This window comes from Carcharhinus amblyrhynchos, chromosome 22 (genome assembly GCF_965287045.1).
Source record: "Carcharhinus amblyrhynchos chromosome 22, sCarAmb.v2.hapA, whole genome shotgun sequence".
NCBI lineage: Eukaryota > Metazoa > Chordata > Chondrichthyes > Carcharhiniformes > Carcharhinidae > Carcharhinus > Carcharhinus amblyrhynchos.
The window spans coordinates 44,514,991-44,580,408 of record NC_137345.1 but is presented as its reverse complement, the minus strand read 5'-3'; the positions used below and the strand labels follow the sequence as shown (position 1 = coordinate 44,580,408).

At 43.6% G+C, this 65,418-nt stretch overlaps 1 protein-coding gene across 6 annotated transcripts; it reads right to left on the bottom strand.

Moving 5' to 3' along the window:
- Positions 1 to 9,648: 9,648 nt before the first annotated feature.
- LOC145357102 (ADP-ribose glycohydrolase OARD1-like) lies at positions 9,649 to 59,548 on the bottom strand. 6 transcript variants are annotated; one of them, XM_080210220.1, is made up of 7 exons: positions 26,444 to 26,468; positions 25,324 to 25,348; positions 24,901 to 24,967; positions 24,072 to 24,234; positions 20,311 to 20,369; positions 16,264 to 16,376; positions 9,649 to 10,361 (listed from the first exon to the last, which is right to left on the bottom strand). In XM_080210220.1, the coding sequence occupies exons 1-7, from the start codon at positions 26,451 to 26,453 to the stop codon at positions 10,211 to 10,213; spliced, it is 588 nt and encodes a 195-aa protein (XP_080066346.1). In that variant the 5' UTR covers positions 26,454 to 26,468; the 3' UTR covers positions 9,649 to 10,210. The 6 variants fall into 6 exon arrangements, with proteins under 6 accessions (XP_080066346.1, XP_080066344.1, XP_080066345.1 ...); XM_080210218.1 differs by lacking the exons at positions 25,324 to 25,348; positions 26,444 to 26,468 and adding an exon at positions 59,433 to 59,548; XM_080210219.1 differs by lacking the exons at positions 25,324 to 25,348; positions 26,444 to 26,468 and adding an exon at positions 59,433 to 59,548 and having other exon boundaries at positions 24,934 to 24,967.
- Between the last annotated feature and the right edge of the window lie 5,870 nt (positions 59,549 to 65,418).

Here is a 65,418-nt window from a genome sequence, read left to right as displayed (position 1 = left end):
ATGTAGACTCCACACAGTGACTCAAGCTGGGGATCCAACCCGAGTCCCTGGTGCTGTGAGGCAGCAGTGCTAACCACTGTGCCACAAAGTAGGGTTGGAATGTAACATTCACTTCTATCCTAAAACCTACACAAACTCATGAATTTCAAAGCTTTCAGAAAGCAAGCTTTTCATCAATAATAGTTTCTCTGCTAATGTCTTCATTCCAGTACCAAGATTTACAGTTTATCCCCTTTCTATTCATAAAGAAAAATTACATTTAAACTATAACTAACTCTCAATGACCAATATATGGTTGCAAATTAGTGAAATGATCACTCCCTTGGTATGTTGGTGCTATGGGTGACATAGGCATTTGCACCTTCTGAAATTTAGCGAAGCACTATGCAATGTGGAGCTGAGCTTGAAGTTTGAGGGTCATTGACCTGTGTTGACTATAGCTGATCTCCGGTGGGAAAAGCAGCAGAGATGCAACCATTGGTATCCACACTTATGTCCTAGCAAGGTTGAGGGTGGAGGGGGCTGCTGGGACTGGGCCAGATTATCCAAAGCTCATATTCTTATGCACTAGTTTGGAATTAAACTTACTTGTACGTGCCACAAGTTACAGAAAACTAGAGTTCAAAGAAAAGGAGTGTTTGCTGAGAAAGCACTGAAATATCCATTATGTGGACTATTGAAAAATATCAGTCATATCATTAACTATAGTCGATCCCGGCAATGAATGGCTGTTAGTGGGCTTTCTCCCATCATGGGCATGTTCTCAGAAATCAATCCAGCTCCAATATACTTAAGATTATTTTTGTCTAACTGAGGTAATTTTATGTTGGCATATTTAATTTTCCTTAATTAGCACCATCTGCACCTGTATCTTCATCACATCGAAACAAAATACGTATCAAGGTACATAGGACTTGTGGCCCATTCCTTAGGCCCTTGGAAGCTGCTTGGTCATTTGATAAGATCACAGCTGATCTGTGTGTGGTCTTAACTCTACTTTCCTGACTGGCACTCTCCCCATAACAATTGTCAACCAAAAAATGTATCTAAAGCTACCTGGAATTCAGTGACCCAGTCTCCATTGCCTTCTGTGGGAGAGAATATTTTCAGGTGAAAACAGCAAAAAAAAATTCTCATCTGTCTTATTTTTTAAAACAGTGTTCCCTCGTTCTAGTCATCCCCACAAGAGGAAACATCTTCCCAGTATCCATCCTATCAAGTCTCCTCAGGATCTTCTATGCTTCAGTAAGATCACCACTCACCCTCCTAATCTCCAATGGATATAAGCACAACCTTTCATTCCAGCAATGCATCAAGTGACCTTTCTCTGAACTGTTTGAAGCAATCGCATCCTTTATTCAGATAAGGAAACCACAACTGTGATTATGGTAAAAGTGTATTTGTAGTTTTTCTTATTCATTAGAATGGACCTGGAGATTTGAAATTTGGTTTTGTTGCCTCATTGTTGGTTAACTTTTAGATGAAATCAAGATTTATTAGTTCTAGTTACGGTATACGTTACAGGTCATCAGATTACAATGAGGCAACGGCTGCTGACCTGTGCAAACTTATTCCAAAATTGTAGCCCTGCCACGCCCTCTCCTTCCCACTCTGTACTTTTCTTTACTGCAAACCATCTTCAAAAATCCTCTCTGCTCTCACCTGCAATAAGTGCGACAATTTTATAGATTTCATTGTCACTAAATTTGAGGTATCCATTCAGCTGTCTTTGCCATTTCTTTGCCCCACTGGCCAAACTGTCTTTAAGAACCCACCCTGGCTAGTCATGTGCTCCAATTTCTCTCCTCATGCCCTTTCCAAGTTTATTTCTGTTTATGGCATCCACTTTATGCTCATTCCTAACTCCACTAACTTGTTGACCATCCAACTCTGCTTCTTGCTTCCATTGTTTGCCAATATTGTTAACTGTACTCTCAACTTATCTACTGTCACTGTGTCCTTCGAATCTGCTGTTATCACTCTCTTCAAAAAAACCATTGACCCCTCTATCCTCTAAAACTCCCGTCCCTATGTCCAACCTTCCTTTTCTTTCCAAAGTTCACGAACGTGCTGTTGCCAACTCCCACTGCCCTACATCCCCAAATTCATGTCCATCGTTCCTGGAACTCTCCACTAATCAGGTTTCTACCCTGCCACATTTCTAAAAACAGGTCTTTATCAAAGGCACAACTGACATCCTGTTACTGTTAAAAAGGTCTGTCTCCTTATCCTGTTTGAACTATGTGCAATCTTTGATACACTTAGCTACACCATCCTCTTTCAATGCCTCCTCACGGTCATCCAGTTGGGCAGGACTGCACTCACCTGGTTCTGTTCTTCTACAATCGTAACCAGAGAAGCACTTCTAATGCTTCTTTTCCTACTTGCTCAGTTACTATTGGTGTCCCCCTAGAGATCTATACTCCACCAGCTATTTCTGATCCACATAATGCCTTGGTTACGTCATTTGAAAACACGTGTATATCGATGACACCTAGTTCTACCTCACCACTACATCTCTAAATTCTTCCCCATCTCAGACAGTGGCTCAGGGTTCAAATCATGCTCTGCTTTGGAATGTGGCTTTATAATGTGACCAAACTGGTTGATCAGCTAGTAAATCTTTCCAGTATGCTGGATGGCAGGTGGTCAGAGTGGGAGAGCTTCCTGGTCAGCCATACTGCAGAAGGAAACACACTGTTGCATTACTGCAAGCTTAATCATGGAGCAATCCACTGGAAGGCTGTGGGCACCAACACATAGTACCTGGAGGAGTAAGAGTAAACAATAGGGACTAGCAGTAAAATGGTAATGGTATATTTAATATAAGGACCGACTATGTGTGCTGATTGTTATGTTACAGACAACTGAGACAGGGTTTGAGGTATTCAAGGCCTTGAATATCAGTAGCTCTCAGAAACTTATCATAATCTTATTGTTGTTCGCAGCACTATGTGATGTTCAGAAGAAAAAAAAAGTCAGATCATGTTCTGTATAATTTAAGAGTGCACAGATGTTTGGAACCAATTGTCCCAAGAAATGATCAAAGCTATTCATTGCACAAGCAAATTAACTACATTCTAATAGTGGGTTAGCCAGATAGTGTAAAGTCCTTTTTTTTGTGCCTTTCAGCAAGGTGATGCCAAATAATGGTAACATGCATTTAATCCTAATTTGTGGGCTATTTTACAGCCTACATACCTCTCAAACAATTCTGAATAGCAAGCTTGATTGGTATCCCTTCCACAACATTCACTACCTGCCTCTGATGAGCAGTGGCAGCCATGTACACCATCTACAAGATGTACTACAGAAACTCACCAGGGTTCATTAGACAGCAACTCTCAAACCCTTGACCACCACCCAAGGTCAAGAGCAGTAGAAATGTGGAAACACCACCATCTGCAAACTTTTCTCCAAGCCGCTCACTGTCCTGACTTGGAAATATAATCGCCATTCCTTCATTGTTGCTCAGTCTAAATTCCTCCCTCACAGTGCTGTGGGTATACCTACACCATACAGAGTGGAGCAGTTCAAGAAGGCAGCTCACCACCATCTTCAAGGGCAATTAGGGATGGGCAATAGATGTTCACATCCCAAGAATGAATAAAAAAGATTTGTGATCAATAACCCCAAAATGGTCCATAAAGTTTTAATGAACAAAGACAACATTCTTAACAAGGTTTACTGTACCTATTTATAATGGAACATGCATGGCATATTGCAAAAAATTTGGACCAACTGGTAGCTGTGGCCAAGAATGGAGAAGTGGATGAAATGTTATATACAGTACCGAGACCTAGTGTTCCTATAATAAAAGGTTAGCGGTTGGAAGTAGGGTTCCATGTAATTACATTGTAGTGGGCTTGGCATTCCTGACATGGTGAAAGCTTAAACAGGAAATTCTGGAAAAATTAGACATTCTATTAAATAGACTCATGTCAAGCTAATATCTGACGTGTGCAATCATTGAACTAAGCCAGAAAAACCACAGTAAAATACTTCAAATCTGACTATCTAAAACTCAGCAGTAACTGAAAATTAGACATTTGTTCCCCCTCCCCCAGGTTGCTGGTGGTTTATCAAATGTTACTTCCACCTGACCCAGATTAGAAAGGTCGGGGAGCTCCTGCATTGGCATGATAAGTGATTTAATAGCAGCAGGTAGTCGTTAACCTCATGTGCTTTGCAATTGTAACATATTTCCCTTCTGCCCCAGTCACCAAATTAAGGGGCTCTTGTCTTTCCCTAAAACCAACAAGTTCTCAAATCTGTTATGTACTTAATTCTGTGGTTTCTGGATTGGAGTTGCTCTACTTGTATAAATACTAAATTCAGGAATGTGCAGACTTACTTGCCTTATAAATAAGCAGACCGACAATACTCATCATGACCTTGCACTGAATTTCTTCAGAAATGTCACGTGAATAAAGATATGCAACAAACATGGTATTTGCTCAGTATATTTATTTGAATTGGATGTCACAATTTATTTGACAACTGTACTATGTGTTATTATTACTGCTATAGCGTGTGCTCCAGATTGACTTCGCTTCACATCTCCATACACTACAGATTGGAGATCTCGGATGTTTTGAACCTTAAAGTTCCTTACATCAGTAAAGTTATGCCCTCAACATGTCCTCTTGGCCCACAATGGATGGTTATCCAAGGATGATAACTGTAATCTTGATGCAGATTACTCTATACCAGAATAGGGGCACTATTCAGTTATGTAAATTTGAAAGCACGTTCCAAACATTTGAGAAGTCCATTTCCCCCCCGCCCCCAATCATGATTGGCCTTTTCCAGTTAGTTGCTCTGATTCAACCTTTCCAAGGTTATAGTTGTAATTCCTTTAAATTACATCACATCCCTAATAGTGCATTTTCACTGGAGAATCATACCTCCCAAGAATAAATCATGACTCTGAAATGCAGCATATAAAATATATCGTAAGTAGCCTCAACACCAGGTTAAAGTCCAATAGATTTATTTGGTAGCACAAACTTTTGGAGCGCTGCTCCTTCATCCACTCACCTGGCGGGTCTGCACTTCAAAAGCTCGTGCTACCAAATAAACCTGGACTTCACCCGGGTGTTGAGAAACTTCTTACTGTGCCTACCCCAGTCCAATGCCAGCAACTTCACATCGTATATAATACATTGTCATTTACTTAATTTTACTTAAGTCTGCAATGGTTACAAACTTTCAACTTCCAATACACGTTTTCCTTTCACACCATGTCAGATGTAACCAGTTAAGTGTTGCAAAGCAGGGACAGACAGAAGCAAATTTCACCTTGAGTCTAAGATGGCAACAGGATACCAGTTTTAAAACCTGCTTCAGCTCAACAAACTAGGTCATTTCAGGATCACAGCAGCTCAGCTATCCCCACAGCCAAAAATATATGACAAGAGTTGCATAGTTTTAGAAAGCTTCAGGAATAGTACACATCAATGTTCCATGAGTGCATTTTATAAATACCACTTTCTAAATACTATTTGAAATTTGCAGAAGAGCTACTTCTGCAGTGGTCACAAGTGCAAAACAAAAAAAGCATTAAAAATAAAGTATTTGACAAGGGATAAAGTTCACAGACAGAAACATGAATAAATTCCTAAGGACAGCATTTCAGCATATGGTCAGCTACTAAGTGGGTGCACTCAGTTATACGATATTTTTTATGTCCAGATGAATTCAATGCAATACTACACTGGAACTGGAATGACAGAGAAGTTGAGGGTTGTTCACATGCAGTATCACAGCCTGCCTAGATCACAATTTAAGTTTGTACACATTAAAACGTGTGTTATCTTCCAATTTAAAATCTCAGTGAAAATATTTTAGACAATTAAAGCCTGGAGAACTATAAACTGTTCCACTGTTACATTTATAAAATTATTTGCATCACAAGGCTTACATTAACACTGCAATGAAGTTACCGTGAAAATCCCCTAGTTGCCACATTCTGGTGCCTGTTCGGGTACACTGAGGGAGAATTTAGCACGGCTAATGCACCTAACCAGCACGTCTTTCAGACTGTGGCAGGAAAGTGGAGGAAACCCACGCAGGTACAGGGAGAACATGCAAATTCTACAGTGACCCGAGCCAAGAATTGAACCCGGGTCCCCAATGCTGTGAGGCAGCAGTGCTAACCATTGTGCTACCGTGCAATACTAGGCCTTTCTTTTGTTTCTTTACTTGTCCCAATCATTACTTCTGCCAATTAACCACTCCTGCCCATCAGACTTTCCTCGCCACCCTATGCCTCACCTGGCTGTGTCTGTCTATAAACCATTACATCCCTAAATTCCACTAGTTCTAGCAAAAGGTCATGAACATTAATTCTTGTTTCTTTCTCTCCACAGATGCTGCTGGACCTGAACATTTCTTCCTTTTCTGTTATTCAGTTTAAGTTTCATTTCTGGCAGTACTTTGCCTTTGCTTTGGCACTGTTGGCTGTGAATGGCTTTCCCAAAAATCCTACCGTTTAATTCCTGTAGGGTTTTGAAGCACGTCTTAATTCAGTCTGCCACTGTCAGGTTTTGCAGATTATCGGTGTGTAGAATGCATTGATAATATAATTGAGAGTCCTGGCCTGGAAGGTTAACTGTGTCAGTTATACACACTAAGACTCAGTCATCAAGAGTTCATTGCCAGCGTTATCAGTTTACTGAGTAATAGCTGGTACCTCCTTCAAGTCAGTGTCAACAACATTTTAAATAGAAATTGAAGCCCATGGGACTAAACTGACATTGGCTCAGGGACAGAAGGATGACAGCAAGTGGGAACAGCTGCTTTTCCAGACTGAAGGTAAGTGGTGTGCCCAGGGAGCACTGCTTCTTTTAGGCTTGGGAATAAGTTCTTAAGTTTGCAGAAACTCAAATGTGGCAAAGGCCGAGGAGGACAGTAACAGACCTGGAGAAGGGCAAAGGCAGATGGTAAAGTGGGCAGATAATTTATGAGCTTTTAAGGTCTGAAGTGATTCATTTTCATAGAAAGTGTGTGTGTCTTGGAGGCAATGCAAACTAAATGTTATAATTTTAAAGTGGGTGCAGGAACAAAGATCTGGAGGAGGATTATTCACTCTTGCTGGGACGAGGAAGAAGTTGGAACTAAAACTAGTGTTTTCCAGGCTCCATCCCAGCCTTTTTCTGGAATTGGGATACAATAGGGCTACTTGCCCACTTACCACAGGTAGCTGATTAAGCTTGATAAGAACGCTTAAGGCATGTTGAAGACGACCAGTTGGGACTGCCCAGTCAGAATACAGACCCACGTGGGTAGTGGGAGAAGTTCAGTTACGGTAAGGCAACCTCCCCATGGTAAACCAGGGGGTCCACACTCCAAGCAGGTAGAACTACCCCCCCCCCCCCCGCAACTCCCTGGGTGCAGTAGCAGGTCGCCCAGTGGAGTTCCCCCAATCTACCCCCCACCATAAAATGTAATGGTCCTGTTGCAAAGGCCATTTTTAAATTTTAAATTTGAGAATGTTGCAACAGGTGCCTCCAGTTTGGGGTGCCTTCTTCTCACTTACTCACCACATTACCTGTTGCTATTTTCAAGAAAGGCTTCCTACTGACCATCCAGCTTCAAGAGCAGCATTAATCCATCGCAGTAAAATTCCAACATTAATTGGATGGCACGTTCGTCTACTCACCATAACCAATAAACTTGTATAAAATCACGAGTCAGTTGAGCCCAACCGCTAAGTTCAGAAGCCAGTGTGTGCATTCGCAAGACTTTGAAAGTACTTGAGAAAGGCGTTAAAAAGGAAGATGGCTTTTAAATAAAAGGCACAGAAACTAAAAGGAATATTATTAAACCAACCTGTCTAGGCCTTGGGGAGGACACAGATAAAACATATTGCCAATGTACCAGGGAAGTGAAAGACTTCAGTTACAAGTGAGAGAAACTCAGGTTTTTCTTTGTGAAGGTTAAGGTGAGATTTATAGAAGTGCTCAAACTAGGAAGGTTAAAGTAAATAAAAAAATATTTTCAGTGGCAGAAGGCTCAGTTGCCAGAGGACAAATTTAAGGTAGTTAACAAAATTAGAGCTGACAGAAGAAAATAATTTAAACATCAAGTGAAGACAATCTGCACTGTCTGAAAGTATGGAAAAAACAAATGATTCCTTCCTGGGATGGCAGCCTTACTGCCATAGGGTTATAAAACAATTTATAATATGTCTTATAACATCAAGGGTTAAATCGAGTTACATGAGAATTAACCAGCGAACTGTGGCTCAACAGACCTATCTGCATAATAATGGCAGATGCAACCAAGATGGAGTCCATGGATGGCTCAACAATGGGTGGGATTTTCCAGCCTCACTTGTCCTGAAACTGTAAAATTCCATGAACTCAAGGGACCTTTCCATGGTCCGTCCCTTACCCGCTTGGATTCCATGGCAGTAAAATTCCAGCTAGCAAGTTAACCAATCTCATTGAAGGTCTCATTCTCTTAATGGATTCCAGTGTTGACCTTGGAATTCTAACCACAGAAGTCTCAATAAACAGCACACCATGTGGTGTATTAAATCTGTCTCCCAAGACTCTATTCCCCTGGATTCCAGACTGTACTCAAGCCTTATTTCAGTTCTTTGGCCATGCCAAGCAGAATCCTATTGCTCCAAAGGGTTACCTATGCTGAAATGGGCCGCAGCACAGAGTCACCAACCTTCTGCTGCCTTTTGGATCATCAGGGCTTCTTCTGAGCTCTCACCATTTGGTCTGTCAACTGCTGATCTTTTCTTGCTTTCATCCTCTTTCTCCGAGCTTTCTTTTTAACTTAACTGCGATCTCTTCTCGTTCCCTGCCTGAGAATCTTATCTACAATGGTGTTGCCAGTTATAGTCTGGGTTTTCATGCCTGTTTTCAGCTGGTGCATTGGGCCAGTCCTCAGTCATAAGAACTCAAAATGCTGAATTACACATGCTCAGAAACTCCAAGGTCCATCAAAACTGGAGTTTCTGACCTCTGTTCTGAAGATAGGTAGGTTTCCAGAACAAGTTACATATTGTACACAAGTCAATATCTAAACAGCAGCAATGGTTTACCTTTTAATAAAGAAAACCATAAAAACATTTCACCAAGCCCCAGGTCCATAAACAAGCAAACTCAAATGTTGAGGCAAGTTAACAACTGTAAGACATTAAAGGCAAAAAAAAAAGCAAGTTAATTACACACTTCAACACAAGAATATCAAATGAACAAATTGGAGATTGCATCAAAAATGGAGACAAATTCAGAATGCATAACTCCGAAGTAACAAATTCTCAATAATAGAATTCAATCAACAGGCTACAGAAAAAGCATTCCTGACTTTTTATTAAAAAGATGAATTTTCCACATAATGAAGTTGAAACCAAGGGTGGAACCTTTCTTCTGCTCTCTCCAGTAACGTATTTGGAAGCAGGGAAAGCATTTAGAAGAGGCAAGCAATGGTTGGGGGATTGGGGAAGAGGTTGGGTGAAAAATAGTGAAAATCGTCACCTTCCCACTTTTGCCTAAATTAAGTCTGTGGTGGGATGGACTGTGGTTGGTCTTCTCATTCTCTCCCCCACCCACCCCCCACCAAAGTTCTTAAATGGACATGACTGACCACTTCGGGGCCTCAACCCACTGTCATCCAGCAATTGGGGGGGGAAGAGAAGGGGGCAGATGCCATGGAGAAGGAGGGAGAGGGAGGGTAAGCACATGGCATGAAAACCTGTGTGGGGTTTCTGTGGCCTCCTGAGGTGAGGTTCAAATTCAGATCAAGGAGCCCAGCATCAGGAAGTGGGAAAGGGGGTGGTAGATCAACAACCCACCCTTATTGCCAAGTCCCTTCTCCATCACATGGCCCCTAACTGGTGAAATACCTCCTGCTATCACTTACCTCTGGCTGCTCTGGAATCAGGCAACAACCATCATCTTCCCAGTGATGTTGCTGAGAAAATCAGTTAGCCTGATTAGTCAACAACCGCGGGCAGGATTTTTCTCTCCTGGAGAAGGCCCACCAATGCCCCTCAACTGCTGACTACTCCATGCTTCAGCAGGTCTTCCCCAGGAGGCAACGCAAATCTTCCACATGCTCTCCTGCCAGGCTAGACATACTGTCACCACAAGATTTCATCCCTAGTTTTAACATGTCAGAAGTACGTACTCAGTAGCTACAGTTGTTTTCAATGGCAATAATCCAATTGAGTCCTCCTTCACATGCTACTTTAGCTAGAAAGCTGCCTCTTAACATAGAAATTACCCTTCGCAGGTGTTTCCTGAGTGTACACGGTGATTCGAATATTAGTGTTCTTAAAGACTTCATGAATTATTGCAGAAACAATGTCCCATTTCAGTTTATCCAGTCCACATCCGATCCTGTGGAGAAAACAACAATGCCCTTCAATTGGACTAATAATTCAGAAACCCAGGGTTATGCCCTGGGAACTTGGGGTTCAAATCCCATAACAGCAGGTATGCAAAATGCGAATTCAATAAAAAATCTGGAGAAGCCAAAGGATGACCATAAAAACAGTCAATTTTCATAAAAACCCATCTGGTTCACTAACATCTTTTTGTGAAAGATCAGCTGCCTTTGCTTTGTCTGGCCTACATGTGGTTGACTCTTAAATGTGCTCTGAAGTGGCCTAAGAAGCCAATCAGTTCAAAGGCAATTAGGGATGGGCATTGCTGACACAGTAACACCCACATCCATGAATAAATTTTTAAAAAGCAATGCATTCCTGTGATGAGGCAGAATCCTAAAGCTAATAGACATGATTTAACACTGAAGGTCACAAGTAACAGGAGCAGGAATAGACAACACATCCCTTGAGCCTGCTTTGCTATTTAACACAGTCATGGCTGATCATTCTATTCAAGTCCAATTTCCTGTTTGTTCCCCATTTACCTTGAATCCCACAATGATGGAACATTTACAACCTCCTGGGGTAGAGAATGGCAAAGATTCACAAATTCTGCAATTTTTCCTCACCCTAGCTCTAAATGATAAAACTCTTATCCTATGACTGTGATTCCACTCAGCTTGAGGAAGCCACTTTTCCAAAAATGTCTGAGGGGTCAGGTATAAGTTGGTCTTGTGGCACACTGGGTAGTGTCCCTATCTCTGAGCCAGAAGCTCCAGGTTCAAATCTCACCTCAAAACTTGATGGCCAAGGAAGATGCATTCACAACATGATTAACAGGTTGAGCACCAACCTACAAAATCCTCCCAACACATGCCAATGGCAGGCATTAAGAGTGGGAGACACTCCTGGTCAGCCATGCTTGATGCAAGCAGCATCCTCGCGACTTCTTGTGGGAAAAGCCTCGATGGGAATAGATGAAAATATGCCTCTTGCACTGTTAACTACAGGAGGAATGAGGTGGCATAGAGAATGTGTGCAAGGGGTGAGGGCTGAAGGATCTTTACAGCCCATCTTGGCACACGATGTGGCTGTCTCCAAACTTTTACCCAGCTCAACTGATCAAACACCATTCTCCACTTCCCCCCCGACCCCACCCCGCAATGAGCCCCACCTTTTGGGTCATTTCTCAATGTAGATATGCCAGCATTGGACAGGGGTACGCACAGTAAGAAGTCTCACAACACCAGGTTAAAGTCCAACAGATTTATTTGTAGCAAATGCCATTAGCTTTCAGAACTGGCTGTTCCCTTAAGGCAGGTGGGCTGAGCAGGGAATTTTCCCTAACATCTGCTAAGCACCGCAAGAATGAAAAGTCGATGAGTTCTTATCTTTCATATTCACCTTGGTGGAACCTTACTGATTGGAAATCTGGGTATGTTACATCCACTGGCTTCCTTTTATCCACCTGAATAGTTACAAACTCAATGGTGTATGATGTCACAGTGGTTGTCACTGCTGCCTCAGTGCCAGGGACCTGGGTTTGATTCTGGCCACAGGTCACTATGTGGAGCTTGCAGACTCTCCCAGTATGTATGGGTTTCTTCTAGATCTTCCCCTACTCCAATGATATGCTGGTTAGGTTGATTGGCTATGCTAAATTGCCCCTTGGTGTCAGGGAACTAGCAGGGTAAATACACTGGGTTAAGAGGTTAGGACCTAGATGAGATTGTCGTCTGTGCAGCCTCAATAGGCCAAATGACCTGCTTTTGCACTGTAGGGATTCTATAATTCTAAAAAACCTAAAATTTGCCAAAACAGAAATTTCCTTTGATAAAGCACAATTACTCTGCCTATACTGATTTTCTTGGTGCACTTTTAAGACTTCCTTAGTAATAAATGTCAGCAATTTCCCAACAACTGATTTTTTTTAAAAAGCAGTGTTGCATTTGCTAATACCCGAGCTGCTGGGATTGTTTTGAAGCAAGAAAATTTTGGATAATTGATCAGACCATCCATCCCCATAGTTACTTCTTCTGGAACCCTAGAAAGTAGGGCATCAAATGGAGGGGATTTGTTGGCTTTTAGAAATAGGAGTAGGCCATTTGCTGCTTCGAGTCTGCTCTGCCATTATGATCATGGCTGATTATCCAACTCAATAGCTCGATTTCACCCCTCCCTCCCCCCAAGCCAATCTCCTTCCATCTCCCTCACCCCAAGAACTACATCTAATTCCCCTTTGAAAACATTCAACGTTTTGACCTCAGCTGCTTTCTGTGGAAGTGAATTCCATAGGCTTACCATCTGCCCTGCATTTGCCCACTCAGCTTGTCAAAAATTACACTGAACTATAGAATCTCTACAGTACAGGAGGATGGCCATTCAGCCCTTCGAGAGTGCACCAAACAAGCATCTTATACAGATCCACCCCCCCATCAATGCATCCACTATTTCTAGGTCTGCATCCTTAAGTACACCGGGATGTAGATTATCAGGCTGTGGGATTTAAAGCTGATAAATCCCCAATTTCCCCAACACCATTTCTCTACTAATACTCATTTCCTTCAGTTCCTCCTGCTCACTGTGTTCTCCACCATTTCCGGTACGTTACTTGCGTCCTCCTTTGTGAAGGCAGAACCTAAGTATTTAGTTGGTCAGCCATATCTTTGCTCCCCATTATAGATTCCTGTCTCATTGTAAGGGACCTACATTGATGGTCTTCAATCCTTTCCTCTTCACACATACAGAAACTTTTACAGTCAGTTCTTATGTTCCTGGCAAGCTTATCATGTACTCTATTTTCCCCTTAAATCAATCCCTTATTCCTCCTTTGAATCCCAAGCTGCTTGCAATCCTCAGGTCTGTTGTTTTCCTTTGGCCAATATGTATGCCTCTTCCTTGGATTGAATACCATCTCTAATTTTGCTTGTAAGCCATGGCTTAACCATCTTTTGTTTATTTCTACATCAAACAGTAATAAACAATTGAAGTTCACCCATGCACCGTTTGAATATTTGCCATTGCCTTTATTTCTTTAGGTAACGTTTCTCACTCAGTCCATCATAATCCTCTAATTCATCCAAATAATTATTCATTATTAGCAGTGGAAAAACTTAAGCTTATGAGCTTCTTGATTACTCTCTATTTTTGGTATGTAATTGATACAGTATTGTTACTGAGCAGGAGATCATTCAGCCCATTATGTCTACACCAGCTGTCCAAATGAACATGACTTACACCATTCCCCTGCTTTGTTCTGTCATGTCCTACACAGTTTCCATTCAAATAACCATCTAATGCCTCGATTGAACTCATCTCCACCGCAATTCCTTGCAGTGCATTCCAGAACCAGTATTTTCTATTGAAGATAGACAATATTTCAATGCCGTTGCTTCTTTCCTCTCATTCCCATGATCATTTCTGCTAAGTGTACTTCTAAGGATAGAACCTGTCTCCCTTGTATATTGTTGTCAAAACTCTTATCTGGTTTTACATTCCTGCTAGTACACTCTTTCTACATTTATCTTTTTCTCAACCTTTTGATTTGCAGGTTTCTAAAACTCTCTCAATGAGGCCAAGTATCATTTTGCACAATATTACAAGCTTCTTTTAACCTATTATTCTTAACGTTCTACTAAGTGACAAATTAATCTTTGAGTTTTTGTTTTATTGATTACAAGTTAAAATTTATTAGTCACAAGTAAGGCTTACATTAACACTGCAATGAAGTTACTGTGAAATTCCCCATGTCGTCACTTTCCAGCACCTGTTTGGGTCAGTCCCCTAACCAGTCGTTCAGACTGTGGGAGGAAACCGCAGCACCCGGCGGAAACACGCAGCACAGGAAGAACATGCAAACTCCACACAGTGAGACAAGCTGGGAATTGAACCCGGGCTCCTGGTGCTGTGAGGCAGTAGTGCTAACCCATTATTTATTGTATTGCATATTTTGAATTGTTTCTTTAAGTGTTTCCTTATCTACCACCATACGTTTTAGTCTATAATCAACCTTAGACAGCTCTACTCACATATGTAAACAAAGCCAATTACATAATTCAGATTCTTCTTTGGGACTGGAGTAGGACGCTCAAGTTTAATTTGGAATTCAATTGTATTATGACCACATTTTCCCACCAGATCTGTCACAATGATGCAAATTAAATCTCGTTTAACTCGTTAAACCTAGTTAGTTCCACAATGTGTTGTTCCAGGAAACTGTCTAAAAATATTCTACAAACTCATTGGCAAAGGTGGTCCAGACAATTTGATTTATTCAGTCTATATTAAGATTAAAGGCTGTCATAATTATTGCACTGCCTTTGTTCAAATTATTTCTTGCTTGACGCTCCGTTCCAGGGCAAGTTACTCCCACCTGACCCTAGTTATTTCTAATATCTATCCAAACTGATTCCACTTCCTGATCTCTCTCTCTCTCATGATTATTCTTACATTAGTCTTTACTATCAAGGCTTCTCCTCCTCCTTTTATATTTTGCCTATCTTTTCAAAATGTTGGGTACCCTAGAATATTTAATATTTCCAACTAAGTCACCTTGTAACCACAGGCAGAATTCTGCCATCTGGAGCTTAGTCCCAGGGCAGGGGGAGGGACAGGAAGTGTTTCCTGCTGCAGAGGGCATCAGGTGACCATGCCATAACTTTTAGTCTTGATCATTAATTATGCATTTGGGAGCCTTGTTCCATCTTGTGTGGTGGTGCAGGCCTGATGGCACTCATCCTGCCGTCATATCTGGTTGTCCTATTTAAAAAGGTCGTTGAAAAAGATGGATCTCCTTAATGACTGAAGCTGGAAGAGGCATTTGATATATGCCCATCGTCCCTGTATTGTGTTGTTCCAGGGTCTGAGGGCTTTGGTGACCTCCATCACAAACACTGGAGGCAGCCCCATGCCTTAGTCAGGCAAGTCCCAACTTTTGCATGCCACCTTTTTGTTTAGTGTATCTTTACACCCAGTGGGGTAAGTAGTGGAAGGATTTTGGAGCTGATCAGCCTGTTAAACTGCGTTGTGAACCTTCCTTCCATGTGCAGCAAGTTCTGGTGTTGGATTCAAACCTGGAGCCTCTGGTCCACAGGTAGCAGTGTATACTCTGCCAAGGCTTGTTTTGAATTGATGTGTGTTCTTGCTCGTATTGCAGAGAATTGGGCACAGGGCTTCAGCTGCATTGTGTTTGTGGAATTCAAATCGATTCACCCCCAGCACAAGGCCCAATCCCTACTGGCAGATACAGCTGTCATTAAACACCAATGCAAAACTGATTTTGTAGGCCTCCTGTTGAATTCTTCCTCCCCAACTTGCCATTGTTCTCACCAGTGACAGCATGGGACAATTCTATCCCATGTTTCTGAAATGGCAATTGGATCTAAGCAATTTAATCTACGTTTGTATCACTTGTTTACCTATCTTAATGCCTAGTCCAGAAAGTCTTTTTTTAAACTATCCTTTACATGAACTGTATTCACTGATTCCCTATTACTGTTCAAACTCTGTTCCTTTCTCTGCTTATCTTTAGCCAAATCCCTGCTCTATTGCTTCTAATTCTCCTGGCACCTGATCCCTCTCACTGTTTAAAGTCTCTCCTTCCAATCTGCACAATTTCTCTCACCTTGGTTAGTGGTGATATAGAATATATGTGATCAGATCAATCTTCAGAACTTTAGGCTTCAGTGGATTGAAGCAACAGTCTATAGAACCTGCTTTTGATCAACGTGAATGAACATTATTGGTCAATGTCTTTGCCCCCTACAAAGTTCAATTAATATATAAAGTTGTTGCACTGTGGGTGTATATTTTAAGCACCCAGCTTGTGTTTTTTTCTAATGGGGCAAACCAGAAGAAATTATATTATTTGATAAATGGAAAAATGGACAAAACAAATTTAAATTTGCTATTTGTACCTAGGTATTGAGATGTGCGTGACTTCATTATTCAGGCAGTGTCTCTTCATGGCCTCCAGGCTGCTCTGCAGACTGTCATAAGTTGGCTTTTGATAATATTTCTGCTTTGTAATCTGCAAATATAAAACCACTTAATATCAACCAAGCAATATTCAGTTTAAATGTCCTTGTAACTCTCACATGGCATAAGCAATGCAATGATGAATGGGTATTAAATATTTAGAACCATATGGGTGCAGAAGGGGGTCACTGAGCCCATTGAGTCTGCACTGACCAGAATCCCACTCAGGCCCTATCCCCATAACCCTATGTATTTACCCTAGCTAGTCTCCCTGACAATAAGGGGCAATTTGGCATTGCCAATCCACCTGACCCACACATCTGCAGACTGAGGGAGGAAACTGGGAGCACTTGGAGGAAACATTGGGAGAATGTGCAGACTCCACAGTGACTGAAGTTGGGAATCGAACCAGGGTCCCTGGTGCTGTGAGTTGAAAAAGCAAGGCTTTCTGAATAGTTTGACAGTGATCGGGCACTGCACAAGATTAACATCTATTTAAACACTGAAGAACACACTTTACAAGTGGCTTTTTATATTCTTGAAATCGCTAAATCAGAATCAAAGTAAGATTAAAAGAGATGAATGTGCATCACAGTAAAGCACAACCTACCTTCATATTTTTATTCTACATATTAATGTTTGGCAATTTCACATTGTTTAGCATTGAACTGCTGTGTGGAGCAATGGTATTGTAACCTCTCAGCAGAAGTACAGCAAAATGCAGTAAAGCGCCCTGCAGCAATGGAAACTATTCCTCCTCGGCACTCTGCCATACAAATAGTGTGGCAATGCATTATTTTAGGATCATGACATGACTTTAGGATTTTATGCCATTGTCTTGGTCAAAGTTTATCCCTCAACCATCAATAACAGATATAGAAAGTAAGACAGAAAATGCTGGATTTACTCACCAGACAGGAAGCATCTGTACAGAGAAACAGTTAACATTTCAGGCCAACGACCTGAACTATTAACTTTCTCCAGCATTTCTTGTTTTTATTTCAAATTAAGCCACTTGTTACAGTTTGGGGATCTTGTTGTGTGCAAATAGGCTACTGTTTTCCCCACAACAGTAACTGCATTTCAAAAAGTATTCAATTGTCCTGAAAGGTACCACAAATGCAAGACATTTTTCTTTTACTCTTTTTTAAAGATTCATTTACAGAAATGCAGGTATTACCAGCTAGGTCAGCATTTATTGCTCATCCCTAGTGGGCCGCCTTCTTGAAATGCTGCAGTCGCTGAGGTGTAGGTACACCCACAGTGCTGTCAGGGAGGAAATTTCAGGATTTTGACCCAATTATGATTGTAACAAAATCTTGGCCATAGCATATTATGCTAAATGCCAAATGCTAGAAAATCTGCCTGATGTGTGAAACAGAGTTCAGGATTGATTAGTACTATGCTTAAAGTGAGCCACTCCTTTGAACATATTTTGAGTACAACATTGACTGTTCAGACCCAAACACCATGGCTGGAATTCTCCAATCCTGCCTGCCACTGGAACATTAACAGGCAGGTTGCGAACAATGTGAAACCCCATTGACAGCTGGGCGGGAATTTCTGGGCTTTAGACCAGCACGGTTGGAGAATTCTGTCCTACGCTTCTCCCCAACTGCTAAATACAACATTTGTACAAAAGTGAGCAAAGTCCTTAACAAGATAGGATTATTATCCATCCACCACACAAAAATAAATTCAGAGCTGTCCATCAGTAGCTGGCTTTGTTCAGCTGCTGAATTTATTTTTCTTAAACAAAGGACGTGAGCAGGATAAATTCAACTAAAAAAATTACTAATGCAAAACTTGTCAGATTGACAAACTAAGGGGAGGCAGGGGAAATACATGCATTTTTTTGAAATGGCCAATTTTAAAAATTTCTACAAATTTGCATTACACTGCATTTTATAAACTAGAAAAAAGGCCATTCAGCTCCTCAAGCTTATTCCATAGAAAGAACAAAAAATTACAGCACAGGAACAGGCCCTCCGGTCCTCCAAGTCTGTACTGACTTAACCAAAACCCTGTACCCTTTCAGGGACCATATAAAGAACGGCTTTTCATCTTTGCATTTGATCAGCCAATCTAAATCACAACTCTACCTACCTTTGTTCCATCTCCTTAATGCCATGCCGAATAAACTTTCAATTGGACCCCAGTCTCAACTTTCTATTTCTTGGGCACCTTGGCATCACTTCACTCCACTCCTATCGAGTGCTGCCACAGGCAAGGTGGAGCGGAGTTAGACTTCCAGAAGAAGTGTGGAGTGAGTTCCTTGGAAGGGAGGGGAGGAGAGCAGAGCAATGGCAAACCAGAGAGTCTGGTAGGCCAATGTTTCATTGTATGGGGGACAGGTAGCTCAGATTACAGGAGAGGATAGGATCAGAGTGGACATGGGGATGGTAACCGGTGGTGACTCTGGTGGGAGGGAACGCACATGGAGATGGATAGTTATTGGGTCCAAGGTAACGGGGGAGGGAAGTTCAAGAGCAACAGAAGGGAAAGGAATGCTGATATTGGGTGGGTTAAGGGTGGAGTAAGAAGGGGATGGGTGACAGGCAAGAGTGGAGAAGTGAGTTTGAAAAAAGTGACACGCCATTTTTTAAAACTGACTTTGATTACGCTGTTAGTGAGATTCCTTGAGGTGGGAAGAGGATCCTTTTGGCGAGTGTAGTTTAGGGTCAAATTATGAGGCAACAGGATCTCAAAGATGTTCACTTATGATCACCTATGGTTAAGCCCACATTGAAACAGGTTTGTTCCCAACTCATGAGGCTCATAACTAAAGATCATAGCAAGGTATGAAGCTGCCATTCATTTTGTGCTATTTGCCATCAGCTCCAATTGGGGCAGGGATAGAGGGAGGCAGAATGCTTCCCGGAGCACAACTGGTGGAGGGCAGTCAATGCCAAAGCCATCTTTGTATGTCCCAGGACGTGGTTGCTCACATCTGCCAGTCTCTCCAAGATAAGCTGTGGAAGCTCAGATTCTGGCAAAATGCTTGGCCTGCAATGAGTGAATGTCTGTCCCTGCGCCCTTTAAGTATGGCACCAGGATTTTTGACCCCATGAGACAATGGGATGGCTGACTTCCTGCCCACATTTGCCACAAGATTTGCCTTGCTCCCTCAGATTACTGAGTTGAAAAGCACACAGGTTCACCCATCCTCCCACCAGTGGGATCTCACTTCCCTCACCACTGGGCTTAGGCCCCAGAGTGGAAAATTCCACCCAACATTTCAAGTCCAATATAATTTTATTTTCTGAACTGAATTGAGGTGGAAATGTGATGGGTTTTATGCCATTGAAAAATCAGGAGGGATAAAAAGAAAAGATCAGGGATAGGTTAGAGGGCAAGGGAGATTAAATATCAGGGATGTCATGGGACAAGGCAAAGCGAGTGGTAATAGTAGCAATAAACAAGCACTGATTCTGAGTAGATGTTAAATGCAGAATAAAGATCATTTGAAAGCAAAACCACAAGAACAAGATGTAGACTGGAACTGGTGGGGGCGGGGGGTGGTGGTGGTGGTGGGAGAAATCAAAGTAGAGGACAGAACTCCTGCTCTGAAGTTGTTGAACTCAATGTTGAGTTCAGATGTAAAACATTTAATCAGAAGATGAAATGCTGTTCCTCTAGTTGGTGTTAGCTTTCACTGGAACATTTAGCAGGCCAAGGACAGAAAAAGGGTATGTGACAGCATGACGGTGAACAGAAATGGCAAGCTACTGGAAAGTCTGAGTCATGCTGAGGACCAAGTGGAGGTGTTCCACAAAGCAATCACCTTGTGTGTGCTTGGTTTCCACCCTCCGTCAAGGAGAATGCATGGTGAACAGCAAATATAATCCACTAAATCAAAAGAAGTGCAAGTAACGGAAGGAGTCTTTGGACAATGAGGCGATAAAGGGTTAATACACTTATTCTACATCCTGTGAATTTTAAGTTCTTCAAATAAGTAACTCCAGTGCCCAAATTCTCTTCATTACCAAGTAGTAAATGTATCTTTCCTTTATCTTCAGCACTGCCACATCCCCAGTCTTCTTTCCTGTGAAGAAAAATCACCCCTTAAAAATTGGTCTTTTTAAGCAGATAATAAATGCCTTGCATGGACGTTACTGTTAAGTGAAGAGAGGATGGATGAGACATTTCAGGTTACATTAATAAGTAAGTGATAATGGATCCAGAGGAAGAAAAAAAATCAGATCAATGTCTATCTGATTCAATTGCAGAAACAATAAAACTCGATAACTATCTTTACAATCAGAAATGAGAGAATTCATAATAGTGGATAAAAAATGGCCGAGGAATTAAATTTGTACTTTGCTTCAGTCTTCACAAAGGAAGACAATGAATAATGCACCAGAAGTTCTGAGAGAAACAAGTTTTAGAGAGGGGCTGAAGGAAATCATTAGTGGAGAAATGGTTTTGGGGAAATTGATGGGATTGAAGGTGGATGCATCTCCAGGTCCTGATAATCTTCATCCCAGAGTATTTAAGGTAGTGGCCCTGGAAATAGCAGATCCAATGGCGGATAACTTCCAAAATTATTTGGACTCTGGATTGGTTGCTACAGATTGGAGAGTAGCTAATATCAGCCCACTATTCAAAAAGGGAGTTAGAGAGAAATTAGGGAACTATAGTCCAGTGAATCTAACGTCAGTATGAGGATTTCAGCATTTGGAAGGCAGTGGTATAATCAAAGTCAGTATGGATTTACTGAACGGAAATCATTCTTGATGAATCTATTGGAATTCTTTAAGGATATAACTATAGAGTTGACCGAGAACCAGTGGATGTAGTTTATTTAGACTTCAAGAAGGCTTACACCAAAATTGGTGGAACGGCAAATTGTGCGGAGGGTGGGGAGAGTCTACAGAAGGATCTAGATAGGCTGGGCGAATGGGCCAGGAAATGGCAAATGGAATTTAATGTTGGCAAGTGCGAGGTGGTCCACTTTGGTAGGAATAATGGTAGGAAGGATTATTACTTACATGGAGAAAAACTGCAGCAGGCGACGGTGCAGAAGGACCTCGGGGTCCTTGTGCATGAGTCGCAAAAACCCAGCTTGCAGGTGCAGCAGGTGGTCAGGAAGGCGAATGGGATGCTGGCCTTCATCGCGAGGGGGATTGAATATAAAAGTAGGGAGGTCTTGCTGCAGCTGTATAGGGCATTGGTGAGGCCGCAGCTGGAGTACTGTGTGCAGTTTTGGGCGCCGTACTTACGCAAGGATATTTTGGCCTTGGAGGGAGTGCAGAGGAGGTTTACTAGGCTGATGCCGGAGTTGAGCTATGAGGAGAGGCTGAATAAATTAGGCTTGTACTCGTTAGAGTTTAGAAGAATGAGGGGAGATCTCATTGAGACGTATAAGATGAATGAGATGGATAGGATAGAGGTGGAGAGACTCTTCCCGCTCAGAAAGGATAGCAGGACTAGGGGGCACAGCCTCAAGATAAAGGGGGGGCAGTTTAGAACAGAGTTGAGGAGGAACTTCTTCACTCAAAGGGTGGTGAATCTCTGGAATTCTCTGCCCGTTGAAGTGGTGGAGGCTACCTCACTAAATATTTTTAAGACGCGGGTTGATGGGTTTTTGATAAGAGAGGGGATTAAGGGTTATGGGGAGAGGGCGGGAATGTGGAACTGAGCCACGACAGATCAGCCATGATCTTATTGAATGGTGGGGCAGGTTCGAAGGGCTAGTTGGCCTACTCCTGCTCCTATTTCTTATGTTTTGACCAGGTTTCTCATTACATATGTAAAGTTAAATCACATGGGATTGCAAGTAATGTCTTGAGGTGGACAGAAAGCTGGTTAGCAGATAGGAAGCAAACAGTTGGCATAAATGGGTCTTTTCAAATTGACAGTGATTAGTGGGCTTCTATGGGGATCTGTGTTATGACCCCAACTGTTCACATTATATATCAATGATTTGGAAGAGGGAACTGAATGTATTATCTCCAAATGTGCAGATGATACAAAATTAAACAGAAGGGTGAGCTGTGGGGAGGATGCAGAGATGCTTCAGTGTGATTTGGACAGGCTGAGTGTGTGGACATTTGCATGGCAGCTGCAGTATAATTTGGATAAATGTAAGATTATCCACTCTGGTAACAATAGGAAGATTATTACTTGAATGGAGAGAGGTGGATACTCAGCAGGACCTTGGTGTCCTCTTCCATCAGTCACTGAAAGCATGCAGCTATCTATAGCAGGCAGTAAAGAAGGCAAATATTATGTTGGCCTTCATAGTGAAAGAACTCGAGTACAAGGATAGGGATGTTTTGCTGTAATTGTATAGGGCATTGATGAGGCCATATCTGAAGCATTGTATGAAGTTTTGCTACCCTTATCTGAGGAAGGATGTCCTTGCTATAGAGGAAATACAGCGAAGGTTTACCAGGCTTATTCCTGGGATGGCAGGTCTGTCGTATGAGAAGAGTAAATCAGCTAGGATTATATTTACTGGAGTTTAGAAAAGTGAGGAGGATCTCAGAAACATATAAAATTTTAACAGGGTTAGACAGGATAGACTCAGGAAGAATGTTCCCAGTGGAGGGAACTACAGATCATGGTTTGAAGATAAAGGGTAAAACTTTTAGAACCGAAGTGAGGAGAAATTTCTCGGCAGTGTAGGTTTAGAGACATGGGGGTCAGGTAGCTAGATCATTAAAATATCAATAATTCATTTTGATCATGGCTGATCAAATTCAATATCCTGATTTCCCCCACCCCCCACGTCTTCTTAGCCCCAAGATCTGAATCAACTTTAAATGGTTTGCTGGCAATTCTGTTAAGAGTAACTCATCTCCTGGTTCCCTAAAGTCACTACTATTCCGTAGTAGTGAATTCCACACATTTATCACCCTGTGGGTGAAGAAATTGGTACAGAAAATGAAAGAAGTCCATGCAATTAATCACTTTATATGTAGAAGGCTGAAAAACAAAGGGGTAGAGGTCATGCCTCAGTGATACAAATCTCTTACTAGATCACAATATTTGTCTTAATTCATTCAGGGAAGTGGACATCACCAGCTAGGCCAGCATTTACTGTCCAATTCTAAATGCCTTTGAGATGATGGTGGCAAGGCAACTTCTTGAACTGGGGCAATCCATGTAGTGTACATACACTCACAAGGCTGTTACGAAAGGTGTAGCTCCAAGTCATAGCTTGGAGGGGAACTTGCAGGTAGTGCAAGTTCCCCTCTGTGCACTTGCTAGCTATGTCCTTTGAGGGTCAAGGTTATGGCTTTGAGGTGCTATTGAAGGAGTCTTGGTGAGTTGCTGCTGTAGATGGCATACACTGCTCCCACTGTGCTTCAGCAGTGCAAGTTGGTGGAAGGAGTGCCAATCAGACTGCTTTGTCCTGGATGTGCTCGAGGGTTGTGCTCATGCAAGCGTGTGCAGAGTATTTCATTAGTCTTGACTTGTGCCTTGTAGCTGGTGGACAGACGTTAGGGAGCCAGGAGGTGAGTTACTCTCAATAGAATTGCCAGCAAACCATTTAAAGTAATTATAGTCATCATTTTAACATCTTATTTCTGTTGAGAATAGCATGACTATTTTAGGCTTCTGCTAAATTTTTGGGACAATTATATACATGCGTAAATACTGGAGAATGAGCCACACATTCACTTCTGAAAAAAGCTGAATGATCTTAAGAATTTGGGGTGGAGTTAAACCTTTGACAAACATATGAATTTCAATGATAAAAGTTAATTCATTTTTATTTCTCCAATAACTAATATCTTACTCTGATTCTGCAGTTCACGGATGGATTGAAACTTCTTCCTGAATGAGAGCGCTATCCCTGCCCCCATACGACAGTCTTCACTGATGCAGTGAGCCAATGCATTCTGTGCTGGACATTTGAACAAATCACCGGTCACATAACGGATCGCAAAGCTCTGGAATGGCTAAAGAAATATTGTTATTTATTACTAAATTTGTAACATTGCCTTTTTACACTACTATATCCACCTTTCCACACCAACCAGAGTATAAAATGTCTACTTAAGGAACAGAGTAAAGTATAATCATATAGGGAGTTGTTTTTGGTTGCAGTAGACAGACAGCCATTTAAGAGTACAAGTTAACGTTTATTTATTAGTCACAAGTAAGGCTTACATTAACACTGCAATCAAGTTACTGTGAAAATCCTCTAGTCGCCACACTCCAGCACCAGTTTGGGTACACTGAGGAAGAATTTAGCATGGCCAATGCACCTAACCAGCACACCTTTCGGATTGTGGAAGGAAACCTGAGCAGACAAGAAGAACGTGCAGACTCCACAGTGACCTAAGCCAAAGCTTGGCATGACATCAAGGGCTGAAGGACCTGTACTGTTCTATGTTATGTCATAGACATGGTACTGTGCTGCCCACATTAATTAAACAATATTTTCTTAGACAATGTTTCTTATAATTTGTTTGTTACCATGAAAGTCCCAAATCTGGTCTTGCAATTACCTTATGTAGATCATCAGTGTTCAAAAAGGAACTTGATTCCTGTCGCTCTCTACTGGTGTCATAACACACAAATAAGTGCGGTATGGCCTTGGTCAGTGATAATCACATACTTACATTTCCCTCTAGTGATCGGAATACAGAACATGCCATTTTGTTCGTTTCAGTTCCTTCCTGCTTCCACCTGTTAAAATAGAGCAAAATGAATGTACTTTTAACTACAACATTTTCCTCCACCTATTACCACCTTCTGCCACTGGCTTTCTGTAATATTGTTTTTTCACAACCTAGTACAAGAGGTGAAATGTTCTACTCCGGTTCTTCTCTCCACTATTATGACACTGCCTTTAGCTGCATAAGACCCAAGCTCTGAATCTTCTTTCCTAAACCACCTCCTTTAGGCTACTCAAATTCCTATCAGATCAAATTATTGGCCACTTCTTCCAATACCTCAAGTGATTTGTCTAGTTTATGCTGCTGTGAACTGCCTTGGGATATGCAACATAGGTGTTATATCAACGTAGCTTCCTGTACACTTACCTGATAAAAATCTCCAATTTGACCCCTTGAGACAGAAAGTGGACATTTGCTCAGACTTCACACAAACAGGTTTACATTGGAAGCTTCAAAATAAAGAATCACAAACGCAAAAGCTGCCCTTGATCTCTGTAAATATGGCATTGGCACCGACATACTATAACACCCACCCCCCCGCGGCAAAAGGCATATTTCAGATCTTAGGCAAGAACAACCAATTCATATTAGTTGAGGAATAGACGCTGACAAAGGTAAAACGACTCATCAGCATTTTGATCAGAATGACAATCATTTACATGCACCTCAGGCCAATGTTTACCCATCTTGTACAGATAGAGGTGGATTGAGAATTCACTAGTCCAGCAGGTTCCAAAGCTTTTGCTGTGGTTCCTTGAGTGAGGCTTGAATTCTTTTGACTAAAAGTTCAAATGTTGCCACTAAGTCAAAACACTAAGGTGTAATGAAGGAGTCGTTCCCACTAACAGCTGCATGTATCAAGCAAGGGGTGAGGAGAGCAAGTAGAATACATGGTCAAGAAAGAAAGACAGGGGAAGTGGGCAGTAATACAGTGGAGAAAAGAGGCAATGAAAAGCCATAAAAAAGTTGAAGCAGCTAGGTTTGACATCTGGGATGAGGGAGAAGAAAATTACAAGAATGCCAGAATTATGTAGTGATTGAAAGTGTAAACACCATTTTGAACGGGAAAGGGGTGGAAAGAATCGACAACTCATCAATATCTTCTCTAGGGCAAACTGGAATGGGTAATATTGGTGGCTTAGCCACTGTCACCCCTACCTTGTGAAAGAATAAAAATGAAAATAAATGGTTTATAGGGGAAAGGAATGCCAATAATTTGAAGTGGGAATGAGGAGAGGGTGGTGGGGGCATTGAAGAGTGGCATTAAAAGCCAGGAGATTTTAAAGAAAATCTAGAAGGAAGGTGAATTGGAGAATCTCTTAACCGGGGCAGGTGTAACGCAAGAAATGCAAAAAAAAAGTGAAAATCCATTTTAAATTGCCTTTAAATATCTAACAATTGTGAAGTTTAAAAACAGAAGTTTATCCAAATTTTTCAACTAAAAAGACAACATTTATGAAGTATAATTCACAATAATTAGACTCACTAAAGTGCATACTATTTGAAGTAGTCACTCAAAAATCATAGAAACCCTACAGAGCAGAAGGAAGCCACTCAGCCCATTGAGTCTGCACTGACAACAATCCCACCCAGGCCCTTTCCCTGTAACTCCACATATTTACCTGCTAATCCATCTAATCTATGCATTCCAGGATACTAAGGGGCAATTTAGCATGGCCAACCAACATAACCCACTCATCTTTGGGCAGCGGGAAGAAACCAGAGCATCATGAAGACACAAGGAGAATGTGCAAACTCCACACAGACAGTGGCCCAACCTGGGACTCAAACCCAGATCCCTGGGGCTGTGAGGCATCAATGCTAATCACCACGCTACCCTTGTAGTGTGATAATTGAGGAAGAAAGATTCACTTGGGCCACATCAAGAAAAGCTTCATGGACTTATTAACATTTTTGTTTTAAACGCAGTATGAAGTACACTTCTCAGATTTTTGGTCAAGATCAAGTATCAGATCTTTGTCGTTTCAGGCAGTTTCCCTCCTTTTGGGAGCTGCCTCCTTTTAATTTGTCCTTTAGTTAATTTGATTTAGTTGGTCAAAAAGATTGAAGTGGGTGGCTCCAGTCTAGGTGCATTGCTCATTCACAAAGCTGGCACACCCAAGATGGGGTGCAATGTCTTATCTTGTCAACTTGAATCAGATTTGTCTCCCTTGCAGGGACCAGGAATTGGATTAATTTAGATTTTGAATTTTGGAGCAAGGAAGGAATGGATTGGGATTTGCCTGGTCCTCTCTGAGCATTGGCTTTATAACTTTAAAGAATGGAGTGAAAAAAAGTAATTTAAAATTCCAGGTACACTTCTACAGTTTAAGTTACAAAGCCATTTTCTTACACATCATGATGTTTTTAAAATCAGGACTATTCTGGAATGGTGACATTAGCCAGATTGTTTGCTGGGGGGGGGGGGGTTGGTCTCCACACTGGGAGATTATGTTCACCAATATCGAGGCCAAGATTGGATGATTTTAGTGCAAAAAGCTGCATTTAATAAAACAAGTTCTGACCAAAGCCACGGGAACGGTTTCAGCGCCAGGCTCGGTCTCACAGCCCGCCGGACTGGCAGTTAGTGTGGGAGCGCGGCCAGAGGGTCGGTTACCCCGGCAACCGGCGCCAAACGTGTGGGGCCGCCTCCCGATTCTCCCCAGCCCCAGGGGCCGGGAGCCCCCGCCTCACACCGTCATCCCGAGCCGCGGCCTACTCCTCACCCGCAGGGCCGGGGCCGCCTCCTCTCCCCGCCCCCCGGGGCCCTCTCCTCACACCGTCATCCCGAGCCGAGCCGCGGCCCACTCCTCACCCGCAGGGCCGGGGCCGGGGCCGCCTCCTCTCCCCGCCCCCCGGGACCCTCTCCTCACACCGTCATCCCGAGCCGAGCCGCGGCCTACTCCTCACCCGCGGGGCCGGGGCCGCCTCCTCTCCCCGCCCCCCGGGACCCTCTCCTCACACCGTCATCCCGAGCCAAGCCGCGGCCCACTCCTCACCCCCGGGGCCGGGGCCGCCTCCTCTCCCCGCCCCCCGGGGCCCTCTCCCCACACTGTTAGTCCGAGCCCAGCCGCGGCCCATTCCTCCCCACCACGACCAGGGCCCTCTCCTCTCCCCACCCCTGGGACCCTCTCCCCACACTGTTAGCCCGAGCCAAGCCGCGGCCCACTCCTCAACCGCAGGGCCAGGGCCCCACCCTCTGGAGCCGGGGCCGGGAGCCCTCTCCTCTCCTCACTCCTCCGGGGCTGGAGCCAGGGCCGGGGGACCCTCTCCTCACACCATCCCGGGCCAAGCCGGGGCCTCTCCTCACCCTGTCACTCCCTTCCAGGCCCGAGCCGCTCTCTCTCTTTCTCGGTGTCCGAGTGAACAAAGCCTCGGTATCCGGATCACGTGCTGTGGAGGTTCCGGGACCCACAGCAGGACAGTGTGGGGCTGCTGAGGGCTTAATCCAGGCAGTTAAAATGTTAATTGGGTTATTATCTGGAAAGGGAAGACTGTGCTGTGAACTGGGTGGCTGATCTCAGGGACCTGGGCTGGTGGGTGGGTGCTGCAGAGTAACAAGTCTCACAACTGGAGCACAAGTCTTATACTCAAGACATCCATAAACTGTTTCTGCTGTCTTCATGGGACTGAGTTCTGAATACAGTAATTGCTTCAGGAGTCTGGTTTCAGGCGTCTGAACAACATGTATCCAGCAAAGCTGATTTTGAATTGTTAGAACCTCGACGTTGAACCAGTTAGCTCTGGAGAAAGCGGGAAAGTGGAACTGATCCACTTCAGATCAGCCATGATCTTAGTGAATGGCGGGGCAGGCTTGAGGGGCACGGCCTACACCTGCTCCTAGTTCTTATGTTCTTACAACACCAGCTTAAAGTCCAAGGTTCTACCTGCCCCAAGTGTTGCAGAGGATGGGTCTGGCCACACTGTCGCAAGACGGTCCAAGTAGTTGGACCATACTGCATCATTTGTCCTTCATGGACAAATTTTTCCGGAAACACACCTTTGACAACATGGCGATCAAGCAGTGGTCAGCGCATAGTGTGCTTGAGGCCCAGAGAGAAAAGGAGATGGTAGATCCTGTCAGATGGTTCCCTGAGCAGACTGTCAATCGTCTGGCAGAATGCCTCATCACCAGAACTCACAAGCAAGCACCAAGATCTGGCTTGGCTGGTGGTGAGAAGGGCACTCCCTGTCAGATCCTTTATGCATGCTCGAGGTCTCAACATCACCGCACGCTGCCCTTGAAGCAGCTGTCGGGGTGATGAGTCGGCCACACACCTCTTCGTGGAATGTGCCTTTGCAAAGAAAGTCTGGAGTGAACATAAGAAATAGGAGCAGGAGTAGGCCATCTAGCCCTTCGAGCCAGCCCCGCCGTTCAATAAGATCATGGCTGATCTGTCGTGGCTCAGTTCCACATTCCCGCCCTCTCCCCATAACCCTTAATCCCCTCTCTTATCAAAAACATGAGATGCAGTGGTATTTGTCAAGGTTTATCCCGAACAGCACTGTGACGCAGGACTCTGTGCTCAATGGGCTGTTTCCAGGGATGCACACCGAGACAAACATCAACTGCTGCTGGAGGGTCATCAACTCGGTGAAGGACGCACTCTGGTCTGCCCGAAACTTGCTGATCTTCCAGTTGAAAGATTTCTCCTCGACTGAGTGTTGCGGACTGGCACATTCCAAGGTCCAGGACTATGTGCTGAGGGACGTGCTCAAGCTTGGGGCAGCCGCCGCAAAGGCACAATGGGGAAAGACCACTGTGTAAAGCCTTTCAACTGAGGCAGACCGAGGGTACGGTAACTGCAGAACACCCTCGGCCTGCATAACTCTGTGCCAATCTGAAAACTAACAGCACACAGTAAAATCTGAGGCATGTATATAGTTTTAAGTACTGAAATGTAATAACATAAGAAATAGGAGCAGGAGTAGGCCATCTAGCCCTTCGAGCCTGCCCCACCATTCAATAAGATCATGGCTGATCTGAAGTGGATCATTCCACTTTCCCGCTTTCTCCCCATAACCCTTAATTCCCTTGTCTGTCAAAAACCTATCTACCCGTGACTTAAATATATTTAGCAAGGTAGCCTTCACCACTTCAACAGGCAGAGGATTCCAGAGATTCACCACCCTTTGAGTGAAGAAGTTCCTCTTCAACTCCGTTCTAAACTGCCCCCCCCGCCTTATCTTGAGGCTGTGCCCTCTAGTCCTGCTGTCCTTTCTGAGCAGGAAGAATCTCTCTACCTCTACCCTATCCATCCCTTTCATTATCTTATACGTCTCTATAAGATCCCCCCTCATCCTTCTAAACTCCAATGAGTACAGATCCAGTCTGTTCAGTATCTCTTCATAGTCTAACCCCCTCATCTCCGGTATCAGCCTAGTGAACCTTCTCTGCACTCCCTCCAAGGCCAAAATATCCTTGCGCAAGTGCGGCGACCAAAACTGCACACGGTACTCCAGCTGCGGCCTCACCAGTGCCCTATACAGTTGCAGCAAGACCTCCCTGCTTTTAAATTCTATCCCCCTCTCTATAAAGGCCAGCATCCCATTCGCTTTCTTGATCACCTGTTGCACCTGCAGACTGGGTTTTTGCGACTCCTGCACAAGGACCCCCAGATCCATCTGCACCGTAGCATGCTGCAGCTTTTTACCCTTTAAATAGTAATCCCTCCTACTATTATTTCTGCCAAAGTGGATAACCTCACACTTGCTAACATTGTACTCCATCTGCCAGGTCCTCGCCCACTTGCTCAGCCTATCCAGATCCCTCTGCAGACTTTCCACACCCTCCGCGCAATTTGCTTTTCCACTCAACTTTGTGTCATCAGCAAATTTTGTTACCCTACACTCAGCCTCCTCCTCCAGATCAGTTATATAAATGGCAAATAGCTGAGGCCCCAGCACCAATCCCTGCGGCACTCCACTAGTCACCAACCACCGATCAGAATAGCACCCATTGATACCAACTCTCTACCTCCTATTAGACAACCAATCCTCTATCCATGCTAACACCTTACCTCCAACTCCATGCCCCCTAACCTTCTGAAGCAACCTTTTGTGCAGCACTTTATCAAACGCCTTTTGAAAATCGAGAAACACCACATCCACTGGTTCCCCTCTGTCTACCGCACTAGTCACATCCTCATAGAAATCCAATAAACTTGTCAAACATGACTTCCCCTTAACGAATCCGTGCTGCGTCTGCTCTATCAAACCATTCTTTTCTAGGTGCCTCGCTATTTCTTCTTTAATGAATGTAATGTGTAAATAAGCATCATATGGTACTATAAAAATGACTTTTTTTGCACTGTTTGTAATTTTTTGATATCATTTTTCAATGGTTTCTTTGAGAGTTTTTTTAATGAATAAAGTATATTTTTGAAATAAAAAAAAGGTTTATTTGGTAGCACAAGCCAAAGCTTGTGGCTTTTGCTACCAAATAAAACTATTGGATTTTCACCTGGTGTTGTGAGACTTCTCACTGTGTTTACCCCAGTCCAACGCCAGCACCTCCACATCTTGGGTGCTGCATGCAGCAGTAGAGTTTGCACCAGTTCACAGGCTTGCCCTTTCTGCACTCTTGTAGAGTCCATGGACCATGCCTGCATTTCATGTTATAGTCTGCCCAACCTCTTTTGTTTCCTCAAAAACCTTTTATTGATATTCTGTTTGCACTTCAGTCCCATGCCCCTGATCTACAGGCACCCGGTGCGGAGGAGAGTGGGAAGGCGGAGGACCTCCTTGTGAACCTGCTCTTAGCCTGGCAAAATTCACCATAAACAGGCCCAGACAGCCGGTGACCAAGGCAGTCGCCTGATCTGACTTTCTGCCCCTCTACTGCGGCTGTATTCGCGCCGGGTGGCCCTGGAGAGGGAGCATGCAGTGTCTGAGGGCACTGTTAACACCTTCCATGCCTGCTGGGTACCGCAGAGGCTGGGGCGCATTATCGACCACTTTAATCACATTTTGATTTGATGTTTTAAGTTTCTTTCCTACTTTATCCTTTGTTTTTTGGGGCAGATTCCCCTCCTTTGTTTCAGGCAGTTGTCCTTTTGGGAGGTGCCCCCTTTTAATTTGTCCCTCAGTTAATTTTGATTTAGTTTATTTGGTTGGTCAAAAAGATTGAAGTGGGTGGCAGGTCTGGGCGCATTGCTCATTTAGAGAGCTGGCACAGCTGTGGAGGGCTGAATGGGCTTCTTCCCTGCTGTAACCATTCTATGATTGTGTGTCACCAGTGTGGACATACTTCAATTCTGAATCTCTCTGTGCTTGGCAATATATGAAGTTGCAGCTCTTTTCTCTGCAGTCCCTTGGGATTGAGGATGACTTGCTTGCAAGCCATTTTGATGGATTCTGCAACTGTTGATAATTCCAATGTATGCTGTGTAGATGCAGTTCTCGTTAGTATAGTGCTTAGTGTCCCCGACTGTCATGCAGAAGACTGGGGTCCAATTCCCTGACAGAGAGCTGCAAAGTTTGGAGGAATGACGTGCTGGCATAGTGGTTAGCACTGTTGCCTCATAGTGCAGGGACCCGGGTTTGATTCCCAGCTTGGGTCACTGTCTGTGTGAAGTTTGCACATTCTCCCTGTTTCTGTGTGAGTTTCCTCCAGATGTCCCAGTTTCCTCTCACAGTTTGAAAGATGTGCTGGTTAGGTTCATTGGCCAAGCCAAATTCTCCCTGGGTGTATTTGAACAGGTACTGGAGTGAGACGTCTAGGGGATTTTCACAGTAACTTCATTGCAGTGTTAATGCAAGCCCACTTGTGATACTAATAAATAAAAAGAAAATCTGGGACAGGTGATCTTGAAGGGTTAGGGAAGTGGGTAGTTTGAAATTGATATGCTCCTTCTGACACCTTGATGTTGCTCTGCATGTTCCCAACAAAGTCTTTATGAATTTGGTACCTTCCTGAATAAAGTTTCTCCATTTTGGTCACTCGCAAGCCAGGGTCTCCCATGTGTCAGCAGGTATGTTTAACCTCTTCATAAATGCTTTGAGGACATCCATAAAGTGTTTCTGCTGTCTTCATGGGACTGAGTTCAGAGTATAGTAATTGCTTCAGGAGTCTGGTTTCAGGCATATGAACAACATGTTGTATCCAGCAGAGCTGATTTTGAATTCTTAGAACCTCGATGTTGAACCAGTTAGCTCTGGACAGGAGACTGCTTTTGGGCCGCCTTTATTGCTACTAAATTTGAAGGATCCTGTGAAGACAGATTGGTGGCAGTTCTCCAGCCTTTTTAAGTGACTGCTGTCATTGCCCAAACCTCTGAAGCTTATAGGACCTTGGGGATCACTGCTGTCTAGCAAACCTGCGATTAGCATTTCAGCAGTGCTGGTTTACCCACAAGACTGTTTCTGGCCTCTAGTGGAAAGTCCAGAACAGTGGTATTCAGTCAGAAAATAGTGAGGATTAACTGAAATATTGGAAAATTTTAATCAGGGTAGAATTTTAAAAAACTTATAGATTCATTGTGAGTTAATTCTTCAAAAAGATAGCATGTTAAAACACAAAAACTGATTCCAAAATATAAACATATGAGTTACAATAAAAATACATAAACATCGCATCTTACCTTTATTTTGTTGTTGATAGGTAGGACCTATCAGATTCTGCATTATTTTGTCAATTGTTGCTCGTCCTTTTGAAATAGCAAGCTAAGCTGCTGGTCCAAGTCTATCTATGGCTCACTCAGATTCTGCTGTTTTTTATGAACTTTAACCTGCTGGAAGTTGCTTTGTATAGATATGTAAACTCAAACATGGATAGAATCTTTTTGGTTCAGGATAACAGAGAAGGGTATTATTCTGCAAACATTTTCCAAAATAATAACAGAAAATGCTAGAAAGTCTCAGCAGGTCTGATAACACACGTGGAGAGAGAATAGAGCCAATGTTTCGAGTCAGAGCTCTAATGAAGGGTCATCCTGACTCAAAACACTGGGCCTGATTCCCCCATTGCAACCTGCAACTTTTCTGGTGGGTCTGGTCGGGAGGATTGCTTTGTTGGCCTTTTTCCGGGATTTGCGAATGCACCGGGAACGCATCTTCCAGAACTGGAGAACAGTCGGAGTCCAGACCATGCTGGAAATCGCTGGGAAGATAGGTAAGTGATTAGAATCTTTTTAAAATATGTTTTGCGTGTGACTATCGGGAATTGGGCCCAATTGAATCTCCCGCCCTGCTGGAATGAAGCGGGGGGCAATTGGGCTCCCCAGGGGGTCAGGCGGCGGGGTGTGGTGCCCCTGGGCATGGGCACCATGGCAGTGCCAGACGGTAATCCCTGGCACTGCCCAAGGGGCAAAGTGCCAAGTCCAGGGGGCACCTCAGCACTGCCCATCTGGCATCGGGCAGTGCCAAGAGGGCAAACCTATTGTGTGTGGGGCATAGGGGTGATCAGTGGGGCTGGGAGCTCCCACTGACACTTTACATAGGGATCGGTCTGGGCTGGAGGGAGGCCAGCAATCAGGACGGGCTTGGGGGGTGTTGTGTGGTCTGCTGTGGGGAGGGGGGGTGGTGCTGCTTGCCTCCCTGGGGAAGTGTCTGACCCTTGGGTTGCGGGGTGGGGGGGTGAATTCACCACTGCTAGGGCATGTAAGGGGCGGTGGGGGCTGGACATCGGGGTGCTCCGGGGGTGTTGGTTGGGGTTGGCCCGGGAATTGTCGTGGGGTTCACGATAGGGCTGTAGCGGGTGCTGGAGGGGCAGCACTGCAGGACTCCCAGCCTGGCCAGCGATTGAGTTGCCCAGAAAACAGAGAGACTGACAGATCGGGACCACTGTGTTTGCACAGAGTTCTGGAGCTGTCAGACTCTGGCGTGAATAGGCACCCCCGACACCCCCACCCCAGGGTTTTTAATGAGATTCACAATTGTGAACTGGACATTGCAGAGTGGGGAGATTCAGGTCTAAAGCTGCACTGAGAAAACAGTTGTGATCTGGAACAGTTTTCCCACCAATTCAGCACTTTTGGGAGAATCACCCCCATTGTCTCTATTCTGTCTTCACAGATGCTGTCAGACCAACTGAGATTTTCCAGCATTTTCTGTTTTTATTTCAGGTTCCAGCAACAAACGAAATTTTGCATTTTCTAGAGCTCAGTTACATTCTCCCATTTAGGTTTCTCTTTGAATATACCTTACAGTCCCATAATTTGCTGCAAGACAATCCATTCATTTTTAAGTATCCCGTTTCATAGCCAAGAATGCTTAGTTCTGACACATCTTTGGTTGATATTACACATGGATTTTCATTGAGAATGAAAGGATGATTAAAAGCGTTTATAGTCCTGTAATCAACAGTATTTTTTTCTTCAGGTGGGTCAACAATTGAATGCAACATGTCACATTTCTTCTTCTGGGTTATCATGAATGAGGGGTTTGGAAAAGCATGTGGAATCCTTAATTGAAATTTCAAGGTACATCTTGGGTTCCTCTGCAGATGCAAAATTCTGCTAGCCGCCTGGGTTATTAGTTTCTCCCTGCAGATCAGTTTAAATGGCATATTACATCTCAGTAATGGAAAATTGCATTTTTTTGTACCAGAAATCAACCTTGTGTAGCTCAGGATAACTTGCACTACTTTCAGCAGGAAGAAAATAAGCTTCAAGGTGAAGTTTGAGGAATCTTTCCAGGACTTAACCTCTACTGAGCCAAAGAACCTCTGAATAATAAAGGATGTCTGCATACTGGGAGTCAATATTAGATATTCCCAGATCGTATAATGATTGCGTTCTGGCACTTGAATATAGAAAAAAAAGAATGACCTTTCTCATTGCCTTACTGAAGTCCTCAGAGAACCGTGCTGGCAATTTTTCTTAATGAAGAAAACAGTGGTTATTTAATAAATTGTATTTACTCTTAAGATAAACTAAAGCAAAGTTTGTGCCGAGTCTGGAAGGAAACTCAGCAGTACACAAGAAGTACAATTTTGTCCCAGTTGAGTCTATGTTTTTCAAAAAACATCTTAACATGTTTTCAAGTAAACTTCCTCCTGCAGCCACCCCCACCACCACCATGGTATCTGCTTTCCACCATAATATCCCTCCCAATTTACATTCTGCCACAAATTCCACAACATTGCTGCCCAACACCCACCCAAACCACTGGCCTCTGTAACGTCAGCCCCTCCACCCAGCATCCACGTTGTGTTCCTGTGGCCTTTATCTGTCATTTGCCCCCAGGTAGCTGCCATATTGATATCCCAGTCTCTGAATTTCCTAACCCCACCCCATGACCTCTTGAGGAATGAGGCAAGATTGTTTAAAATATCTTCATTGTAAAATGGAATAAAACCATTTATTTATATACCGTGGCTTTTTCTTACAACACAATGATGGAACATTTAATTCCCTGACTGAATGATCCCACAAGGAGTGGTATTCAAAGACAACACAATAGTGCTAAATTCCTTTCCCGTCATGGCAGCCGTTGCTTTCCCCACCACAGTGTAATCCATGGCAAAATGCCAACACTGTGGTTGACCTGCATTCATTACACCATGCCTTGTATAAGATAAAAATAAACATTTCTTATCAGTTTGGTGTCTGTGGAAGGTCACGTAATGGAGGCAAAGTCCACAAGTGTTATGAGCTGAGTGTCTCTGCAAACAGCAACTTGCAGAACACTTGGTGGAGACTGTTATCACCTCCTGTCTCCACCCAGATTTAATGCAGTGTGTGGAGTGGTTTAAGGTCACCTAGCTCTGAACAATTCAAAAGAGGAGGATCCTGGAAAGCACATCTAAATTCTGATTGTAGTCATATGGAGTGTGTGTGAATAATAAATGGAAATTATACATTTGATCAGGAACTTTATAAGTTAATTTGTCACCTGTTTAAATAATAATTCATGCATTTAAAAAAATCATGTCACGGTGTTTGCAAAGTACGGGAAAGAAAATCTCCAAACAGAATAAGTAAAAACAAAAAACTACAAATTCTGAAACAAAAGACAAATACTGGGATTGTGGACAGGAGCACAGTTTCTGATTTACTAAATCAAACTGAATGCCCACAGAAGGAATTGATGCAGCCACTTAACATTTCTATTCATTATAGAAACACAAAATCATTATCTTACATCATCAAGACCCTCCAAACCAGTTTTTCTTCCACCCACAGCCTGAAACTTCATGGAACAAAGATACCTGTTGTGTTTGTAGTGCTCCTTGCTCAATTTCCTCTGCCTCTCAGGTCTCCGCCGCTTTTGACAATGTTTGACCTTTCCTCCAGGTTCCCCCCCCCGTAGCTACCTCTGTGTCACTGCTGCCTTTTGTTGGGTCCTGACTACTGTAGACATTGTAGGGATCATTTTTTTCCTTTTGCGTGCCCGACTGAATCTTCCTGTACTGGGAGTGTCTTTCAAGAATTCAGGTGGATGTTGTATCAGATTTTCTGATCATTGTTCCGACCACCTTTCGGATGAGACATGAAACTGTGGCCCCGTCTGGCCTGTCAGGTGGATGTAAATGATTCCATTGCACTATTTCAAAGAAAAGATCTATCTCGGTTGTCCTAACCAATATTTTTCCCTCAGACAACATCCCAAAAACAGTATATCTGGTCATTATCACATTGCTATTTATGGGATTTGCTGTGGGCACCTTGGCTGCTGTGCATCTTTCATCACATCAGTGGGCAGATTTGAAAAGTATTTCATTGACTGTAATGTTTTTTGAGATTAAAAGCCCTTTGTAAATATAAGTCTTTCTTTCTTTAAACCCAAAGCTTTACTTCACTACCCTAAGAAATTACTTTATTAATTATTAATTAATTACATAATTACTTCTTCACTACTGTAAGCAAACTGGACTCCAGAATTACCTAATGTTGAACGTCAGTGCAATCTATATTTAAAAAGATAAATGAATGCTAAGTGTTCAAAACGTTGAAACCATAAATGCTGCCAAAAGCCACCTGTATTGACAACTTACCATTTTTCACACTATGATCTGAATACAGATTACGCATTTTGAAAATGTTCACAGGATACCTTTGTTTTTTTTCCCAATAAGTTCTCCCCGTGTCTGCATGGGTTTCCTCTGGCTGCTCCAGTTTCCTTCCATAGTCCAAAGATGTGCAGGTTAGGTGCTTTGGCCATAACCCCTTAGTGTCCTGGGATGCATACATTTGAGGGTATGTATGTGGGGGTGACGTAGATAAAGCTTAGGTGGGATTGTTGTTGATGCAGTCTCGATGGGCCGAATGGCCTCCCTCAGCACTGCAGGAATTCTATGAAACTATACCCTCTCCATTGATCTTAAGGTCATTACTTGTCAACCCAACTGTATGCCCTCAGGTTGAGTTTGAGGTGTGTACTGCTCCATCTTGAATTTCACTTCAATCTCAGTTCTCATCCATCATCAAAATTACTTTCTTCCACCAGCAGCCCCTTGCATGACTCTGCTGTGTCTTAATCCACTGTTCCCAAAATTCTAGTCCACATTTTCATTGCCTGGAGACTCAACATCTCCAGTGCTGTACTTGCTGGCTTCCACCCTTTACAAACTACTAATCATTCACACTGGCTAGTACCTCTCGTTGAGCTTCCTGGTCTTGGGAACCTGCCTGCTATCCTTAATTGGACAGTGAAAGCAGAGGCAGACAATTAGGAGCTCCACCTCACACAATGTTGTGCTGGCAAGCCTTGATGATCCATATGGACCTGATGAGAAAATCTAGCCCAATGTTTCAGGGTGCACAGAAAAAGGGACATATCTTTTTCGATAATTCCTCACAATCATTACAGAAAATTGTCTGCTTACAGCAATGAACACATCTAGTAGAGAATGATACTCAAATTATAACTTAATCATTTTATTGAATTGATGTAACAGCTGCCAAGGGTGATGGGAGATATTTTTATTTTGTCAATAAAATTGTTCTGTTGCAGGGGCAGATAAAATACTGTAGCATTCAACTTGGGGTCTGGGCGTGGGATTCTGACACGCAGCTGATAAAGGGAATAATGGATGAAGAGACTTTACTGACTATCAAGGAAGAGAGAAATAGGGGTAAAATACAACAAGGTTGGGTGTTGGAGGTGAAAGCACAGTCAATGGTGGTGATAATCATAGAATCCCTACAGTGCAGAAGAAAGCCATTCGGCCTATCGAGCCTGCACAAATTCTCCATCTCATTGGCCCGCCCCCTGCCCTATCCCTGTAACCCCACACACTTACCTCACTAATAATCCCCCTAGTCCACACATCCTGTGACACTAAGGGTGATTTAGCACGGCCAATCCACCTAACCAGCACATCTTTGGACTGTGGAAGGAAACCGCAGGAAACCCATGCAGACACAGGGGGAACCTACAAACTCCACACAGACAGTGACTCAAGGCTGGAATTGAACCTGTGTCCCTAGCGCTGTGAGGCAGCATTGCTAACCACTGCGCCACCAGGACACCCCCTGTTGAAAAATTTTGGAAAAGGCTTTTGAATAACAGAATAAAATTATAGAATCCCTATAGTGCAAAAGGAGCCCATTCAGCCCATGGAGCCTGCACCAACCATCCCACCCAAGCCCTATCCGTGTAACCCCACGTATTTACTCTGCTAATCCCCCGACACTAAGGGTCAATTTAGCATGGCCAAACCTGACCTGCACATCTTTGAGTAGTGAAGCAATGACAGATGGAAGAGGCAAAGTGACAAAATGGATGCAACCCCCAAGGAGTAGGGAATATGGAATAAAATTGTGATAGGAAACAAGAGGATGCAAACAGGGAGATGCGGCTTGCGGACGTCTCAGAGATAAAACAGAGCAATGCTGGTGGAGGTCACAAAGATGGGATAATGGGAGAGTGAGAGAGAGAGAGAGAGGTAGTGTGGATTGTGTCAGCCTGGACAAGCACCCAAGGAAGACGGTAATTGGGAAGGACCTGCGAGGCTGTGAAACACTTTTATATGTGGGGAGCAACCTTTAGCTCTGTTGGAAGTGAGAGTGGTCATGATGTGGAGATGCCGGCGTTGGACTGAGGTAAATACAGTAAGAAGTCTGACAACACCAGGTTTAAGTCCAACCAATTTATTTGATAGTAAACTCACAAGCTTTCGGGTAAACTGTCTGTGCTGTTATATGCTCTGTCTGAGGCCAGAACTCTCCATTCACCTGACGAAGGGACAAACCCCAAAAGCTTGTGAGTTTACTATCAAATAAATTGGTTGGACTTAAACCTGGTGTTGTCAGACTTCTTACGGAAGTGAGAGCAGCAGTTGCTGTTATCACATGTGAAAACCATCTCATCCATTGTATTCAATTCCATACTGGTGAATGCGTTTGTTATTTTAACCAACAGGGGGAACTCTATACTTAACGTTTGTAATAACCTATCTCCAGAACGGCAATGCTACCAGTAAAGGTTCACAGTGACTCCCGTGTGAACAGATGTTTCAATTTATCTCTGTTTTTGACCCAGATGAACCAGGGAATTGTAGTCTTCTCGTGGGTGTAGCGGACCTCCTGTGTTCCACAGTCAGATTACACAAGCGTGAACATGTACAATGGCATTATTAATGGCACAGTAAGAAGTCTTACAACACCAGGTTCAGCTCATCTCCACCTCATTATTAACGTCAACTAGCTATCATATGTCCATCCAGGACAAAACTCTGAAGGAGGCTGAGAACTTCCATCTAAATTCTTTTGACAAGGACAAATGTTAGGTGATATTTAATTAAGAATCTTGAATGGTCAATTTGTAGGGTGTTTAGGCTGACACAACTGCAAATTCAAGGTTTCAAAAACATTCTGTACTAGAATACCTGATTTCTAAGAAAAAAAACAACCAATTGGATAGGAAGTGTTTTCTTTTGAAAGAATTACCTCGCACTTGGAAATGTGAACAATTTTGTGGCTCCTGCCTCGAGGGAGCAGTCTATTGGCACTGCATTTTCCTATTAATATTTGACCATCTTCAACTGTGTAAGGCATAGAATATGGGATATATCCTTACGTTATGAGAAATCCATGTCCCACTTAATCACATGTCAGAGATCTATATTTAGCATTGATTTTGAGGTGTTAGTATTCTGGTGCAGTGCCAGTTCTGCTCACTTTCTGTGCTTTATGGATGCCAGGAGGTAATACCATTGATTTCCCGCAGACCTATCAAGAGTGCCGTCCATGGTAGGAGAATCACCATCTTGTTGTCAACTACACTCCTCCAATGTAATAACCTATTTGGATTGACCTCTAATAGAAAGCGGAGAGTAACCCCAGCAATGTTTACAGTGAGTAAATTTGCAAAATATTTGCTTATATACTTTGAGCATTGATGAGCTCAAACCTCACCTGCCTCTGGAAACAAAGCAGCAGATGTCTGATTCTGTCCAAATATACAACAGCTTCTGCAGGTTTCTTTTGTACTCTATGCACCCTTTATTTCTGCTTCACAATAACATGGTGTTATTGTGGCATTGAGCTAGTTTGCATTAGTTACTCAAACATATATCATCTCACCATTTGATGTTCAGCAGCAGCTAGAGAAATAAGAAGGATTTGCATTTCTGTAGCACCATTCATGTTGACCGGAAATTCCAAGGCCCTAGACAGCCACTGAAGTATTTCCGAGGTGTAGGCACTTTGTAATGTTGGAAACGCAGCAGCCAATTTGCACACAGTTCACACAAACAGCAATGTAATAATGACAAGATCACCTCTCGTTTTTTTGCGATGTTGACTGAAGGTAAATTTTGGCCAAAGTACCAGGATAACTTCCCTGCTCTTCCAAAATAGTACTTCTCGATCTTTTATGACTGATCAGGTGGGGCCTCAGGTTAATGTCTTATCCAAAAGATGGCACCTTTGGTAGTGTAAAACTGCCTCAGTATTGCATTGGAGCGTCAACCTTGATTTTTGCACTCAACCTAGAGAGGGACATGAACCCGCAACCGTTTGGCTCAGGTGAGAGTGCTACCAACTGCAACAGCGATGTCATTTTTTTAATATCATTTCTGGTTTTGACCTATGCACTTCAGCAGGTGATTCTTCACTCCATTGTATTTTTGAAGTACAGTTAGCCATGGATGTTAGTCATGCTTTCTATTCCCTCTAATGCTGGCAATCTATTCAATCACTACACTTTGGTTCTCTAGAACATTCTATCCAGTCCTGCACTATGACATCCATAGTTTCTTCTCTTTGGTGAAAATAAACCATCTTTATGAGAAGAACTATAGAATTGTAGCTTGATCTTCTGACTACCCAGCTTCTTTCAATTGAGAATGTCTACAAACGGTGACAAGTTGACTTGTGCCAGTGAACCTCATTTCAACAAGGAGGTCAATTCCATATTTAACATTGAAACACTGCCCCTCCGATAATATTACATTTTACATCAGATGAGCTGGCTATTCTATCCTGTGTGTGCTGGATCTTTGCAGTAGCTACCCTACTCTTTCTTCATAGTCCTGAAAATTGGCCCTTTTCAAATATATATCCAGCTCTCTTTTGAAACCTACTACTGGACCTGTTTCCAGCCCACTTTCAGACTGGCCATTCAAGATCACAATAATCAGTTATGTGTGAAATTATTAGTCTTGTTTTCTAATAGGGGATCTTTACAGATTCTGCTGAGGTAAGGAAAATGTAATGGCCGGAATTTTCTTGCGAGGCTGGTTTTCCAGACTTGGCTCGCCATTAGCTGCCAACGGGATCTTCTGGCCCTGCTGAGGTCAATGACCATTTGTGTTGCTTACCTGCCCCTCCAGTGGGGAAGCTGCTACAGGGGTTATCTTTGGTGGGACTAGAAGAGCTTGCTGGCTGGCTGAGCTGGAAAATCCTTGTCATTAACTTTACTGGAACATCTCTTTCTGTGTCTACATCTTTCCATGAGGTATATAAAAGAGAGAGAGATCACAAAACATTGCATCATTTCCCATGATAATGCGTCTTATTATCATATCACATAACTAAAATTAACCCCTTTTCCTACATTGTGTAAAAGCATTTCCCCTCATCACTATCTGGATCTTACCAATTGTTTTAAATTTGTGTCCTTCTTGTGAGTTGGAGCAGTTTCTCCCTATCTACTCTAAAAAAAACCCTCAACAATTTTGACCTATTATCTCTGCCTATTATTCCTCTCTCTTTTTGAACAAAGGAGTGTAACATTTGGAACGCTCCAGTCATTTGTTATGGCTACCAAAATGAAAATTGACGCATTGTAGCCAGAACTATTCCACCCCCAGGCAACCTTCTGTTATTCAGAACAAAAATTCTTGATGGATTCTAAGTATTAATAGCAACTCACATTGTTGCTCTACTACTCGCAGGCTTCTGCTTTGATGGTTCGTGTGAAGCTAAACATGCATTGTCTCCATTCCCTGCTGTCCCTCAGTTTGGCGGGGTGGGGAGGTGGTTATTACACAGCGGCACAGCCAATATACCAGTCGACAGATGGGTGTAAGCCACTAAGAATGGGGAGAGGTGACTCAAAACTCCTAGCTCCTCCGAAGCTTGGTCAATGAACTCTTAAAAGAAAACCAAGGGTTGTATTTTGTGTGCCCCCACTGAACGTTTTCAGAATGGAGGGGGCACTGTAAAATAGGGTAGGTGCAACCCACCCCAATCTTCCCACCCCACTCCTGAGTTCACCTTAAAATATTGTTAACAAGCCAATTGACCCCGATAATATGCTGCTCATGGCATAAAATGGTTGGACCAGCCAGTTGGGTGCGGGGGGGGAGGTCAGCAGACCCCTTTTTTTACAAAGAAAAGGGTGGGTAGGAAGAGGTTACTATCTTTGGGGTGGTGCCCTTTGTGCATTGGGGGACGGCCCCTAAGATGGTGACCTCCCCACCTTGTCTGCTGGACAAAAACCCACCACCACTACACCCCCCCGCTCCTCTCCCTAAACAGCTGAAGTCCTTCATGTCCAATAACCTGTACTTACCTTGCATAACCTTGTTCTTGGTCTACTTGCAGTTCTGGCACTGCCCACTAATGTGTTCTTGGCACTGTTGGGACTGCAGGCCAATCTGGATGGCTGATAGCACCCGAGGGTGGCACTTCCTCCCCAGTGAGGGGCAGAAGTCCCTCAGGCAGCCTATTTAGCTTGCACACAGCACATTATAGCTACAGGTTGGCCTGGTGTGGAGCAAGTTGGCTCTACAACAGGGGGGGGTGGGGGAGAGGAGGGTTTTTAATGAGATTTATTACTGAGACCTCTGCATTGCACAGAGTGCAGAGATTCGAGTGAGAAGCTGAACTGTCAGAATTGGCGTGATCTAGAACAGTTTTGCCCTCAGTTTAACACTTTTGGGAGAATTGCGGCCAAAGAGTCCATACAAGCCATTATAGTACTGGCTTACAGAGTTCTATAAGATTTCATTGAACCGGACATTACCAGAACAGTCTGCAGAGAGATAGAGACAGCCAATTCTCATTATTCATTACGCAGGATGTGGGAAAAGCTTGTGTTCAAATTGAAGAGACCAAGTTTGTGTGAATTGAAATGAGGCCGGAAGATTTGCCTAGCTTTGGCTGGAAAGCAAAATCTCCATAGTATCCCTTAGCATAAAAGTCAGTTCGAGAATTTGAAGTTAGCCAGATGGAAAAGGAAAAAGGAGGCAGACTATTGAGAATTGAGGACAGGTTAGACCATTTATTTAAGAATGAACTGTCCACTTAGGGACAGAGTAAAGTACAACAATAACATAAGATGTGTGAGCATTAAATGGGGGAAGTTCTTTTCTGTAGTCTAAAGTATAATTTGCCCACAGAAATAGTGTACTATTAATGTTGAATTTAATTTGTTTGTTACAGTAAAAGTCTATAATCTTAAGTCTTGTTATTTGATATTTTTAATCCGTCACTGGAAGTTTGAGTTTTGTTTTAAAAGTTATCAGATTCTATGTGGATCATAACAATAAGGGATTACAATCTTGTTCAATTTTAAAATTTACTAGTGGTGTTGTCCCAAAGAACCTCAGAGATTTGGCCACTGCTCTCATTGGGGTTTGCATGGGAAGTTCCGGTTGGACAGTGGGCATCGGAAACCATGGAAACATCGCGCTCATCTGATGTTACAATATCCACTGCACCTGGTGACTGAGAAGCTGGGAACAGACCCAGGAAAATTCTACCTCTCTGTTTCTTTTACTAGTTTTCAGTTTTTTATTCCAGGCCACTTTTCTCCCCTGTACCTTTCTCCCAAAGATGTTCATTCCTTACTGTAGCTCTGGTTTCACAGATGCTCTTCATTCTTCAAGGAGAAAATTCCGACCACCTTTCCTCTCACTGATACACAGACATTTAGACCATTTTTTTTTCGTCGGCTCCAACACACACTGTTCGAGGAAACTATCCCGAACTATCATCATGGCCACTCTGATGGGACTGGAGGCAATTGAGGGTCCCCAGGAGGTTGGGGGGGGAAGGGGGGAGGTGGCAGCTATATATTTTATAACACAAGCCTTTACCAGGCATCTGCATCTTACAGTCCCTGCTCTCCCCTCCTCCCCCCACTGATTGACTCCAATCAAAGCAAGTCAATAAGGGCCATTGATACAAGATGAAATGGAAGATTTAGAACTGATGGCAGAAGAGATGTCTTCATGTGGAGAGCTATGAACATTACTTATAGAATTAGTGTTTGAGTCAGAAGCTATGTCATAATTCAGGTTTAGACTGGTTAAATAGTTAATAAGGTGGGGAAATGGAATTGGAACTACTTACTCATAAGAGTAACATATTGATTGGGTTGAATTTTTCCAGGTTTTAACTTCTGTATATATCTTTGGGTGTTGGTCAGACTCCTAACTTCACACTTTAAAGTGGCACATTGGAGTTTTCAAGCAGAAGTAGTCCATTAAAAGACGATTCTGCTGTTAAATTAGATCCTGGCTGATCTGTACCTTAGCTCCATCTACCCATGTCAGTTCCATAGCCCTGGATAAGTTAACCCAGCAAAAGTCTATCAGTCTCAGTTTTGAGATTTTCAATTGCCAGCTCTTTGAGGAAGGGTAACAGATTTCCACTATCCTTTGTGTGAAGGTGAACTTCTCGACATCACCCTCAAGGACCTAGCTCTAATTTTAAGGCTACGCTTCTGTTCTGGACAACCCCAGCTGAGGAAATAATTTCTCACCACTTAAGCTTATAAGTGCTTTAATCATCGAAAATATTTGAATGAAATCGCCACTTAATCTCCAGCGTTCAAGACAATACAAGCCAAGATTATGTAATCTGCTTTCATAAGAACTCCTTTGGTTGTGGATTCTGCACTTCACCCTCTCCAATTAAAGTCTCCCTGAGTTGCAGTGATGAGCACAGTGATATGTACTCTCCATGGGGTCTAACCAGAGCCCTGCACAGCTACGATTTACTGTCTATCCTTTGTATCCCAGTTCTGACAATGAGTCATCCAGACTCGAAACATTGGCTCCAATCTCTCTCCACTGAGGCTGTCAGAACTGAATGAAGAACGGAGAAAAGCATAGTACAGGAACTGGCCCTTTGGCCTGCCAAGCCTCTGCTGATCATGATGCTGCAACTAAACCAAAGAAAAATACCTTCTGCCCTTACTCAGTCTGTATCCCTCTATTCCCTCCCTATTTATGTACCCATCCAGATGCCTCTTAAACATTGCTAATGTGCCTGCTTCCACCACCTCCTTGGGCAGTGCATTCCAGGCACTCTCTGTGAAAAACCTCCCCCGCACATCTCCCTTAAACTTTCCCCCCCTCACCTTGAGCCTGTGGCCCCTGTGTAATTGACAAACTTTCCACCCTTGGAAAAAGCCTCCGACTATCCACCTGTCTACGCCTCTCATAATTTTGTAGACCTCTATCAGGTCTCCCCGAGTCTCTGTCTTTCCAGTTAAAGCAATCATAGTTTATTCTGCTGAGAATTTCCAACATTTTCTGTTTTTGTTTCGGATTCCAGCGCCCGCAGTAATTTGCTTTTACCCGCTGCTCATTCATTGGGCTGTATTTTACGTTCCGCCCACACTGGTGTGTTTTGAGCATGGGTTGGGGAGGGGTGAGGAGGGATGGCGAATGCACACGTGCCACCCACCCTGTGCTCACCCCCATACTACAGGGAATGGGCAGCAGCCAAAGTTGGCAGCTCATCCACCACTTTCAAGCAAGAAGTCATTATCAAGCCAATTGACCCTAATAATACAAAAACAGAAAACGCTGTAAAATCTCAGCAGGTCTGAGAGCATCACCATAAAACCTTTCGCTTGGTCAGCTGGGTGGGAATGAGCAGTCAAGTTTTAAAAAAATAAAATCTTCAAAAGTCAGGAAGGAAGAGTAGGGGGTGTAGGGGTGTGGGGTTTGTTCTTCAGGGCTTGATCTTTGCTGATCACAGGATGATTCTCCTAAGGGTGAACCCCTCCTTCCTTCCTACCTGCCCGCACAGCCTTAAACCCCCTGCCCCCACCCTCCCCCCATCCCTGACCTACCCAAATCTTCCCTGACCAAGATCCCAGACCTACCCACTCTGGGGATCCAAGGGCGCGCTTCTTTCCTCCCCTGCAGTCCTGGCAGTTGCGTACTCTCGGTGCTGCAGTCGGTATGGCTGGCAGATCCAGACGGCATGACTTCCTCCCCACTTGACCCTCACTTAGCCACTCCACTGTGCCTCCTGGCTGCAGGGCAGGTCAGCGTAAAGCATGTCAGTTCCATGCCAACTTTGCTTCTGAGGAGTGAATATTAACACTTAATTCCTAGCTTCTTGCCAATTAAAAAACATTCTGATCAATCTTCTTTTCTTCATATTCTGATCAATCTTCATTCACAATGACCTCACATCTTTCCACACTTTGCAGAGTTTTAACCCCATATGGGGGCAAGCACAGAGCAGGGTGAGTGGGAAGATTTACAACTCCGACTGACTTACTGACTTGCTGTTTCTATCACGCCAGGGTACCACCTGCCCACTATTGGTGGGGTATCCACTTAAGGTAAGTAAATGCCCTACTTAGGCCAATTTCCAGAGGCCATTTGGAATTTAGTTATGATCTTAGACCAGACCGCCAGATTTTTAGTAAGATCCGGTTAGGGATCAATAAAGCTTTGTCTACAGTGAATAAAGTTTGAGATTCAAGCCACCTGTTGACAGAATAAAGCCATAAAATTCACAGGTTTTGAACAAACAAGAAATAACTTCACTATGTAAAGCATAGAAAGATAAAACAATTTACAATATCTGTCATACTTTAATGTTCAGAGTTAATGTGAAGTACGTGTGAATTAACAGGCAAATATTCGCCTCTGTGAAGATCTTGCCTTGGAATTCTCTTCACAAATCATTCCAACTCCAGCCTCAGTGATGGCCCATCTTGCAGGGTTTGAACTTGTCTCCTGATTGTCAGTTCCCCTAGATTCCTGAGCATGCACTCAAACGTTACCTCACAAGCACAGGTATAGTTCTCTGGCTGCGTTGAGCAGAATATTACAGCTCCATAAGGGAATCTTTGTCTCAGTGGCATGGAGTCACCAACCTATTGCAGTCTCCTGAGATTGCCAGGGCTTTCCCTGAGTTCTGCTAATCACAGTCCTTTTCCCTGCTTGGACTCTCTTTCTCTGCTCCCCTCTTTTTCCTTAACTGGATACTATCTTTGTCTCCTGTCTCTGCCCCTTGACTATGGAGGTAGTGTGTTATTAATGTCATGAGCCTAACAGTCCAGAGGCCCAGGCTAATGCTCTGGGAATACATGTTCGAATCCCACTGTGTAAGCGGATGGAATTTAAATTCAATTAATAAATCGGGAATTAAAAGCTAGTCTCAATTATCATGGCCATGGAACCATTGTTGATTGTTGTAAAAACCCATTTGATTCACTTTAGGGGAGGAAATCTGCCCTCCTTACCTGGTCTGGCCTACCTGTGTCTCCAGGCCCACAGCAATGCAGTTGACTGTAGTGGGTAAGTTGTTAGAAGGTATTTTAAGAGACAGGATCTACAGGCATTTAGAGACGCAGGTACTGATTAAGGAGAGTCAGCATGGCTTTGTGAATGGAAAATCATGTCTCACAAATTTGATTGAGTTTTTTGAAGGGATAACCAAGAAGATAAAGGAGGGCAGTGCAGTTGATGTTGTCTACATAGACTTTAGCAAGGCCTTTGACGAGGTCTCATAAATTTGATTGAATTTTTTGAAGGATAACATGGTAGGTTGTTGCATAGGGTTAAATCTCACAGGATCCAGGGTGAGGTAGCTAAATGGATACAAAATTGGCTTGATAACAGAAGAGGATGGTTGTAGAGGGTTGGTTTTCAAACTGGAGGTCTGTGGTGTGCCTCAAGGATTGGTCCTGGGTCCACTGTTACTCGTCATTTATATTAATGATTTGGACGAGAATATAGGGGGCATGGTTTGTAAGTTTGCAGATGACACCAAGATTGGTGGCATAGTGGACAGTGAAGAAGGTTCTGTAGGGATCATGATCAATTGGGCAGTGGGCTGATGAATGGCAGATGGAGTTTAAATTAGATAAATGCAAGGTAATGCATTTTGGTAGATTGAACCAGGGCAGAACTTACTCAGTTAATGGTAGGGTGTTGGAGAGAGTTACAGAACAAAGATGTCTAAAGGTACATGTTCATAGCTCCTTGAAAGTGGAGTCACAGTTGGACAGGGTGGTGAAGAAGGCATTCAGCATGCTTGGTTTCATTAGTCAGAACATTGAATACAGGAGTTGGGACATCTTGTTGAAGTTGTACAAGACATTGGAATACTGTGTACAGTTCTGGTGATCCTATTGTAGAAAGGATATAAGTAAACTAGAAAGAGTGCAGAAAAGATTTACTAGGATGCTACCAGGACTTGATAATTTGGGTTATAAGGAGAGGCTGGATAGACTCTGGAGTGTTGGAGGCTTAAAGGTGAACTTATAGAGGCCTATAAAATAATAAGGGGCATAGATCAGCTAGAAAGTCAATATCTTTTCCCAAAGATAGGGGAGTCCAAAACTAGAGGGCTCACTTAAAGTGAGAGGGGAGAAATACAAAAGGGTCCAGAGAGGCAATTGTTTCACATAGACGCTGGTGAGTGTCTGGAACAAGCTGCCAGAGGTAGTAGTAGAGGTGGGTACAATTCTGTCTTTTAAAAAGCATTTAGACAGTTATTGGTAAGATGGGTATTGAGGGATGTGAACCAGGCATGGGCAATTGGGACTAGTTTAGGGATTAAAAAAAGGGCGTATGGACAAGTTGGACTGAAGGGCCTGTTTCCATGCTGTAAACCTCTATGACTCTTAAGTGTCTTTGAAATGGCCCAGCAAACCACTCAGTTACATAAGAACATAAGAACATAAGAAATAGGAGCAGGAGTAGGCCATCTGGCCCTTCGAGCCTGCCCCGCCATTCAATAAGATCATGGCTGATCTGTCGTGGCTCAGTTCCACTTTCCCGCCCTCTCCCCATAACCCTTAATCCCCTCTCTTATCAAAAACCCATCAACCCGCTTCTTAAAAATATTTAGCGAGGCAGCCTCCACCACTTCAACGGGCAGAGAATTCCAGAGATTCACCACCCTCTGAGTGAAGAAGTTCCTCCTCAACTCCGTTCTGAACCGCCCCCCCTTTATCTTGAGGCTGTGCCCCCTAGTCCTACTGTCTTTTTTGAGCGGGAAGAGTCTTTCCACCTCTATCCTATCCATCCCATTCATCATCTTATACGTCTCAATGAGATCTCCCCTCATTCTTCTAAACTCTAACGAGTACAAGCCTAGTTTATTCAGCCTCTCCTCATAGCTCAACCCCCTCAACTCCGGTATCAGCCTAGTAAACCTCCTCTGCACTCCCTCCAAGGCCAAAATATCCTTGCGCAGGTGCGGCGCCCAAAACTGCACACAGTACTCCAGCTGCGGCCTCACCAATGCCCTATACAGCTCCAGCAAGACCTCCCTACTTTTATATTCAATCCCCCTCGCTATGAAGGCCAGCATCCCATTCGCCTTCCTGACCACCTGCTGCACCTGCAGGCTGGGTTTTTGCGACTCATGCACAAGGACCCCGAGGTCCCTCTGCACCGTCGCCTGCTGCAGTTTTTCGCCCCGTAAGTAATAGTCCTTCCTACCATTCTTCCTACCAAAGTGGACCACCTCACACTTGCCAACATTAAATTCCATTTGCCATTTCCTGGCCCATTCGCCCAGCCTATCTAGATCCTTCTGCAGACTCTCCACACCCTCCGCACAATTTGCCTTTCCCCCAATCTTGGTGTCATCAGCAAATTTCGACACCCTACACTCGGTTCCCTCCTCCAGATCATCTATATAAATGGTTGTATCAAACCATTACAACGTCCAGAAGAAATGGAACCGGAGCTGTTCAGCTCTTCCAGTTTTGGCATGACATAGTCATACACATGCAATCATACCTTGCAGACAATGTCCCAGACACCAGCTTCACATCCCTGAGAATGTCTTGTTCCACCAATGGGACAGACTCATCAGAAGTGACAGGCGACACAGTGGCACACAGCCGAGAGGAAGCTGCCCTGTTGTCGGGCTGCCAATCTTCCAAAATTGGTCTCGAATCTCAAAGAATTGAAGATCAATCTCCAGGCCACAGCTATATGCAATCCTGTAGAAAGATCCTCAGGATAGTAAAAAAGATTGGTTTTTGCATGTAATTTTTTTAACATGTCTATTTACCAGATATCAAAATACTAAAGTGGGGGGAAAAGACTGTTTCGTTGACAGCCAAGCATCATCAAATGGATAATGAGTGTTTTTGCTTTCCAGTTGGCATTGGGAGACTGTATGTCATAAGGATGGATGTGTTGAGCGACTAATGGCTGGAGTGTGGGAGCAAATTACGTGATGAAACCTCCAGGAATGCACTTAATCACAGTTGGCAACCCTACCAGCGAGACTTCAACATTAATTCTGGACTTCATGAGGTTTCAATACATCAAGTCAAACAGGGGCAAGGAAACCTACTGCTGATTACCACCCAATGCACCCATCCCTGTCCACGTAGCTGATGGATCCGCACTCTTTCATGTGAACTCCACTTGGAGGAGCCACTGAGGGTGACAAGGGTATAGAATATAGACTGGGTGGACAACTTCAATGTCCATCACCAACTGTGACTGTGCAGTGAGGTTTATGTGGTGTCAGTTTCTTTAAGACAGGACAGCGGAAGTGAATCATCTGACTTGAGACAAAAATGGGGGACTGAGAGCGAGTGATCAACCCAGAGGCTGGAGTTTTCTCTCAGGCAGAATCTTCTGGAAGCCAAGATGTAAGCAGATAAGGACTGGAGCTGCTGCTCCAGGACATCAAGGCTACAAACTTCTGTATCAAGTATCTCTTATTCAATAAATACCTTTGTTCCTGACAAAAATCTGAACTCTCTTGTTGACGCCTTAATAGTCACAACGTAACAGGTAGCACCACTATTGACCGAGCTGGCCAGGTCCTGGAGGACATAATTACTAGACTGGGTCTACAACAGGTGGTGAGGGAACCAACAAGAAGTAAAAACCTACTTGATCTCATACTCAGCAATCTACATGTTGTAGATGCATCTGTAGGAATATCGGGAGGACTGAGCATCACACAGTCCTTGTGGAGGTAAATCCTTCCATCATGTTGTCCTCAGTGGGATAGATTCCTTTAGGCCCTCTCTCTGTCTGCTCTCCCTCTCCCCTGCCTGCACCAACACTTGTCTACAGTGTCCCGGTTACATGACCTGGTTTTCCTGACATTTCTCTCTTTTCCTTCTTCTTGTAGGTACCTTGTGCTGCCAAGACCTGTCAGGACTCCACTTGCTGAGGATTTTGACTTTCATAACAATTTACATAAAGATTTTAATATTGTAAAATTTTCTATGGTGCTGCATAGGAGTATCGTCAGGTAACATTTTAATACTGAACCGCCTAATAAAGCGATAAAGGCTGGTGGCCAAAAACATGGTGAAAGAGTGAAGTTTTATGTAGTGTCTGAAGGTGGAGGGCCTGGCAGAGAGGTAGATAGAAGAAATTTCAGAGTTTCAGATTTAGATTGGCTGGAGGTGGGCTGAAGACAACAGGAGCTGAACAAGAACAAATCCTGAGTTCTTGCTAGTTTGTTGAGCTGGGGGAGATTACAGAAATGGAGATTGATGAGGTGATGGAAAGTCATGAACCTGTTTTCTGACACTCACAAGCAGTTGAAATTGCCCTGTGATTGTGCAAGTTAATGCACACCTACAATTATCTACGTTACCTAGTTACTCCTTCCATTCATCTTGGGGAATAACTGAGCAATGTCCTTAAAGATACAGGATATCATCCTGTATGATATCCTGTATGTAAAGACACCAGCTAAACAACACAACAAAGCTCCAGATTCCAGCAAAATGTCACAAGAGATCTGTCAGTATTTACAGTTGTTCAGAGTGAACAGCCAATGGGACTGTGCATCTGTTACTGCTGGCTGCAATTTTCTTGTCTGCTCAGTAGTGTGAGAGCACTAGGACAAACTCTAGTAACAGAAAAACACATTGACATGTACATAAAGACCAGTACAAAGAGGAGCATTCACACACACATGCACAGCACAAACATACACTGTACACATGTAGGCACACACATGTCTTGAGGTATGAGTTCTATCTGTTGGACAAGTAGAATAGATGTGCAAATGAATTGACTACTACGTACCAAAAGAAACTGAGTGAAAGTAATCATAAGATACTACAGTTTGATCTCTTGAATAATTGAATATATCAAAGCAATATTTTGGGAACTTTGTGAGAAGGAGCAGTGACTATTGTGTGGCAGGAACAGCAACAACCTTTAGAAGCAGTATGTAACTCTTTCCATCAGACTCGGACAGAGTTGTGGTGAGAATCTTATTGAAATCTCTGTAGATTTCTGGGGCATATTATCTCTTTGTTTACATTTTGTTATTTCCCAACTCTGGAATTCCCCAGAAGGTATTACGCAGCTTGCGAAGCCACAGCTATATGAAATAGGTAGACTGGAAAGGACCATATAGCTCGTTCAAGCCTGTTCCACACTGTCACGATGCTTAAAGCATCATCTTCAGACATTCCCTTTTCACCAACAGCTACATCCCTTCCTGGGAGAGGTAAAAGTCTAAGATCAACACTGTCGTATAAATGTCTGACACAGTTAGGGTAAATTTGAGATTGAGCACAGCACCACCCAGTCAGTAATGTAAGAGAGCACATGACCCACACCAAGGGTCAGTACAGAGTTGGATAGAGCCTATGCACAAGCAAGAATGGAGGCAGACCCTCGCTTGAACTTTTTACTCTCTATATATACATAATTAATAAATACATAAAAGTTAACCTACTTAAGACTACAAAGACTTAATTAAGATGCACTGAACTGTATCCAACACCTTACAACTAACACAAAGGCCAATTCAGGAAAAAATATGGAAAATTCCATTCCAATTTCCTTAGGCAATGGAAAATTAAACTATGAGAACCACACTGATGATTTTTATTGCCCGGTGCATTTACCTTATAGTCCTGGATAATATCAGTACAGCTCTCTTTTACAGAGCCAAGATTCATTGCATGAACCAACATGTTCAAAAAATCTGTGCAACTGTTTAACATCTCACCCAGACTTGCTTATAAGGTCTTTTCTAATCTATTGTACCAAAATAATCTTTCAGTAGGAACAGAGTCTAATCCTTTCGCTATATTGTACATTGTATCAAATTATCCCTGAGTTTAAGAATCTCTGAAGTGAGTTGATCCAGCTGTTTATGAATAATTAAGATTTTTTAAGCTGGGAATCATCCTTGTTATCCTGTTTGCCACATCCCCAAGCTGATATTTCTATTAGTCTTTTGAATTTGTGAAAGTGCATTGTCCATTATGGACCAAATGGCCTCCTCCATGTTGTAGTATCCCATGATTGTTTTCACACAGTTTATTTTAATATGGATTAGTTAATTGGTTTGCACATCTTTTCTACTTGTACACTAGGTAGAACCCACACCTGAAGACATGCGTGTGTGTGTGCCCATGTGTGTCTTTGTGTACATGCCTATGTATATGTGTTGTGTGCCTCTCCATTGGTTGGTTAACATCACATTGCTGGAATTTTGGAGGTTCCACCAATAGACTTGAAATTGGGATTGGGTGGGGGAGGATTTGCTTCAACTGTGTGCACAACTCAGAAGCACATTTTATAGGGACATGCAACTAATTATTAAGAATGGATTTCCGCCCCTGCTCAATTGGAGGATCGGCAGCTCAGCACACTCAGCAGTGCCTATTATCTTCCCGCCACGATGACAGCTATGACCATAGAAAGCATTCTTTCTGGTTGTATCACAGCTTGGTGTGGGTCCTGCCCTGCCCAAGACTACAAGGAACTACAAATGGCCTGAATGTAGCCCAATCCATCACGCAAACCAGCTCCCATTCATTGTCTCTGCCTACACTTCCTGCTGCCTCGGCAAAGCAGCCAGCATAATTAAGGACCCCACGCACCCCGGACATTCTCTCTTCCACCTTCTTCCTTCGGGAACTGATACAAAAGTCTGAGGTCACGTACCAACCGCCTCAAGAAGAACTTCTTCCCAGCTGCCGTCAAACTTTTGGACAGACTTACCTTGCATTAAGTTGATCTTTCTCTGCGCCCTAGCTATGGCTGTAACACTACACTCTGCACTCTCTCCTTTCCTTCTCTATGAATGGTACGTTCTGTCCGAATAGCGTGCAAGAAACAATACTTTTCACAGTATGTTAATACATGTGACGATAATAAATCAAATCAAATTGTCAGTGCCGGGGAGGGTGATTACAGATCCCTCCCGTGACTGCACCTGGAAGCACAGGATGCCACGGAGGGATGCTGCCCTCCCAGCTATGTAGCTGGGGTCTGGGGTGCCTGGGGCTAGTCAGGCAGGCCCTGACAAAGAGGCGGGTATGTCCTGGTGGGGGAGATGACACTGCTGCCATGAGAACAGCCATCCCTACATCAAAACGGCTTAAATAGGAGAGCCCTCAGACCCGCAGTGAGGCTGCCAATGTTTACGAGGCAATCTCCCCAAGCCATGGAAGGCCAAATCACCACAAATAAAATACCAGTGAAGGTGAGACGAGGTCAGTTAAGTGGCTCAATTGGCATCTGTGCAGACATGCCATCCACCACCTTCCCTAGCACTGGCATAGTGTCATTGTCATGGGAAGACAACGGGAACTCCAGCCCTTACCTTCCTTCTCTATCTCATGGACCATCCCACCTCCTTAACTGCACTTCAGCTGAGTGGCTTGCTGGGGCAGAGGGCAGTTAATAATCAACCACTGTGGGTCTGGAGGCAGATTTGGGCCAGACTGGGTAAGGATGGCAGATTTCCTTCTCTAAAGGGCATTACTGAACCAGATGTTTATTACAATAATGAACAATAGTTTCATGGTCACCGTTAACGTGAATGGCTTTCAATTTGACCAGCTGTCATAGTGACGGATTTGAACCCAGAGCCTGGTGTTTGGAATACTAGTTCAGTGACATTACCCATTACACCATCATAATCATTCAATGTCAGATCTAACTGGTCTACTGAAAACATTATTAGGCCTTGCTTTTGTTTGCTGAAACTGCTCGCTATTCCGGGATTATCCTGTTTGCAGCCTTTAACATATTGACCACCTTGTCCTCCTCCCATACTTCTCCACTGTTAGCTACCTTGCTGGATCTGCTCTCACTTGGTTCCATTCTAACTACCCTTAGCCAGAAAATTACCGGCAATGACTTCTTTCTCCACTCCTGTACTGTTACCTCTGGTATTCCCCAAGGATCTATCTTTGGCTGCCTCTTTCTCACCTGTATGTTGTCCCCTCCCCTGATGACTTCAATCCAAAGTATAGCTTTAGTTGTCACGTATGCACTGAGCACACTCAGCTCTACACACAACCACCTGTCTTGACTCCACCACAGTCTCTAATTTATCAGATTTCTGGACCGGTATCCTGAATTGGATGAGCAGAAATTTTCAACCAAATATTGGGAAGGCTGAAACTATTGTCTTTGGTCCCACCACAACCCCTATTCCTCTCCCACTCTGATGCTGAAGCAGACTGCTTGTAAACTTGGTGTCACACTTGACCCTCAACTCAACTTCTGACCACATATAATAAATCATAAGATCATAAGATATAGAAGCAGAATTAGGCCACTCGGCCCATCGAGTCTGCTCTGCCATTCAATCATGGCCAATACTTTTCTCATCCCCACTCTCCTGCCTTTTCCCCATAACCCCTGATCCCCTTATTAATCAAGAACCAATCTATCTCTGTCTTAGACACTCAGTGACCTGGCCTCCACAGCCTTCTGCGGCAAAGAGTTCCAGTTATTCACCACTCTCTGGCTCAGGAAATTCCTCCTCATCTCTGTCTTAAAGATCGTCCCTTTAGCCTGAGGTTGTGTCCTCTGGTTCTAGTTTTTCCTACTGTTGGAAACATCCTCTCCATGTCCACTCTATCCAGGCCTCACAGTGTCCTGTAAGTGTGAACAAGATCACTCCTCATTCTTCTAAACTCCAACGAGTACAGACCCAGAGTCCTCAGCCATCCCTCATACGACAAGCTCTTTGGTTGAGGACTATGGGTCTGTACTCGTTGGAGGTCCACACCATTACTAAGATTATTCTGATGACCACAGCAGATGTTATTGCTGAGCAAACCAGATTCCAGGGGGAAGCCTGTTTTACTGATCATAAACCTTTGTTTTATATTTTGAAAAGAAGGAAGAGCTACTGAACCCAAGAACCTAGAACTCCAGCAGCAACTTTAAGATTTTTTAAAAATAAAATATTTATTATTGAGATTAAAAAACTTAACCACATAAGATTAAAGGACAATCCTCAAAAACCCATTTGGTCAAAGATAGACAAATGTGAAAGGTTTGGCAACAACTCCCTTATAGATTTTAATTATAAAAATCCACTAATATTACCCAAAGCAACAAATTATTGTCACTTTAATAAAGGTATGCTGTACAACTCCTCAAACTCTTCCACTCAGATGTGGCAATCTGAAGAAAAAGGTTTAGAATCAAACTGTTTTTTGAAAAACAGAAACATTTCTGTCTTGAAAGTTGTGTTTCAAACGTACAACTTTCACACTGCCTCAGCACACAGATCTGGTCTTCAGGACATTTCCCCACAATTCAGTTAAACATCTTTCCTTCAATTTTTTTCCCATTTCATCTCAGATTTCATTGCCTTCAAACACCCGTTTGAATTCAACTTCACCAAATATAAAAATCTCTCATGCTTTCTGATATTTTTTGAGGTTTAGCCGATAGAATTTAATATTCCTTCCCCTGTTTACACCTGAAGCCTTTGTAAGTTGTAAACATTCCTTGTCACTTTGGAGTTTCCCTTTGAGATTCAGCAGCTGAAAGGCAAAGTTCCCACTTATCTTATAATGCAAATTTTAGACCCAACTTATTTATTTATAGCTGAAACACACCTTAACTCTTCATTACAAATGCATGAAGCTAACATCTTTATCCCTTTATCTCTTGGTCCTTAGAGACAAGCTGTCTCTATTAATCTCCCGAATTTAATTAATCATGGACACACACATAGCTTGATTTTCAAAATATTACAATAAACCCCAAAAAATATTTTAAAAAAACATCCATTACCACACTCCAGCATTTTCACCTCAGTAGCATCACCTAACTCTGCCCCTACCTCAGTTCACATGCAGCTGATATCCTCATCTATGACTTTGTAATCTCCAGGTTTGATTTTTCTAACACACTCTTGGCTGGGTCTTCCATGTTTTACCTTTTATAAACTCTGATCCCTTTGTTCTAAATCGCACTAACTCTGAGTCCCCTTCATCCATCACTCCTATTCTTGTTGAACTACACCTCATTAAACAATGTCTTCATTTCAAAATCTTCATCCTTGTTTTCAAATAATTTTATGCCATCACCCCCGCCCTCCCTCTGTAATCATTCCCAGGCCTGTAACCCTTTGAGATGTCTGTCCTTCTCCAATTCCTGCCTGTTGAGCTTTCCAAATTTTAATCACTTCACGACTGGCAGCCACGTCTCACCTGCCAAGGCCTTAAGCTCTGGAATTCTCTCTCTTAACCTCTCCACCTCCGTATCTGTCTTTCCTCCTTTCGCTTAAAGTCTATCTCTGCTCTGATATCTCCTTTCGTGGTTTGGATTGAAATTTTGTTTGATAAAATTCCTGCATTATATCTTTGGATGTTTTAGTCTGGTAAAGACAGGATATAAGTGTAGATTATTGATGTCATTGATGCAAGTAAATATGCGACTTGCATAAAGGAATGTTGCTTGGTCCCCAGTCATTTTCTTTCCTTTACTCTTGACCTGAGTAGACATTTGGGACATAGGACCTAAGAGCAGAAGTAGGCCACTCAGCCCTAGTTTCCACTCCACTTTCCTGCCTGAGACCCCTAACCCTTGGTTCCTTTGTCTGTCAGGAATGTTGGCTCCTTGGTTGGGGTAAAGTCCATAATCTTTGGTATCTTGTCCAGTGTCCATTACTTACATGTGAGCCTTGATACTGAGCGCTGGAGACAATCTTGTTCTGGAGGATTTCAGGTCTAAGCTAAATCCTGTTTGTAGCCGATGTCTGTGTAACACGAACATTCAGCAGGACAGCAGTAGATAGTGAGCAGGAATCCTGGCTTCGTAAGTCCCTGAAATTTGGAGATTTAGAAGATATTAGAAAAGGTTTTTTTTACGCACAGTAGACCAATCATATGGATATGCCACTGTTAGGAACTCAATGTTCTAGCTTATTGCTTATAGCATGTTGCAAAATAATAACACGTGCAAGTTAATTAGTGTAGATTTGTTTTTATAGAACTGAGCTCACACACATTCCTCTTGTGTAATGTCACCCTCCTCGACTCATCGGAACAGGTATGGCCAGTTTGTCGGGGTTTCATGATTCAGCTAAATGTAAAGGAGTCTGCTGCCAATAAACGAGTCCCATTTAACCCCCGGAGCTGCGACACAATAATCTCAGCCTCCGCTCTTTCTAGATTGCCCTCCTAACTGTGGTTGCACATTTTCCTGGAGATTATCTTTTACTCCAATTACCTGATCAAGTAAACAACTCTTTTTCCTATCTGCAATATCTTTCATGGAAAATTTAAAAAGCTTTATTTTTAACGCTGCCATGATTTTTCATCACAGCAGTGACTTTAATCTTTAAATTCTGGAGACTATGGAACAATCCTGGAAGTTTGGTGACCTTGTTTAGAAGTGATATTGGATATTGGGGTGTGGCTGGATAAGATTGCAGTAAAGCTCTGCTATAAACATAAATGTGTTTTCCACCATTTCTGCGATAATATTTCGTATCACAGAGAATTATGAGTCCAAAGGTCATAGAATCATAGAACTCTACAGTGCAGAAAGAGGCCCTTCGGCCCATCGAGTCTGCGCCGAACACAATCCCACCCAGGCCCTACCCCCATATCCCTACATATTATACCCACTAATCCCTCTAACTGACACATCCCTGGACACTAAGGGGCAATTTCTTGGTATGGCCAATCAACCTAACCCACACATCTTTGGACTGTGGGGGGCAAACTGGAGGAAACCCATGCAGACATGAGGAGAATGTGCAAAATCCACACAGACAGTGACCCGAGCCGGAAATCGAACCCAGGACCCTGTGAAGCAGCAATGCTAACCACTGTGCTACCGTGCCGCCCCAGGTGTTCAGGTTATGTGGATTGGCCATGCTAAATTATCCCTTAGTGTCCCAAGATACATAGGTTAGGGGGCTTAGTGGGGTAAATATGTGGGGTTATGGGAATAGGGCCTGGATGGGATACTCTGTCGGAGAGTTGGTGCGGACATAATGGGCCAATTGGCCTTCTGCTGACTCTATGTTCAATTCTACAGCTCAGACATAGACCATTTGGTTCACTAGGTCTCTGTCAGGGCTTGTGCTCCACATGAGACTTCTTCCACTATATTTCACGGAACTCCATCCACAGAACTTTTTAGGAACATAGGGCGTAGGAGCAGGAGTAGGCCATTTTTTGCTTTGAGATTGTTCTGCCATTTGATAAGATCATGGCTGATCTGGTTGTGGTCTTATCTCCACTTCCTTGTCCTCTTCCTCGTTCGCTTATCAACTTATCTAGGTTCCCCTTGCCTACCGTAATCACCTCAGCCACTCCATGTGATAGGGAGTTCCACTTTCGCTTGGCAAATAATTTCCTGAATTTCGAATGAATCGATTGCTGACTAACTGATTTCATGGCCTCTAGTGTGAACAGTCTACCCTTCCAAACACCTTCATAACTTCAAAGATCTCTACAGGTTACCTTTCAGTTTTTTTATTCTCGGAGGAAAGAGCCTCAGCCTATTCAGCCTTTATTGATACCCGCACTCTCTCAATTCTGGCACCATCCACATAAATCATTTTTTGATTTTCTGGGGTGATTTTACCATTGTTCTGCCCCAGTTTTCAGGCACGAAAACTTGGTAAAGTTGGGTGTGAGGCAAATAGCGTGATCAGCGCCCGCACACGCGCAGATTCCCACTTTATTAAGGTCCGAAAATGGCCACGATTGGCACCACGCCTGACATGGGGCACGACGTCAATTTAAATGTATTTGCATGCATTTAAACTGACTCAATGAGCTGCACGCCCAATCTCACCCGCGTTTCCCCCTTTACCATTGCGTTTCCCATCCAGATTTGGTAAAATCACCCCCTCCGTGTAATTTGAATTTTCCTGCCAGTTTTCTTTCAGGGATCAGGATAGTTCCTGGGTTGGGAATGTGGATGTGGGCTGGATGAGTCTTTTGGTTTGTGGAGATGTCCAGTTGAAGTTTGTTTCTGGGATTACAATCCAGTCAGGGATGGCGGATGGGCTGTTGCGTTGGCAGCACAGATATTTAAGGATCTACCAGCTGCCCGCGCAGTGCCCGCTCTGAAGGGCTTTTGTTGGAGGGCTTTATCTGATTCCGCTACCTCAGCGGTGCCTTTGTCAAAATAAGTGAACATGTCAAGCTTGGCACTACACAATGAGGTAACTAACTGCTATCTGAAAGGCATTTATTTGCTTCAGCTCCTCCACTGAGAGGGTGGCCAGTCTCTTCCAGAGTCTTGTGTGACAGACTCAGAAGTGGATGGAAGACCAGCTCAGTGGCCTCCATACTATACAGGTGATCTTGTGCCCACATTTGCTATCTGCGAGTGCTAACCTCTGTTGGGGGGGGAGCAGTGCGAGGGTGGGCTCCCTGTGGAGCTCCACAGGAGGAATTCCCTGACGCGTGTTGGCTGATGCCTGTGAGGGGGAGATTTCCCCTGAGACTGCCGTGGTGGGGGTGGGGGTGGGGGTGGGGGGGATGAGAGTGCCCCTGAGACTACGGTGGGGGAGGGGGTGAAGGGGGAAGATGCCCCTGAGACCATTGTTCTGTCTTTGAGGGAGTGGGGGGAGGGAGATCTGGATGCTTTAGATGGGGAGGAGGGCAGAGGTTGTTGATATTGCGGTGATGTGGGGGGTTGGGGGACAGCCCCCAATGCTTTTGGTGGGAGGGGGGAACCCCACCCCCCCCCGATGCTTGTGAGGGCGTCCTCTGTTTCCATGGGGCAGGGTGGCAGGCGGGTTGGTGGGCATTTACTTCCTGTGCTGATCCGGGTGCTCCTTAAGGTTGGTGCTCCGGTCTCTGGGGGACTGGCCTTGCTGGCTGTATCAGGCCCCGCACCATCGCACTGGGCTGATGGCCTAAACCCCACCCGCTCACCAGTGTCAGAAAATCGGGTCCACCCCGCGGTTTTCAGTCAGAACCTGACACTCTGAAACCAATGGGGAAATCCCACCCTGTGTCTTCAATTGACAGCATTGATGGGTTGGTTGCAGAGAGAGAGCTCAGGGTGCATGGAAACACACTCAACATGGCCCTCTGTCAAACTTGGTTTTGGATGACGTTTGAACTAAAATTGATGGAAATCATAGATTGAACAGGGAAATGCTGTAAAGGCAGAGGGAGTCAGGGGTGGGCAATGGAGACACCCCAGTTGTCTGAATAATGGCACGGAGGCTGCCTATGTATAAAGGAATCATGGCAGCTGCCAGAAAACCTTGCACATATTTACAGGATCCGTTTGTTGAGGTTGCATTCTACATTGAAGGAGTGGAAGACCTTCTGTTCTCAAATACACACGGCTGCTCAGACAGGCTTCACGGACGCAACACCTTAAATCCTGACATATTAGAAGAAAGAAAATTTGGTCAATAATCAGATTAATAAACATCACAAAGAAATTTAGCCCCTACATCACTTGTAATAGTTGAATGAAATCTTATTCGACTGGTGACTCGAAGGCATTAATTCCGCAAGAGTAAATACAGAATGTGCTGAAATGTTTCTTATTTTAAATCTTACTCCATACTTAAAGTTACAAAGTCGATGTTCGGAGTGGACCGGACAAATGCAAATCCATTCCTCGCTTGCCCCCAAAAACCAAATTCAAATTGTTTCCGATTCCTGGTCCCCGCGAGAGGGACAAACACGGTAAGGCATTGTACCCCATCTTGGGCTTAATCTGACTGTTGATTTTAGCCAAAAGTCCTGGAAATACACAGCAGGTCTGGCAGCGTTTGTGAAGATTGAAACACAGGTTTAGAGTCAACGCTCCACTACATTGTAAATCCACAATATTGTGAGTGTGACAAGTATGTTCAGTTTAGAAAAGAACATTGGGTTCAGAAAAATGACACTGGGATCACACGAAGGGCAGAATAAAATCTCAAAGGACATAAACTAGTTAACATCCAATGCAGTACTGAAGGGGTGCTGGATTGTTGGAGGCTCCATCCTTCATGTGAGATGTTAAACTGAGGCCTCGTCTAACTGTTGGAGCAGACATTGAAGATCCACTTGGAACCAGCTCAAAACAGAAGGGAGTTTTCCTGATGTCCCAGCCAACATTCTACCTTGAGATGCACCACTGCGAAAACAGATTAACCGGCCGTTCACTTCATTGCTGCTTGCGGAGTTTCCCAGATGTGTGAAATAGCTGCCGTATTTCTGTAGCTCAAAGTGACTGCACTTCAAAGTGAGTTCTTGAAGGAGGAGAGTTTTGGGATGTTTCTGAGAGAGGTTAATAAGATGCTAAGTTATTTCCTTTCATTCTCAAGTATACAACCTGTAGGTGTTAAGCTATAAAGGCCAGTTCAGTGCCAAGTCCAATTCCTGCCCTGCGTTAAACTAACTCATAAGAACATAAGAAATAGGAGCAGGAGTGGGCCATCTGGCCCTTCGAGCCTGCCCCGCCATTCAATAAGATCATGGCTGATCTGTCGTGGCTCAGTTCCACATTCCCGCCCTCCCCCCATAACCCTTAATCCCCTCTCTTATCAAGAACCCATCAACCCGCTTCTTAAAAATATTTAGCGAGGCAGCCTCCACCACTTCAACGGGCAGAGAATTCCAGAGATTCACCACCCTTTGAGTGAAGAAGTTCCTCCTCAACTCCGTTCTAAACCGTGCCCCCCCTTTATCTTGAGGCTGTGCCCCCTAGTCCTACTGTCCTTTCTGAGCGGGAAGAGCCTCTCCACCTCTATCCTATCCATCCCATTTATCATCTTATACGTCTCAATGAGATCTCCCCTCATTCTTCTAAACTCTAACGAGTACAAGCCTAGTTTATTCAGCCTCTCCTCATAGCTCAGCCCCCTCAACTCCGGTATCAGTCTAGTAAACCTCCTCTGCACTCCCTCCAAGGCCAAAATATCCTTGCGTAAGTGCGGCGACCAAAACTGCACACAGTACTCCAGCTGCGGCCTCACCAATGCCCTATACAGCTGCGTCAGTGTGACAGCGGGGTGCTGCAATTGACTTTAATGTGCCAGTTTGCAAAAGGAAAGAAACATCAAGCAGGTCCCAGCCCATGGCCACTATTCAAATGACCATTACTGGAAAGTACAATGACGGCTCTCAAAATTCAGAAAAGCTCCATGAAGAGCATTGATGCAGTAAGACACGTGGATCACGTGAGAACAGATTCTGGAACAAGTCACTGCAAGGAGGGGAGAAGTGAAAAAAAGAGAAAAATGAATAAAAACAAACAGAAACTATAACCTGTCTCCTGTAATAACATTCTGTACCCATTACTCACCTGTTCCATTTCTCAACCACAATCTGATAAAGAAATGTTACGATTGATTGCACAATTCAAGGCAGCTTGTTCTTGCGTGTGATCTTTAAGTTGAATCCTATTGTTGTTGTAATGACATATCCAGCTGCTTATTGTTCATGTTGGGATTTCTGAACTTATACCGGACACATGTCCCGTGTCCAGTATACTCCCTCCCTCACAGCCTCTCCCTATCTGCCTGTTATCACAAAATTCCATCTGTGCTGACGGGAGTAATGTATTAAACGTTACTTTGGTTCATTGTAAATGAATCGCTTTTCAGCTCATTATAGAGCATCACACTTACTGCTTTGCCGCAGCTATCCCACTATATTATACTTCAACAATAATAGTTCTGAACT

What these genes read in the sequence shown, in the direction of transcription:
- LOC145357102 (XM_080210218.1), bottom strand. Translation starts at nt 59,533, where the DNA reads ATGTTCGTGTTACACAGACATCGGCTACAAACAGGATTTAGCTTAGAC. An exon ending in TCCGATCACTAGAGGGAAAT is followed by an intron (nt 24,235 to 24,900) that starts GTAAGTATGTGA and finishes ATATTTCTTTAG; the next exon opens with CCATTCCAGAGCTTTGCGAT. An exon ending in CCGTGAACTGCAGAATCAGA is followed by an intron (nt 20,370 to 24,071) that starts GTAAGATATTAG and finishes TTTTCTTCACAG; the next exon opens with GAAAGAAGACTGGGGATGTG.